This window comes from Schistocerca serialis, chromosome 1, assembly GCF_023864345.2.
Source record: "Schistocerca serialis cubense isolate TAMUIC-IGC-003099 chromosome 1, iqSchSeri2.2, whole genome shotgun sequence".
NCBI classification, from domain to species: Eukaryota; Metazoa; Arthropoda; class Insecta; order Orthoptera; family Acrididae; genus Schistocerca; species Schistocerca serialis.
The window spans coordinates 686,737,859-686,809,947 of NC_064638.1; the positions used below are offsets into that span (position 1 = coordinate 686,737,859).

General features: G+C 43.3%; 1 protein-coding gene across 1 annotated transcript; it reads left to right on the plus strand.

Moving 5' to 3' along the window:
• Window positions 1–24,383: 24,383 nt before the first annotated feature.
• LOC126424951 (facilitated trehalose transporter Tret1-like) lies at window positions 24,384–57,276 on the plus strand. Its single transcript, XM_050087852.1, has 3 exons — window positions 24,384–24,402; window positions 37,488–38,518; window positions 56,935–57,276. The coding sequence occupies exons 1-3, from the start codon at window positions 24,384–24,386 to the stop codon at window positions 57,274–57,276; spliced, it is 1,392 nt and encodes a 463-aa protein (XP_049943809.1).
• Window positions 57,277–72,089: the final 14,813 nt, after the last annotated feature.

Below are 72,089 nucleotides of genomic sequence, written 5' to 3' on the forward strand. Positions count from 1 at the left end.
CTGAATGACAACAAATGAATTGTTAGATGTGAAGTTGTAACTGTAATATATATATATTTTGTGTAAAGAAAACTTACGTTAAAGTGACACGTTCCACATCATTACGAAATGTATAAGTGTATTCATGGTCAATAGAACAAAGATTAATGTATGTCGCCCCCCATTCCTTCATGTAATATTGTGGGCACACATTGATTCGCCGTGACCAATTATGGGGGAGGATCCTGATGTTATTGGAATGTCTTACACCTGCACACACTCGTCATGCTCTTGGTGCCTCGATAGCACGAACTGTGCTTCACACAGGACCGACAGTGCACGCCACGTGTTCACTCTTACGTCTCACAACAAAGTCAGTCTCCTGCGCACTTTGCTCTGACGTCACACTCGCGTCCAGAGACAGCGCTCCTTCACAAGTCCTTACTCTCTGCCAACGATATTGCTTTTCCTAACAGTATTAGAATAAATACGTCATAATACAAAATAATTTACACAGGTTACTGTAAATATCATGTTTCTAACAAACACATAGTGTCTACGGATTTACAGACTCAAACAAGTACATAATATTTACAGTAAACGTAGTGGGCAAATAGTTCAGCTAGCACGTCTGTACTGCAGGGTTACACACCCCGTAATCAGTTAAAATCAGTAACATTGCCTTGTTGATAGCAGCATCGTATGAGGTGGGTCGTGAATTATTCGATTCCGCTCATGTATAAATAAGCTCTTATTCAGCTAAGAATAGTACGACATTTTTTTGGTAAAGATTTTCCTCCACGAGCAAAATTTTTTCGTAGTCGTATTTTATGCTGATATTATACTTACTACTATATCAGAAGTATTTTCAACATTCGTTGCGTGTTTTAGGTAAGAGGTAGCACTTCAAAGTAAAGACTAATCCCATGCTAACACCTATTTTCTAGAAATGCTATTCTGAATTGATTCCCCATCATCGGCGAATAAATACGATATTGCAGTGCCTGCGTCGTTAAGAATAACGATGCAAGCAGTGCGGCGACTACAACCAATACCGGGCAGCGACTTTCAATAAAAATATCCTCACCTGTACGGGAATTACATAAAGTGTTTTAAAGGCACATTTAAAGCCATAGCATGTAAATCTATTTCTTTTAATCAAAGAACCCTGTTTAATAAAGCATGAAAGCCAATGCAAGTTGTCTTGTGCGCGGTCGCATGTGATCGCTGGTGAGAGACAGAAAGGATGTCTAGTCTTTTGTTAATTACTTCTTCTGTTATCTGTTCTGGAATGGAATCGAAGGAGAGCCTCGCGCGTTAGACTGGCCGCTCTAATTTAAACTCTTTAATTTTATAAAAAGTCACTGCGTACTGCAGGGCGCATACTCGCGCATACTAGTAATTATATAAGGAAATTTCCACTGCGCACGGACGAGATACCGGCGTGCGGATAATCAACATATCACTTGTTATTAATATTGTATTCCCAATGTAAGTAGCATAGTGCACTTCAGTAATTATACTTATGATTAATTGTGATTTCATTATGTGTTTAATCCATGATCCTAAAATTTCAACATTATATGTAAACTGTATTTTCAGTATTTATCTCATTTTAGCTCAGAAATAACGTGGCCCCTATATAAGTTCTTGTGGACTTCAGTCCTGAGACTGGTTTGATGCAGCTTTCCATGCTACTCTATCCTGTGCAAGCTTCTTCATCTCCCAGTATCTACTGCAACCTACATCCTTCTGAATCTGCTTGGTGTATTCATCTCTTGGTCTCCCTCTACGGTTTTTACCCTCCACGCTGCCCTCCAATACTAAATTGGTGATCCCTCGATGTCTCAGAACATTTCCTACCAACCGGTCCCTTCTTCTCCTCAAGTTGTGCCACAAATTTCTCCCCAATTCTATTCAACACCTCCTCATTAGTTATGTGATCTACCCATCTAATCTTCAGCATTCTTCTGTAGCACCACATTTCGAAAGCTTCTATTCTCTTCTTGTCTAAACTATTTATCATCCATTATCACTTCCATACATGGCTACACTCCATACAAATACTTTCAGAAACGACTTCCTGACGCTTAAATCAATACTCGATGTTAACATATTTCTCTTCTTCAGAAACGCTTTCCTTCCCATTGCCAGTCTACATTTTATATCCTCCGACCATCGTCATATTTTTCTTCCCAAATAGCAAAGCTCCTTTACTACTTTAAGTGTCTCATTTCCTAATCTAATTCCCTCAGCATCACCCGACTTAATTCGACTACATTCCATTATCCTCGTTTTGCTTTTGTTGATGTTCATCTTATATCCTCCTTTCAAGACCCTATCCATTCCATTCAACTACTCTTCCAAGTCCTTTGCTGTCTCTGACAGAATTACAATGTCATCGGCGAATCTCCAAGTTTTTATTTCTTCTCCATGGATTTTAATGCCTACTCCGAATTTTTCTTTTGTTTTCTTCACTGCTTGCTCAATATACAGATTGAATAACATCGGGGAGAGGCTACAACCCTGTCTCACTCCCTTCCCAACCACTGCTTCCCTTTCATGCTCCTCAACTCTTATAACTGCCATTTGGTTTCTATAAAAATTGTAAATAGCCTTTCGCTCCCTATATTTTACCCCTGCCACCTTCAGAATTTGAAAGAGAGTATTCCAGTCAACACTGTCAAAAGCTTTCTTTAAGTCTACAAATGCTAGAAAAGTAGGCTTGCCTTTCCTTAATCTAACTTCTAAGATAAGTCGTAGGGTCAGTATTGCCTCACGTGTTCCAATATTTCTACGGAACCCAAACAGATCTTCCCCGAGGTGGACCTCTATTAGTTTTTCCATTCGTCTGTGAAGAATTCGCGTTAGCATTTTGTAGCCGTGACTTATTAAACTGATAGTTCGGTAATTTTCACATCTGTCAACACCTGTTCTTTTTGGGATTGGAATTATTATATTCTTCCTTAAGTCTGAGGGTATTTCGCCTGTCTCATACATCTTGCTCACCAGATGGTTGAGTTTTGTCAGAACTGCCTCTCCCAAGGCCGTCAGTAGTTCTAATGGAATGCTGTCTACTCCCGGGGCCTTGTTTCGACTCAGGTCTTTCAGTGCTCTGTCAAACTCTTCACGCAGTATCATATCTCCCATTTCATTTTCAACTACATCCTCTTCCATTCCCATAATATTGTCCTCAAGTAAGTCGCCCTTGTATAGACCCTCTATATACTCCTTCCACCTTTCTGCTTTCCCTTCTTTGCTTAGAACTGGGTTTCCATCTGAGCTCTTAATATTCATACAAGTGGTTCTCTTTTCTTCAAAAGTCTCTGTAATTTTCCTGTAGGCAGTATCTATCTTTCCCCTAGTGAGATAAGCCTCTACATCCTTACATTTATTCTCTAGCCATGCCTGCTTAGCCATTTTGCACTTCCGTCGATCTCATTTTTGAGACGTTTGTATTCCTTTTTGCTTGCTTCATTTACTGCATTTTTATATTTTCTTCCGTTACCCAAGGATTTCTACTAGCCCTCGTCTTTTTACCAACTTGATCCTCTGCTGCCTTCACTACTTCATCCATCAAAGCTACCGATTATTCTTCTACTGTATTTCTTTCCCCCATTCCTGCCATTTGTTCCCTTCCGCTCTCCCTGAAACTCTGTACAACCTCTAGTTCTGTCAGTTTATCCAGATCCCATCTCCTTAAATTCCCACCTTTTTGCAGTTTCTTCAGTTTTAATGTACATTTCATAACTAATAGATTGTGGTCGGAGTCCTCATTTGCCCCTGGAAATGTCTTACAATTTAAAATCTGGTTCCTAAATCTCTGTCTTACCATTATATAACCTATCTGAAATCTATCAGTATCTCCAGGCTTCTTCCATGCATACAACCTTCTTTTATGATTCTTGAACCAAGTGTTAGCTATGACTAAGTTGTTCTCTGTGCAAAATTCTACCAGGCGGCTTCCTCTTTCATTTCTTAGCCCCAATCCATATTCACCTACTACGTTTCCTTCTCTCCCTTTTCCTACTACCGAATTCCAGTCACCCATGACCATTAAATTTTCGTCTCCCTTCACTATCTGAATAATTTATTTTATTTCGTCATACATTTCTTCAATTTCTTCGTCATCTGCAGAGTTAGTTGGCATATAAACTTGAACTACTATAGTAGGCGTGGGCTTCGTGTCTATCTTGGCCACAATAATGCGTTTACTATGCTGTTTGTAGTAGCTTACACGCATTCCTATTTTTTTATTCATAATTGAACCTACTCCAGCATTACCCCTATTTGACTTTGTATTTATAACCCTGTATTCACCTGACCAAAAGTCTTGTTCCTCCTGCCACCGAACTTCACTAATTCCCACTATATCTAACTTTAACCTATCCATTTCCCTTTTTAAATTTTCTAACCTACCTGCTCGATTAAGGGATCTGACATTCCACGCTGTGATCCGTAGAACGTCCTCTTGAGTAGTCCCCGTCCGGAGATCCGAATGGGGGACTATTTTATCTCCGGAATATTTTACCCAAATGGACGCCATCATCATTAACTATACAGTAAAGCTGCATGCCCTCGGGAAAAATTACGACTGTAGTTTTCCCTTGCTTTCAACCGTTCGCAGTACCAGCACAGCAAGGCTGTTTTGGTTAGTGTTACAAGGCCAGATCAGTCAATCATCCAGACTGTTGCCCCTGCAACTACTGAAAAGGCTGCTGCCCCTCTTCAGGAGCGACACGTTTGTCTGGCCTCTCAACAGATGCCCCTCCGTTGTGGTTGCACCTACGGTACGGCTATATGTATCGCTGAGGCACGCAAGCCTCCCCACCAACGGCAAGGTCCATGGTTCATTGGGGGTGTATATATAATTTAATTATTTACAGTGTGTATGAGAAAAGGTTGTGACGCAGCAGTCGCCGTGAGTCGTGTACGGATGGCCAAAGTGGTTAAGGCGACCACTCGCTTGAAACGAGAAATCCGGGTTCCAGCACAAGTTTTCAATGTCGTCATACCCTTATAGAGCCGATGGTGTTCGTATTCGCAGCTGCGATTACATCTCATGTATTTCAGTAGTCGCCGCAGTGCCTGTTCCTACGGACATGCATCCGGAGGAACATTACGTCGTTCTTCCTAACAACACAGACATTACAATGTCGTCCAAATATCTATTAAATGAAATGATTGCATGGCATTGATCTGCCTTATTACTACTCGAAAAAGAGAAAGAGAGCTCTTCCTCTCATGTATCCCTTTCCATACAGTTAAAGTTTGTGGTTGAATTTGGTGTTAATACTAACCAGAAGTTATTTCATGAATAAAAGTTTCACACTGCAGACAAGAAGGTGGAATAACTTTCCCACACTTGAAAAAAATGGTTCAAATGGCTCTGAGCACTATGGGACTTAACTTCTTTGGTCATCAGTCCCCTAGAACTTATAACTACTTAAACCTAACTAACCTAAGGACATCACACACATCCATGCCCGAGGCAGGGTTCGAACCTGCGACCGTAGCGGTCTCGCGGTTCCAGACTGTAGCGCCTAGAACCGCTCGGCCAATTCGGCCGGCCCTACACTTGAACTTACAGCTGGATATGCGACTGTCTCTCTCTCTCTCTCTCTCTCTCTACAGAAGCGTACCTTCACTGACTGAATATTTCACTCATTACTGAATCAAGATATTCCTCTGGCTTTGAAATGAAACTGTGCGCATGTAAGACTACAAGAATCTAAAGCTGTCTAATATTATCCGAGAGTCTAATGAGATAATGACCTGGTGCTTCACTATCAACTGCACTGAAGATGGCTGACCTTCACTGTGGTACTAAGATCTTAACACAAGACCTCTAGCTATTTTGATCGCGCAGACAAAACAAGAAGCAATCTAAAATACACCTGGTACCATCGACCCAGCGAAATAACAATAACTATATAGGGTGTAAGGAATGCGCACAAAAGTCATTAAGAAATCACATCTGAAAGCACTGAATGTAAACAGACGTGTACTGATGCCTATTAACTTTCATTCAGAAGCATGCAACAAAAAAAAAAAAAAAGGACTCATTGCAGAACCTAACGCTGGTGGTTGTAATAGTACGAAAATTTTTCATCTTTATTCCATATTTAATTCATATTCGGCAAGGGGGCTAAAGTCAATATGTATTAGATAAATTTTCTAAAAGGATGAAAAAAAAAAAAGATCCATCTATTTAAGAGCGATCTGACAGATGAAAGCCAAATCGTTTGGCCAAACTTTTGTTTACTTATTCACCATATTACTAAGCTTTCACATTACAAATTAATCACCAGTTAAGCTCTAGTCCTGGCTTCCACTTGGAGCTCCTCTTCTGCTACACTATGTGATCAAAAGTGTCCGTACATCCTCAAAAGCATACGTTTTTCATATTAGGTGCATTGTGCTGCCATCTACTGCCACGTACTTCATACCAGCAACCTCAGTAGTCATTAGACATAGTGAGATAGCAGAATGGGGCGTTCCGAGGAACTCAAGGACTTCAAATGGTCAGGCGATTGTGTGTCACTTGTGTCATACGTCTGTACGCGAGATTTCCATACTCCTAAACATTTCTAGGTACATTGGTTCCGATATGATAGTGAAATGGAAAAGTGAAGGCACACTTACAGCACAAAAGCGTATAGGCCGACCTCGTCTGTTGACTAACAGAGATCGCCGACAGTTGACGAGGGTCGTAATGTGCAATAGGCAGACATCTATCTAGACCATCACACAGTAATTCCAAAGTGCATCAGGATCCACTGCAAGTACTATGACAGGCGGGAGGTGAGAAAATTTGGACTTCAATCGTCCAATTTTTACGCTCCTTACACCAAGTGACCATGAACAGTGGAAAAACGTTGTGTGGAGAGACGAATCACGTTACACAATGTTGCGATCCGATGGCAGGGTGTGGGTATTGCGAATGCCCGGTGAACGTCATCTGCCAGAGTGTGTAGTGCCAACGTAAAATTCGGAGGTGGAGGTGTTATGGTGTTGTCGTGTTTATCATGGAGGGGTCTTGCACCCCTTGCTGTTGTGCGTGGCGCTATCTCACCATAGACCTACATTGATGTTTTAAACACCTTCTTGCTTCCCACTGTTGAAGAGCAATGCAGGGATGGCGATTGCATCTTTAAACACGATCGAGCACCTGTTCACAATTCACAGCCTGTGTCGTAGTCGTTACGCGACAATAACATCCCAGTAATGGACTGGCCTGTACAGAGACCTGATCTGAATCCTATAGAACGACTTTGGGATGTTTTGGGAACGCCGACTTCGTGCCAGGCCTCACAGACCTCTCCTCAGTGCAGCACACCGTGAAGAATGGGCTGCCAAACCTTCCAGCACCTGATTGAAAGAATGCCTGCGAGAGTGGAAGCTGTTGTCAACGCTAAGGGTGGCCAACACCATAGTGAATTCCAGCATTATCGATGGAGGACGCCATGAACTTGTAAGTCATTTTCAGCCAGGTGTCCGGATACTTTTTATCACATGGTGTATGTCACTTCGTTCAGTTGTTACTGAATCACGTCATACTCTTGAACAGTATGTGCTCTACAGGAAATGTATTCGCAGTTGCGAATTCCGTGCATCAACGAATCGTTAAATTAAACATAGTTTCTAGGAGCCATCTCTGCAGCGTCCTGGATATCAAATCTGCCAATGCTCTCGCTCTTTTTCGTGCGCGGAAAGCTAAACTTCTATACACTCCATACCCTTTAGTATCATTAAAAGACAATAATATCCCTGCTGTGCCTCTCATTCGTTTTTACAGTCTCCCTTCCTTATAATCATGTTTTTACCTTCAGCCAACAGAAATATTATACAGTGTTGCTCAACTGGCGTCTTAACTCACGAAGGACTACATTTACAACCGGTACGAATCAAACAACAGCATTATCTGCGGACTATAGTTGGCATCGTGTGATCAAACCACTTGTAGCTCTGACCTGTCAAAAACATTCACACTTTGATAATGCGTACTGCTTCCTATGCAATACGCCTACCTGAAAGAAAATACAGCTTTACATTCATATACCTCACATGTCCTCTTCTTCAATCAGCTACAGCCGGCCGTAGTGGCCGTGCGGTTAAAGGCGCTGCAGTCTGGAACCGCAAGACCGCTACGGTCGCAGGTTCGAATCCTGCCTCGGGCATGGATGTTTGTGATGTCCTTAGGTTAGTTAGGTTTAACTAGTTCTGAGTTCTAGGGGACTAATGACCTCAGCAGTTGAGTCCCATAGTGCTCAGAGCCATTTGAACCAATTTTTCAATCAGCTACTAAACATTACTGTAATGGCAAACACATAAAGTCATATCCAGATGTCATCACAACTTACATCTTCTTATCTAATAATACTGCACAGATACTAACCTATGAGACAGAAGAATTGACATACCTTCAAATCATACATAGGACATTAAACGAAAATGGTACTGTAGATCGGGAAATGGAAGGAAATCCACAGCCGGCTCGAGAATCCCATGCCCAGTAAGTATGTATCCGCTATAGAGTGGCACATTCTATGCGAATATTAACTATCTGTAAATAATGCTTCAGATGTGTCATGTTTTTGATACCAAGCTCCTTGCTCGATTTAGGATACGCCAAGTCATTATATTCCTGGAACCAAGCTCTTTCCTCGATTTGGGATATGTCAACCAATAGTCATCATGCTTCTGGTACCAAGCTCTTAGCCTCGCGGAATTAGCCAAGCGGTCTTGGGCGCTCCAGTCATGGACTGTGCGGCTGGTCCCGGCGGAGGTTCGAGTCCTCCCTCGGGCATGGGTGTGTGTGTTTGTCCTTAGGATAGTTTAGGTTAAGTAGTGTGTAAGCTTAGGGACTGGTGACCTTAGCAGTTAAGTCCCATAAGATTTCACACACATCTGAACATTTTGAACCAAGCTCTTTCCTCTTTTTGGGGTATGGCAACCCATAGGCGTAGTCACTGTCGTGTGGTTTAACCATAATCTCGAAGAAACCGTTATAAATCACCTAAAATTTCCTTATTTCAGCATTTATTCACTTGGATTTCTCTTTGGCCTTTACCTAAACTGAGTCTCTTACTGCAAAGTTGATAGGCTTGACCTTCTCACCATTTCTCCTTTGTCTCTTTCCTATTTTCTTTATCATCCTTTCCTCATTAACCTCATTTTTGTTCCAAGACCATTTCCCTAATTACTGGAAACTCTACTTCCTCCACAACTACAATACTTGGCGTTTCATTTAATGTGAGTTAACAGGGGCAAATATAGCGTCTTTGTGCCATGGGTTGGTAATGATTTTCTCGTAGACAGAAATATAACTAGCCCAGACTGAATACCTTTTTTATAACAGTATGTCACACGTAACCGACTTAATTCCTTCCTTATTCTTTCACTCACATTTTCCCTGTGGGAAGTATGCAGAAATTCTGATATGTTTAATGCTATTTGTCTCCCTGCTATCCTTAAATATTTTCTAAACTAAATGTGGGCCGTTGTCGCATCACAAAGCCATCAGCTTCTCTAGTGATGCAACGCATCCCTTTTCTAACTTGTTCACCAGTACCTTTGTACTAGCAGTTGCTATTGGTGCAATCTCAATACATAAAATGTGCCGAGAATAACAACAAAAACATAAGCACTACCACTGTGTGACACCACCAGTAGACTGAACAAATCGACTGCCACTAACTCGTTAGGCTCAGATGATAATACACTGTGTCTTAGGTCTTGCATATGCATGAGTGATGATTTTACTCTCTAGCACCAGCCACATGTCCTGAGATGGTTCTTTATCCATCTTCATAAGTTATTAAAAATTACATATTCTTGTAGCTTACCTATACAACTTCTAGCCCCAAAATACCCGTAACTGTCTTGTACATAATGATTTGGCGCCCATAGCGATCTGGAAGACACAACCCCCAATCTTCTGCATCGTCTCAAGTCTGCCTAAAAAATAAGTTATGATTCAGTTGTACTATATTTTAACCTTTTGATGGTAGTTGGAGTTCAAATACTGCCTCGCCGTCATTAAATTATCGTAAGAAATTTGTTTCCTTCTGATATTCTCACATATTTTTCACAGAAACTCTTCTTCCCTTTTGCCCTTTATCTAAAAGATCTGTAATTTCTTTTCAGTCTACTCCATAAGCTCATCATTTTTTCTACCTTAGACTTCCTGGACTACCTTAGACTACCTTAGACTTTCTGGACTTGGCACTATATTCTCCTCTCTCTTTATATGTGTAGTGCTGATGTGAAATTGTTGTAAACATGTAATTTATCATGCCAGTTGGGTATGCCTCCACCTACATCCATTCAAGAAAAAGCATACCTTAAGATCAGTTTCTACCATTATTTTATGGCCCAGCTAGCAGCACTCAATTTTTTGGAATCCACATACAACAGCCAGTGCTACCAACTCAAAAGTACTGAAGTTCCTTTTGTGGGCTGATGGTGACCTACTGGACCGTACCCATAGACATCAGTGTGAAGCAAAGCAAGCGCTGTATCGTTTGTGAGATACAGAGGCGAGCGAGTGTGCCGGGACTTACCACTTATTCACTGCTAGTAGCGCCACGTCACCATAACGCGTCTGCGCGTAGTGCACAAGTATTGCACCACAATTAAGTTTGAAATTAAAAATCAAAACATATGTTTAAAACTTTGTTAAAATATAGTTTAGTGTTATAATGTTCCAAATACCAACTCTTTATGATCTAGAGTTAACAGTTTACGTAACAATGCCGTTTTAAGAGAAAAAGAAGTGGCGCTAAATAACGAAGCTAGAAAGGCAGAATTTGGTCAGAAGGTGCAGTTAGAGCTCATTAGTAAGTGGTGCAGGTTTCCAAAACCATAAAACAAAAATTAACGCCGGAAGCCTTGTTTTTAGACCGGGCGAGGTGGCGCAGTGGTTAGCAAAAATGGCTCTGAGCACTATGGGACTTAACGTCTGTGGTCATCAGTCCCCTAGAACTTAGAACTACTTAAACCTAACTAACCTAAGGGCATCACACACATCCATGCCCGAGGCAGGATTCGAACCTGCGACCGTAGCAGTCGCGCGGTTTCGGAGTGAGCGCCTGAACCGCTAGACCACCGCGGCCGGCAGTGGTTAGCACACTGGACTTGCATTCGGGAGGACGACGGTTCAATCCCGTCCCCAGCCATCCTGATTTAGGTTTTCCGTGATTTCCCTAAATCGTTTCAGGCAAATGCCGGTATGTTTCCTTTGAAAGGGCACGACCGATTTCCTTCCCCATCCTTCCCTAGCCCGAGCTTGCGCTCCGTCTCTAATGACCTGGATGTCGACGGGACGTTAAGCAACACTAACCTAACCTAACCTTGTTTTTAGGAAAAATCAAAAGCGAAACAGTGGATTTAGAAACATGTAAATTTGTTTTATGCTTCAGTTCACCCCGGAAATAATAGCTGAGAGACCACGTAAGCTACCTCTTATCAAACGTCCTGGCAAATTAAAACTGTGTGCCATACCGAGACTCTAACACGGGACCCTTGCCTTTCGCGGGCAAGTGCTCTACCAACTTTTATTTTATTTTATTTTATTTTTTTATCTAACCTGCGGTGCACGACGTTTACCATTTTTATTTTTTATTGGTTTTTATTTTTTTATTTTTCTCTATTTTCATTTATTTTTTCTTCTTTTATGTTTTTCTTATTTAAAAAAAGAATTTCTTTTAAAAAGAAAAAAGGTTTAGTTGGTCAGGGGGCAGAGTGGGCAGGGGTCGTACTTGGAACCCTGGCCACGGTGTTTGCGTCTCCTGACAGGATAAGGGAGAGGCAGCGGGAAGGAAACATTGTACATGTATGTAATGTTTTTTATTAGTAACAATAATATTTTATTTATTCATTTAATTTTAATGTCCCAAAAGAAAAATCATATATGAAAAAGAAGGGCAAGAAATATAGGGACGAAGTGACATCCTCGACACTTCACTGGGAGTATATCCTATCCCTCGAAACAACGTAAACCTGGGACTCACCACCGCTTCGGGGGGTTATGAAACAAGCTGCCTACAAAGTTCGCAAAATGCGTTTTATATTTAGAGTGGCGTCGGATGATTTCGTGTTGTTCTAGTAGATAATGCCAATAGTCCATGCCCGATATCAAGGTCCGCGAGAGCACGTAGTGCGATGCGTGTCCTCCAATCCATCGGATTGCCGATGATTTTTGTGAGGGGAAAAAGCGTCAGGGAAAAATAAAGCGTCCGTCGTGATCGTAGTTTCGTCGGTGCGTCGGAGGAGGGCCATGATGCGTTGCGTCAGCTGCCAAACTTCCTTTGCCTCACCGCACTGCAGAGAATGTTCGTCGGTGTCCTGCATGCCGCCTATAAGGCAGATTGGAGAATCTGCCATGTGAATGTCGTACAATCGTTGGCGGTTGACTGTCTTGCGGTTGATGAATGTATACCATGACGATCTCGCTGCCGTGGTGAGGAGAGGCGTATGGACAGCTCGCCAAATCTGTCGCCAGTCTCGCGTTGGGTATTTAAGTTCGACAACATTGCTGCCATGATGACGCCGCAAGTATCGATATATCTCACGGGTAGTGGGGAGTCTTGTAGAAGGTATCTGTAACTGAACATAACTGAAATCAACAAAGAATCGCGCGACGTAAGAAAAGGCTGGCGAAATTGTGTCTACCGCCATCGGCGGTTCAAAGGACGTGAGAAGATGCACATCCAGGATGGCCGATGTGATGGCGTGTTGCCGTTGGTTCCAAGTTCGTAGCGTCGCTCGCAGGTATAGAGCTAGAGCCTTTTTCCGCACATCCGTGAGGTTAAGTCCTCCAGAATGGTGTGGGAGACTTAAAGTCTCGTATTTGATCTTAAACAATATTCCTTGGCTGGCATAGTATCCAAAGGTCGCCATTAATCTGTCAGCAATACCATGTGGCATTGGCAGTACCTGTGCCAGGTGCGGCAGTCGCGAGGCCAGGTGAACATTAGTGTAGTCCACCCTTTGGAGCAGGTCGTGCGTCCGGAGTGAATTGTTGCGTATGTGCAGTCGGACGTGCTGGAGGAGACGTCGATAGCTCGCCGCCGCTGATTGCCGTAGCGATCGGGTAAATAATACACCTAAGCATCTCAAGATGTCCACCGTCGTAAACGAACTGTGCAGAGCGTCCAGCCCTCGACCGATGTGCATTATCTTGGTTTTATTCATGTTGACCCCGCTTACCGCAGCTACTCCGTGGTAACCACCTTACTTCGTTCTCCGACCGGACGAGTATCATCAAGTCGTCGGCATATGCACGACACGTGAAGGAGCTCGCACGGAGTCGGATGCCTGTTAGAGTCCGTCGAAGAGTCTACATCAATGGTTCGAGCGCTATTGTAAACAGTATCATCGACAAGGGACATCCTTGCCTAACTGAGCTGCAAATAGGAAACAGACCTACCTCCCTGCCATTGACTCTCAGCGTGGAAGAAGCGCCGCGAAGGAGGCGCATGAGGACTGTAATAAAATCCTGTGGTATCGCCATGCGTCGCATGGTCGAGTCAAGGAAATCATGGTTGATCCTGTCAAAGGCACGATCAAAATCCACCGATACGAACGCCGCTCGCATGCGACAAGCTTCCGTCAGGGAAATTACGTCACGGTATTCGCCTAGGATAGAATGTATGTTGCTCCGAACCCCTAGACAAGCCTGGTCTGGTGGTATTGTCTTGGATATAACAGTCTTGAGCCTTTCCGCCAACATTCGCGCAAAGGTCTTATAGTCAGTATTGAGCATCGTGAGCGGTCTAAATTGATCGGTGATAACACTCGCTGTCGATTTCGGTATTGGTATAAGCAGTCCCGCCGTGAACTGCGACGGAACGTCCGTGCCAGGGCGCAATAACTCATTATACATCAATACTATCTGGGACATCATTAAATCCGCAAATGCGCAATAAAATTCGAGTGTCAACCCATCTGGCCCAGGGGATTTATGCACCGAACCCTTCGTGAGTGCGCCCCGGATGTCATCTTCCGTTAGGGGTTCCAATAGCGCCTCTGCATCCGGACCATCCACCTCCGTTTGCATCTGTCGCAAAATTTCTTCTCCTGTCCGATTGTCCGTCGGCGTCCCAGTGAAAAGGAGGCGGTAATGCTCCAGAAACTCATGAGCAATGTCCTGTTGTGACGTCAAGGGCCGACTTTCGTCATGATGGAGCACTGTGATCAGGGATAGGCGATTACGCGCATGTCCCTTGGACACATGATGCATGCTAATACGTTCTTCATCGACGTTGTCCAAGCACCGAAAGTCCCTTCAGTCGACGTCTTCTGATCGATAAAATGCAGGCCTGAATGCGATGGACTTCCGCTTGACGCTCGGGCGATGGGGCCTTGGAGGACAGGTCGCGGAGCACCATGTAGTAATAATCAAGTGTATCTCGGAGCCATTTCGCTTTTTCCTTGCCATACGTTATGAGAGCTCTTCGTATCGCCGGTTTTGCACATTGTAGCCACCATGAAAGAACCGTGCAGCGGCAGACGGCGAGTGCATGTCTGCCATGTTTCTTCGATCCGTTGGCGACATTCGAGATCCACCAATAAGGATGAATTAAGTTTCCAGGAACTACGACTCCGCCAGACCCGCTGCCATGGGAGGGTTAACGTGCATAAATATGCAAGGTGAACCGTAAAAGCTGAGCGCCAACGTTCAGCAGCCAACACGTGATCCCGTAATCTGTCAGAAACATAAATCCGATCCAGCCTGCTCGCCGCGTGGCTAGTAAAATACGTGTAGCCGGCCGCGGTGGTCTCGCGGTTCTAGGCGCTCAGTCCGGAACCGCGCGACTGCTACGGTCGCAGGTTCGAATCCTGCCTCGGGCATGGATGTGTGTGATGTCCTTAGGTTAGTTAGGTCTAAGTAGTTCTAAGTTTTAGGGGACTGATGACCACAGATGTTAAGTCCCATAGTGCTCAGAGCCATTTTGAAATACGTGTAGCCCTCTCGCTGCCCATGGATCTTTTCCCATGTGTCCAGTAGGGCCATGTCCCGGCAGATCGTGTTCAAAGCGTGGCAGGAGCTGAAATCAGGAGTTTGATCCTTCGGTGCGAGTACACAGTTAAAATCTCCACCAAGATGTGGTCATACCTCCCATGGAATAGGGGGCGGGCGGGGGGGGGGGGGGGGAGGGGCAATCTCCTCCGAGTAGAATCGTGCACGCGCCTGTCGATTGTCAGATCCGGAGGATGCATAGATGTTGACGATACGAATGCCGTTCACGGTCATAGCCTAACCCCGAGCCGAAGGAAGGTAATCGAGGTCACACATCGGAATCTCTTCCCGGACTAGTATCGCTGTGCCACGTCCTCCATCTGGAGTCGGCGCTAGATAAGTGTTGTATCCATGCACGTCGGGAAAAGCAGCGTTGCACGTTTCCTGCATCAGCAGAATATCAGCGTCATGTCCCGGAGAAGTTGCATCTTTGCAAGCGAACGTGCGGTGTTAATGTTCACTGTGCCTACCTAATATGCTTGGTCCGTTGTCGTTGTCATGCTCGTGTCATGTCATTGAGAACTCGAGGGGCTTTAGTCCACTATTCGTGCTCAGAGGGGTGCCCGCCAACGGGTTGCCCTCCGTTGTTGCCGTTCCGTGGTGTGCATCCTGTAAGTGAGTTGTCATCATTTGGGGGTTCCAATTCCTGTATGTCTTCAACTGGTTCCGCCCAGTCGCAGTGGTCATCAATACGAGAAACGTCCTCTGATGTGTTTCGATGTGGCTGCCGGGACATTGGCGTCCCTGACTCCTTCGTCGGCAGCGCTGGGGCAGTCGGTGTCAACGAAGAGGGACCGTCTGAAAGGCAGGACATCCGGTCACCATCTGACGGAATCCTGTCAGCGTCCTCTAAAGGCACGTGTTCCGTGTCAGACAGTTCTTCAGCTAGGATAACTTCCGTGTCCCGTAGGCTAGGGGGGGGGGGGGACGTGTCACCCGAACTATGGCGACGCTTCGGCGATCGCTGTTTGCGTGCCCTGCCCTCTGTTGCCTCACTGTGTTCGTCGATCGTTCGTTGGTCCGTTGCCGGCACCACTGTCTCGACCTCTACTTCCACGCCGCGTGCTACATGTGAGTTTTTGGAGGGTTCCTCCCTCATCTGACGTGACGTGGGTCTAGGGACTTTCTCCGAGTCACCTCCACGCTCCCGTAACTCGGTGTGCTCTTGCAGAAACACGTCCTTGTCACGCTCCGAACTTGGCAACACCTCCCGGCAACACGTCATCGGCAGTTGCGTGACGCTCCTCCGAGTGGCAGTTGCACGACGCGGCGTTGTATGCACTCCGAGCGGATATATCCTTCTCCACCACAGCCAGAACAGGTGCGTGGCTGGTCATCGTAAATCACAATCGCTCGACATCCTCCAATGTATAAATAAGAAGGGATATGTTTAGTAAGGACGATCCGCACCTGTCGGACGCCGTTTAGCACAGGATAGGTGCTAAAACTTGCCCAGCGTTCAGGCGTATGACTAAGTACCGTTCCATATGGTCGCAGCGATTCAGTAACCATCGATTCTGGCACCTCAAACGGCAATTCAAAGAGCCGAATGACCCTCACACCCAGTCCTGAAGGAGCTACTGTTACATCGCTGATACGGCCATCGGAGTGTCGAAATTTAAATCCTCTTTGAGCAGCGGAGATAGTTCTTTCACACGCAGCTTCATCGGCCATCTTTACGTACATTGTACTGCTTACAATGGACAGGTGTATTCATGTCAGCAGCAGGTAAACGAACTTCTTCCCTCAAAAATCACTCTATTTCGAGAGCTGGCATATTCGTTGTCGAACGTAAACTGGATCATAGTCTTTCGAAAATTGAGTGCCATGGCGATAGAGTCAGACAACAACACGCGCGAGTACCGGCGGTGTAAACACTTCCTCGTCCACGCGCGCCCGTGGCCAGGTCAACAGGTCCGTGCCGCGCCACCGCCGAAAGCAGACTGTGTCCAACTGAGCTACCCAAGCACGACTCACGCCCGGTACTCACAGTTTTACTTCTGCCAGTATCTCGTCTCCTACCTTCCAAACTTTACAGATGCTCTCCTGCGAACCCTGCAGAACTAGCACTCCTGAAAGAAAGGATATTGCAGAGACATGGCTTAGCCACAGCCTGGGGGATGTTTCCAGAATGAGATTTTCACTCTGCAGCGGAGTGTGCGCTGATATGAAACTTCCTGGCAGATTTAATGATGACCACAGCAGTTAAGTCCCATAGTGCTCAGAGCCATTTGAACCAGCTTCCAATTCGTAGACAGTTTCTTAGCAACATTCCTAATAAGAACGGTTTCCTGATGGCGACCTCATCTCATCCAGCCGCAGTAAGCAGACTGTATCATCGGGGGCTAAAGCTGCCTGACCCAGCGTTTCTAATTATAACAGAGAACGGCTTCACGACTGGTGAAGCTCGGCACCATATAGATATCGTCACCGTCCTTATCATGGGCACTCACAATTATGTTTGTTGTTCGTAAATTGCAGTAATTAACTTTCAAACAGTAACTAACTATTAATCTGCAGCACGCCGCTAACACCGTGTAATAATTTCTTTTATACTAAGTATCACACATTAAATTTCGTAATAGGTACGGCAAACTATGCTATCGAATTACTTTTGATACATGTTTCTCTAGAGCATAGTATTTTCTTGTTGAATATGGTTATAACGTGAACATGCTGATACAAATGTGTGTGTTTGATTTAATGCGAGGAATTCTATGCCTTGTTACAAAGTGTCATTATTACTGTTAGCTATATTGTAGCAGAAGTTGTCACCACCTATTTTGAATTACCTGTTACCTGCTCTGTTCTATATTGTGATATAAGTCGCTTTCATTAGAAAACTGTGGAAAATATTAAGTGGTTTTTTTAGTTCATTCTGTAAGTGTTTGTCACATATATGACTTTGATTTAGATGATTGTTTGAAAAGGAACTGAAAATGATAATCAGTCCTGAATATTTCTACGTCATCTGGAAACCAAAATTCAGCTTCTAAAAACAGTGTTCTGGCTCGTATAGAACAAAGCCTATATTAAATATAGGTTTTGTTTAATTTGTAGTCAGTGATATTATAGTGTCCGTGGTGCTGCTTTGCTAACTGAAATTATAGCACGAAGTGGTATGATAATGATTCATGAAGGCTGAACGTACCAATATCCAAATAATAGCGACCCTCTTACACTTTATTTTATACGCGAAGAGTTATGCTAATGTTGTAAGTGATTTCTGCTATCGACTGTTAACATACAAGCATTACGTTTCCTGATACACATATGTGAGTCCAAACTGTAGTATACTTTTTAATGACATTTCGATATTATTTAAGTACGATATTATCAATTATGTGGTCTTCGCTAGACAGATACCTATCTCTCGTTGCGATAAGTTGTCAGTAATATCGATAACGGTCACTTGAGAGAAAAAACTATCAATTGTCGTCGAATAGCATTTGCTGCGGGATTTCCATAATAAGAACTGATATGATTAAACCATCCCACTACTGTCATTACCTACCTTTAGTATCAGATAAGAGCAGTATTGACGTGTGACAAAACAACGGTACGTGATTGTTTCGTCGTGAGTGATGAGTATTTGCATGTTATCTGAAGTTGCACCACTTTACTTATATAGCCAGTTCAAGGAGCCTCGAATTCTCTACCTGCATTGGAGAACCTTATACACCATGCTGAACCGAAGCCGCCGTAAGCAGTTGGTGATTGCGGCAACAGGTAAAAGAGCACAACGAAGTTCCCTTTATAGCTGTCGTTTTACCAGTGTTATAGATGCGAGATTTTCGTTCAGTGCACCGGCGTAAGCTAGTTTCAAACCTGCAGATACTTGTCATGCGAAGAGAATACTTAATAGAGAAGAACGAAATGTTTATGTCTTAAAGTTGGATAGCATTGGGGAACTTAATTTTAGCCAAGAGAATCCTACAGACGGCCAAAAGTTGGGAAATATCCTGAGCTTGAAGCCTGAACTTGCTTTTTTACAACACGAAAGGCAAAAATGGAATACCCATCTCTCCACATAATTACGAAGAAAGCTTTAAATATACCATGGGAATGTAGATAGGTGCCGGAGATTTGTGTATAGAAGTGAGAGCTCTAGCCGACAAAGAACTTCGCTTGTACGGGGACTGCCGGAATATTTCACAGAGAAGCTCATTAACTTCCAGAGGTACGTAATCGAAATACGTTGGTGTCACTCTTACTCTCTACACCTGATGGGACGTGCCGAGCAATACGTCAGTGGACTACAAAGGCACAAAAAGTATCTCATTAACAACCACTGAGGATGAAAATCAAGGAAATACCGTGACGCTAGTAGTTATTGCAAAGGGAGGAAAAGGGGGACCCCTCATTTTATTCTGAAGTGTAAACCATAGTTCGTGGAAAATTGCCAGGAAAGAGGCAGTATGACAACAGCATTAACGATGCACTGTTCTGAATTGCAGATCTATGCGATACTTAAGTCAGCCTTTAAAGGTCAACGCCCAACTGACGTAAGGAGTAAGTCGCTACACTGAAGCCAGGCCTGGTTGTTATACTGGGGAGACATGTTTTAAAACTATAGCTAGTTGGTGACTTCATAAACAAGCTATTTAAAAACTGTCTTGGAAAATAATATTCCTACTGGCTTTAACAAGGGGATCATGCACTCACTCCATCAGCCATACTTATGTGTTGATTCTCTTTTCATGATGCACATTATCACCAGACACTACTGTCAAAGGGTTGGAAGAAGTGGTGAGTGACCAGTGGCCAATGCCCATGATGGTAGTGAGGACGAAAATACTGACAGTGATGAGAGAAATACAGGCAGTGAAGTTAATAGCATCATCAGTAAGGATTGCGATTACAAGCCTGATATTTCTGTATAATTTGTCTACTCTAAAACATATAAAAAGTGTGATTAAGAGTGACCATACTCTGAATAGTTTTTGTAAACTGGTACTGTCAAAAAAGTTTTTGCCCACTAGATTTCTCTCTTTTTGCCCCTTCAAAATTAATGGTGCAGTTTCCATTCAGGCGCAGACTACATTCTGACTAATATAGAAATTTAGAAACAACACTTGAATTATTAATAAAACATAGTTTTTGGCCACTTGTGGTGGGTACAAAGTAGTAATAGCTGTGCCATGGCACCCTGTGGAATCACGAGGTGGTAACTCTTCCGTAACCATCACTGAAAACTCAACTGTTTGTGTTAGCTAGAAAAATACTTTGTGAAATACCTAGAATCAGTGCATACAAATTGGCCACGTGGAATCAAGCTTCGTAGCTCAGTGGTACTCTTTAAATAAGGCTAGCATGGTTGTTAGTACCACTGGAAGAAAAGAGAACACATTTCCTCGACAGTGCACAAAGTGATCATAGCAGGGATGGCTCCTGCATAAGTTTGCAGTTTTGCGCTACACCCGGGAAATAATTTTGTTCAGCTACGTTTGGAATGCCTGGGCCTTGGTGCCGAACGCAGCCGAATGGGACGAAAACGTGCCGACGGCGCCTTTGGTGTTGCATTGCGCTTGCATACAGGAACTAGGATGTCCCGGTGTGTGTGTGGCGTGGGAGGGGGGGGGAGGGGATGCGGCTTGTGGTGGCAATGCTTCGCAACAGTGTATTCGTATAAAGGCCTGAGGCACCGAGCCACCCTGCTACCCAAGAAACAGGGCACACACTCTTCCGAAGAAAACCCGAATTGTCGCATCTTCGAACAAAGTGGGATTCTCGCATTTCCTCGCCAGTTCACGTGCTACTGCGAGCGAAGTAAATGTTTCCTGTGCGCTGTGCCCGTTATTTTAATGTGTCCTATAGCGAATTTTGGGGCTCAAGTAACAAATGAATATGTGAAATAGTAGCTCGGGTAATCTCCTTGCTCTGTGAACTCTTCACTCTACACAAGTTCGAAGAAAAATTAGAAATCATTAGGCTAGATAGGCCGACTCCTGCTTTAAGAGTTTCTCGGACAGTTAAAAAGGAAAGTCTCAATTCAATACAAAATTTATCTCTCAACTGTACAAGCATGAATGGTTGTGTGGTTATGATTCGAAAAACGCCTTTCTTGTTTTCCTTCATTATTATTTGAAGGAGAGCTTTCGAGGACATGGAGACTGTGGCATCCAGCACTTCCAGAACAAAACTAGGAAACATGAACATTCTTCGGTGCATGTGAATAACGTTTTGAAACTGGCAACTCCAGGCAATGCAAATATGAATACCCTATTAAGGCAGTGGGTACAGAAGGTCCGTGGCATCACACAGCCTAAAAGTTACCGATAAAGGGTACATACTAATGGAACGAACATGTGAGAACTGAGGTAGGGAAAGCGAATGGTCGACTTCGGTTTATTGGGAGAATTTTAGGAAAGTGTGGTTTACATGTAAAGGAGACTGATCCCTACAATATCGGATTGAGGGAGGACATCTAGGCAGCTCAGAGACGGGCTGCTAGATTTGTTACCGGTATGTTCGAGCAACACGCAAGTGTTACGGAGATGCTTTGGGAACTCAAATGGGAATCACTGGAGGGAAGGCGACGTTCTTTACGAGAAACACTATCGAGAAAATTTAGAGAACCGCCACTTGAAGCTGAACGCCGAACGATTCTGTTGCTGCCAGCGTACACTGCGTGTAAGAACAGCGGGGATAAGACACGACAAATTAGGGCTCATACGGAGGCATATAGAAAGTCGCTTTTCCCTCGCTATATTTGTAAGAGGAACAGGGAAGGGCATGACTAGTAATGGTACAGGATACCTTCCGCCATGCATCGCACGGTGGCTTGCGGAATATATATATAGATGTAGATGTAGATGTAACAAATCTAATTATTGACTGTATAAGTTTTTTGTGGTGCGCTGAACCTTGTCCTCAGAGGACTGGTTGAAACTGAATCATCTTCCTATCCTGGTGTATTTTGTGCGTTGATCAATTTCAGAGCAGAATTAAACTGTATTAAAATCGCATTTAGAAAAAGCGACAGTTTTGAACGGCATCTCTGAAACCATCCAGAATGAACTCTTGCAGTGCGTACTTTAAGTCTGTCAAGAATTAGAATGGAAATTAAATATGCAGAGTTTCCGGCTTTAATAGCTGACGACACCAGTAGCCTGAGTTTTCCAGATGGTTGTAGTACATAGGTACATCATTAACGGGAAGGCCAGTTGGAAGTTTTTGGGAATTTATAGGACCAGAGAAGCATGATGCGCAATCTTTGCCAATGTACATCATGGAGCAGATAAAACATTACACAAAGTAATAGCACAATCATATGATGATGCAGGATGTTACTGTTAAGGAAAAGTTTTCCAGTGTTTCTTATATTCATTGTTTTGCCCACCTGCTGAATCACATTATGCTTAAAGCCAATTACATTAACATAAATGTGTGAATATTTTTCACTAAATTTCGGGACTTTGCAGCTTCCTTTCAGCATTTCCACAAACAACAGCTTTTCTTGACGAAATAATTCGAAAACGACTGTCACGTTCAATCCCTACTCGATGGAATTACCAGTCAGGCAGCGTCAATATTGCTTTCGAATACAGGGAACATATTATAGAGTTCATGAATAATATGGGAAATGGGGAAAAACTGTAACGGAAACACCATCCTACAAGCTTTTGGCTTAATAATGATTTTAAAAGATGAAAGGTTAATTTCCTGGCTCTTGTCCTTTCATAAAATTATGATCCACGTGGATATTTTGTATAATCACCTACAGAAAAGAGATATTGAGCCACTTTATGCATAAAATCAACTGACAGCGTTTGAGTGTGAAATTATTTTTAGGGAAGGAGTGAATGAAAGGTCAACGTATTTGCAAGAGCATCATAAAAGAAGGAGACCTGAAGATGGAGGAGTAATCTGCGGTCTATTGGGGGAGGCATAAGAAGCACGTGATGTCATAAGGTACGATGCGAACGAAAGATTCAAGTTCACTGGACACCTAGTTCCAGCCTTTCTTTTTATATCAGAGAAATTGACCTCTTCCGCTGCCAGTTTTCTAGAAACTTCCTTCAAGGCTAGTATTGACTGTCAGTTTTTTTCGGAAGCAAAGAAACTCGGAACGCAACTCTGTTATTTATGGAAGACAGGAGTTTAGAAGTATTTTTGGATGAGCTTTGAGCTTGCTGGCTTACATAAGAGATGACAAAATTTGTGATACATGGGGCGAAACAGTGAAACTCTTGAAAGCGATAAAAACAATTACAGTGACCAAATCAGAAGCGGAGCGTTGTTTCTCATCGCCAAAATGCGTCACAAACTTCTTATTGAATACTGTGGACCAAGAAAGATACCAGTACTCGCTATCCTCTCCATTGAACGAGACCTGGTTTTAGGAATTTATGACTTCGTTCAAAGAGTGATGAAAGATGTGCAGATACGAGGGCTATTCGGAAAGTAAGTTCCAATTCGGAAAGTAAGTTGCGAAATGGAAACCACTGTCAAGATCCGATGAAGTTTTGCACAGATGTGTTGTGTAGTGTCTTAGGTATTTCCATCGATAGCGACAAGTCACTCTTTTCAATTCTGAGCGCACAGTTAGCACTTAAAGCACAGTGAGTACGTAAAGACGCCTAGAAAATAATCTACCCCGCGAACTACGAGGGATTGGTGTCGTGCAGCCCACATAACATAACTGTCACGTGTTTCCTTCTTCATGACAAATCTCGGCCTCACTCTGCAGGGGCAATGAAGATGCTCCTGCAGCGTTTTCGATGGGAAGTGTTTGATCATCCACAACACAGCCATTAACTGGCTCGTCCTGAGGTTCATCTCTACACACATGAACCGCAGGCTACGAAGACTACAATTCGGCGCAGACAACGAGCTGTAGACGAGCGTAGAGAATTGGCGGAAAGCACAGGCGGTTGCGGTATATGACGAGGGTATTGGAAAGCTGGCACAACGCTACGACAAATGTCTAACTCGTAGCGGCGACTATGTACAGAATTTACTCTAAGGTATAGTTAACTATTGCACATAAAACATTTTAATTTTAACAGTAGTTTCCATTTCGCGACTAATCGGAACTGACTTTCTTCTACTTTCTGTGTACACACTGTCGCAATTCACCTTAATTTCTACTATTCTGCAAAATAATACTTTATTCTGTATATACACATGAGTAGATGCTGCAGTGACATGAGCGAGCGATTTGCTTATATCATGCATTACAAAAAAATGAGCAGTGCGCTTATTTTCTCTCCCTTGTTAATTTATCTCTTGGTGAACGAAGTTCACCACCACCTTTTCTGATCACGAGCTGCCACTGGCTCATATTAGTGAGCGGATACGTCACTGAGTGTATCCAGCCCCTTCTGGCGAGACAGCTTGTGTAGCCGTTGCAAAATCTCACGACGTACGAGTAGACATGGAGGCGACTGCCACTGGTAAGGTTCTTGCCACGACTGCTTTACCCGCCCTGTTTTCTCGGATGCTATCCCTGGCGGAAGTCAAGATAGTGCGGACTGTCCCATAGTAAAGAAACTGGAGCGAGATGTGCCGCCGGCTGTTGGTGGAACTGCTGGTGCTGCAGCGCCCGTTGGTCTGGTTGCTTCTGAAGTAGAGCTCTCTGCTGGTTGTGAGAAGATTGCTACTGTTCAACAGTTCTAAAGAGGCCTATTCAATGAGATAACCCAAGTAACTCCTCAACGACGAAACAACTAGAAAAGTGACAACTAGCGGAACATTAGATAAACTTTGTAGTTGTATACGCGACTAACTAATTCTGAATCACTAAAGAAACTATTTCAGTTCCGGACACCTGCAGTATTTACAAGATTACACACTGAAGCACCAAAGAAACTGGTATAGCCATGAGTATTCAAAATACAGAGATACGTAATCAGGCAGAATACGGCGCTGAAGTCGACAACGCCTATATAGGACAGCAAGTGTTTGGCGCAGTTGTTTGGTCGGTTACTGCTGCTACAACGGCAGGTTATCATGACTTAGGTGAGTTTGAACGTGGCGCACGAGCAATAGGACACAGCATCTCCGAGGTAGCGATGAAATGGGGATTTTCCCGTACAACCATTTCACTAGCGTACCGTGAATATCAGAATCCGGTAAAACATCAAATCTTCGACATCACTGTGGCCGGAAAAAGATCCTGCAAGAACGGGACCAACGTCGACTGAATAGAATCGTTCAAAGTGTCAGGAGTGCAACCCATCCGCAACTTGCTGCAGATTTCACTGCTGGGCCACCAGCAAGTGTCACCGTGCGAACCATTCAACGAAACATCGTCGATATGGGATATCGGAGCCAAAGGCTCACTTTTGTACCCTTGATGACTGCACGACACAAAGCTTTGCGCCTAGCCGGGGCCCGTCAACACCGTCACTGGACATTTGATGACTGGGGACATGTTGCCTGGTGGGACAAGCCTCGTTTCAAATTGTAGCGAGCGGATGGGCGTGAACGGGTATGGAATGGAGACAACCTCATGGTTCCATGACCCTACATATCAGCAGGAGACTATTCAAGCTGCTGGAGGCTCTGTTATGGCGTGGGGCGTGTGCAGTTTGAGTGATATGGGACGCCTGATACTTCTTGATACGACTCTGACAAATGGCACATACGTATGAATCCTGTCTGATCACGTGCATCCATACCTGTCCATTATGGATTCCGACGGACATGGACAATTCCAGCAGGACAATGCGGCACCCCACATGTACAGAATTGCTACAGAGTGGGTCCAGGAGCACTCTTCTAAGTTTCAACACTTCCGCTGGCCACCAGACTCAACAGACACGAATATTATTGAGCGTATTGGGATGTCTTGCAAGGCGCTTTTCAGAAGAGATCTGCGCCCCACCGTACTCTTACGGATTTACGTACGGTCCTGCAGGATTCATGGTGTCAGTTCCCTCCAGCATTACTTCAGATATTAGTCAAGGGCATGCAACTTCGTGCTGCGGCAGTTCTGCGTGGTAGCGGGGGTCCTACACGATATTAGTCAGGTGTATCAGGTTCTTTGGCTCTTCAGTGTATAAGTAGCGGGAAACAGAGTCCTAGAAGGAACCGCTGATGACACTTCTGGTGCGCTTGTAGTTCTCCGTAAGACTGCTAAATCCTAACTACTGAACCTGGATTTGGCTCTTACAAAGCAACCTAGTAGTACGGCCGTCGGCAATGGAGCTCATCCTGCGTTTAGCGCTACCCTTGGCGGAACGTGGAGCTAAAAACGTCAGTCATTTACTCCATCTTTGAATGTAATGCGAAATAAGTAATCCTACGATCCAAAGAAATGAAAAGAACGCTCTTCACGCACATCATAATATATCACAGTTAATCCTTGAAGATCTATTTGTATAAACGTAGGCTTCCATGGCCATTGTCACATTCAATAAATTTTTTCCGGGTTTGTGACCGCATTGTCAATATACACTCCTGGAAATGGAAAAAAGAACACATTGACACCGGCGTGTCAGACCCACCATACTTGCTCCGGACACTGCGAGAGGGCTGTACAAGCAATGATCACACGCACGGCACAGCGGACACACCAGGAACCGCGGTGTTGGCCGTCGAATGGCGCTAGCTGCGCAGCATTTGTGCACCGCCGCCGTCAGTGTCAGCCAGTTTGCCGTGGCATACGGAGCTCCATCGCAGTCTTTAACACTGGTAGCATGCCGCGACAGCGTGGACGTGAACCGTATGTGCAGTTGACGGACTTTGAGCGAGGGCGTATAGTGGGCTTGCGGGAGGTCGGGTGGACGTACCGCCGAATTGCTCAACACGTGGGGCGTGAGGTCTCCACAGTACATCGATGTTGTCGCCAGTGGTCGGCGGAAGGTGCACGTGCCCGTCGACCTGGGACCGGACCGCAGCGACGCACGGATGCACGCCAAGACCGTAGGATCCTACGCAGTGCCGTAGGGGACCGCACCGCCACTTCCCAGCAAATTAGGGACACTGTTGCTCCTGGGGTATCGGCGAGGACCATTCGCAACCGTCTCCATGAAGCTGGGCTACGGTCCCGCACACCGTTAGGCCGTCTTCCGCTCACGCCCCAACATCGTGCAGCCCGCCTCCAGTGGTGTCGCGACAGGCGTGAATGGAGGGACGAATGGAGACGTGTCGTCTTCAGCGATGAGAGTCGCTTCTGCCTTGGTGTCAATGATGGTCGTATGCGTGTTTGGCGCCGTGCAGGTGAGCGCCACAATCAGGACTGCATACGACCGAGGCACACAGGGCCAACACCCGGCATCATGGAGTGGGGAGCGATCTCCTACACTGGCCGTACACCACTGGTGATCGTCGAGGCGACACTGAATAGTGCACGGTACATCCAAACCGTCATCGAACCCATCGTTCTACCATTCCTAGACCGGCAAGGGAACTTGCTGTTCCAACAGGACAATGCACGTCCGCATGTATCCGGTGCCACCCAACGTGCTCTAGAAGGTGTAAGTCAACTACCCTGGCCAGCAAGATCTCCGGATCTGTCCCCCATTGAGCATGTTTGGGACTGGATGAAGCGTCGTCTCACGCGGTCTGCACGTCCAGCACGAACGCTGGTCCAACTGAGGCGCCAGGTGGAAATGGCATGGCAAGCCGTTCCACAGGACTACATCCAGCATCTCTACGATCGTCTCCATGGGAGAATAGCAGCCTGCATTGCTGCGAAAGGTGGATATACACTGTACTAGTGCCGACATTGTGCATGCTCTGTTGCCTGTGTCTATGTGCCTGTGGTTCTGTCAGTGTGATCATGTGATGTATCTGACCCCAGGAATGTGTCAATAAAGTTTCCCCTTCTTGGGACAATGAATTCACGGTGTTCTTATTTCAATTTCCAGGAGTGTATATAAAACTACCAACGTTTCGGTCCCTGTTTCGAGGTACCTTCCTCAGGGTGTCTTTGTTTACTGCTGAATGAGAAAACTTTGTTTCTTATACAACTGCAGACATAGCTGTTATCTAATTCTGAACGGCTATTTAGGATGAAGGGGAGGGATGTTAGAAGTATTTTTCGTGTTTTTATTATTTCATTTCATTGCTGTAAACCCGACGTTTTGATTGGTGTTTGCATATCTGCTTGTGATTGGTGTAAATCGGCGAATGCAAAGCCAGGCGGCAGCTGTGACGTGGCGTCGTTTTCGTGCTTTCTAGCGCCGGCCGAGGCGCGTCAGTACTCTATGTACGTGCGGCCGCTGCGGTCTCTCTCGCGCCTGTGTGTGTTGCTTCACGTGAGCTGTTGTCCCGTAGCGCGGTTATTGCTGGCAAACAAGACGTCGAAAGTCGGTAGCCGTCTTCTCTGTACATATTGGTCGGTCGTTTGGCTATTTCTATTGCCTCTCTAATGTTCCTCCTGAAAGTAAGAGGCTGTTTCACCAGTAGGCGTGCTTCACCAAAATCAGTCTGCTTGACGCACTCATCCTGAGGAGTTTACGAAATCAGGGCGAATGTGGATTAGTGTATGTAGACGAGACGGGACGACCCATCAACACACGGATATCTGAACACGAAAGATATATCCAACTAAGGCAGCACACCAAGTCAGCGGTGGCAGAACACCAGGGTGAGTGCGTCAAACACGCCTACTGGCGAAACAGCCTCTTACTTTCAGGAGGACCATTAGAGAGGCAATAGAAATAGCCAAGCGACTGGCCAACATGAACAGAGAAGACGAGTACCGATTTTCGACGTTTTGTTTGCCAGCAATAACAGCGCTACACGACGACAGCTCATGTGAAGCAACACATGCAGGCGCGCGGGAGACCGCAGCGGCCGCAGGTACACAGGGTACTGGCGCGCCTCGGCCGGCGCTACAAAGCAGGAAAACGACGCCACGTCACAGCTGCCGCCTGGCTTTGCATTCGCCGATTTACACCAATCACAAGCAGATATGCAAACTCCAATCAAAACGTCGGGTTTACAGCAATGAAATGAAATACTAAATACACCAAAAATACTTCTAACATCCCACCCCTTCATCCTAAACAGCCTTTCAGAATTAGATAACAGCTATGTCTGCAGTTATATAAGAAACAAAGTTTTCTCATTCAGCAGTAAACAAAAACACCCTGAAGAGGGTACCTTGAAACAGGGACCGAAACGTCGGTAGTTTTATATACCGGGTGATCAAAAAGTCAGTATAAATTTGAAAACTGAATAAATCACGGAATAATGTAGATAGAGAGGTACAAATTGACACATGCTTGGAATGACATGGGGTTTTATTAGAACCAAAAAAATACAAACGTTAAAAAAAGTCCGACAGATGGCGCTTCATCTGATCATTACAGCGATAATTAGCATAACAAAGTAAGACAAAGCAAAGATGATGTTCTTTACAGGAAATGCTCAATACGTCCACCATCATTCTTCAACAACAGCTGTAGTCGAGGAATAATGTTGTGAACAGCACTGTAAAGAATGTCCTGAGTTATGGTGAGGCATTGGCGTCGGATATTGTCTTTCAGCATCCCTAGAGATGTCGACCGATCACGATACACTTGCGACTTCAGGTAACCCCAAAGCCAATAATCGCACGGACTGAGGTCTGAGGACCTGGGCGGCCAAGTATGACAAAAGTGGCGGTTGAGCACACGATCATCACCAAACGACGCGCGCAAGAGATCTTTCACGCGTCTAGCAATATGGGGTGGAGCGCCATCCTGCATAAGCATCATACGTTCCAGCAGGTGTTTATCAGCCAGGCTGGGGATGATGTTATTCTGTAACATATCGGCGTACCTCTCACCCGTCACGGTAGCAGTTTTGCTGTCCAGCGCCATCTGTCTGACATTTTGTGAACTTTGTTGTTTTTTTTTTTTTTTTTTTTGTTCTAATAAAAACCCCAGTCATTCCAAGCATGTGTGTCAATTTTTACCTCTCTATCTACATTATTCCGTGGTTTATTAAGTTTTCAAATTTATACTGACTTCTTGATCACCCTGTATATTGGCAATGCGGTCACAAACACAGAAAAATTTTATTGGAAGACCAATTTTATTCCTATCATTCTTTATGTATTTCATTTCCTTTCTCAACTCTTGTACTGTGCTTCTTCACCTAAACTATTCATTCTTGCTGCATTATACAGCTTTATTTTTCAATAAGAGCACTGTTCAGATTCATACAGCAGAGTACAAATTGCATTACTATCTAACAGTTCATTAGAATTTCTTTTAATTAATGTGCATTGCCGATTCATTTAAATCAACCTTCCTATCTCATTCCCGGTGGTTATTTGTTATTTGAAAGATAATTTGATCCAAAGAAAGCTTAATAATTTACCCATTTTATTTGTTTGTTTGTAATAACTAGTTCTCACATAATACAGGATGTATAGAAAATGTCACACTTTGTGGTCGGCACACAATTCCTCATCCCAGTTCAAGACAAAAGTTTATCACCAACAGGTTTAATACAAATGTGATTTAAAAAGGGAGGATCTGGCAACGCCGTAACTGCGTGCAACGTGGCCAAGATCAGGTATCATGAACTCTGCGCCTTACCGGAGCTGTCCCATTAGCTTAGAGAGACGAGGCAATGCTGTGTGGAAGGGATACGCTGATTCGCCGATGGTGGACTCGTGTAAGCACCAAACTTTTTTTTTTTCAATTGAAGCATCAAATTACATCCAGTGTACACCTCCAAACAGCAGTATCTTGACTAATTCTTTCTGTTACTGTTGCCTTTATTTAAACATTAAGACATAACATGAAAGTCCTACAGGTGTAAACGACCACTTTGGTTCGTCTATGACAGAAATGAAGCCAACAGAAAACAACATTCGGTACATTAACATACTCTCTATTCAATGAGGTACGTAAAACACAATAGGTAGCCTACACCAGATTTGCACGATTATGCTACGCACAGTACTTCATTTTATAAGTTTAATGTCTGGGCTTATCTTCACAGTGCCAGTATGTACACGTACGAGCAACATTAACTTGAGAAAAGATATTTAAATCCATCACCTTACATTTGGAAACCTTTCGCCACTCGCTGTATCATACTTTGCTGTACCATACGGAACACATGTGCATCCACCATTACCGAAGTAGCATGCACGCAAGCTAATATGCCGTGTACATTCATGAATGGAGTTCTATAAACTTCTCCTTCTAAATGTCCCCACAAATCAAAATCTGGTGGTTTAAGGTCAGGAGAACGTGGAGGCCTGAACATTGCAACTCCACGACCAGTCCATTTCTCTGGAAACGCTGCATTAAAATAGTAACGTTAATTCATTCGAAAGTGTGGGAGTGCACCATCATGATGAAACCCAGGCTGTCGCCCAACACCAACTGGGACGTTTTCTAATGCATCGAGCAAAGAATTGCAAATAAATATACGATACAGGAGCGCATTCAACTTATCCAGCAACAGGTTAGGACCAAAAAGCACTCATCCCACTCCAGCCTGCAAGTTTATATAAAAGTGTGCCTGAAAGCTACGTTCACGGGTGACACGTGGGTTGTGTTCCGGCTAATATCGGCTGTTGTGAAGGCTGAGAATACTTTCATGAGTGAAGCTACATTCGTCAGTCCATATCAAGTTATTTATAAAACGTTCGTTATCTTGCACTTGGTGCAAAAGCCATTCACAAATCTGCTCTCTTCTGGCTGCTGCTGTTGAGTTAACGTGTAATGACATGGATGCAGTTCTTCATCGTACAACACATCAACAACCCGGTTTTGTGATAACTGGAACTGCCTTGGAATATCACGGGTACTTCGTCAAGCTGACTGGTAAACGGTTTCGAGAATCGTGTCTTCTGTGGAGTACGTCTAGTTCTTGGACGACCTCCGTCCGTTACTTGTGGACGAAGATTACCGGTTTCCCAGAGTCATTGCTCCATGCTATGTTGCTGTTGTTGTTGTTGTTGTGTCTTCAGTCCTGAGACTGGTTTGATGCAGCTCTCCATGCTACTCTATCCTGTGCAAGCTTCTTCATCTCCCAGTACCTACTGCAATCTACATCCTTCTGAATCTGCTTACTGTATTCATCTCTTGGTCTCCCTCTACGATTTTTACCCTCCACGCTGCCCTCCAATACTAAACTGGTGATCCCTTGATGCCTCAGAACATGTCCTACAAACCGATCCCTTCTTCTAGTCAAGTTGTGCCACGAACTTCTCTTCTCCCCAATCCTACTCAATACCTCCTCATTAGTTACGTGATCTACCCATCTAATCTTCAGCATTCTTCTGTAGCACCACATTTCGAAAGCTTCTATTCTCTTCTTGTATAAACTATTTATCGTCCATGTTTCACTTCCATACATGGCTACACTCCATACAAATACTTTCAGAAATGACTTCCTGACACATACCTATACTCGATGTTAACAAATTTCTCTTCTTCAGAAATGCTTTCCTTGCCGTTGCCAGTCTACATTTTATATTCTCTCTACTTCGACCATCATCAGTTATTCCCTCAGCATCACCCGACTTAATTCGACTACATTCCATTATCCTTGTTTTGCTTTTGTTGATGTTCATCTTATATCCTCCTTTCAAGACACTGTCCATTCCATTCAACAGCTCTTCCAAGTCCTTTGATGTCTCTGACAGAATTACAATGTCATCGGCGAACGTCAAAGTTTTTATTTCTTCTCCATGGATTTTAATACCTACTCCGAATTTTTCTTTTGTTTCCTTTACTGCTTGCTCAATACACAGATTGAATAACATCGGGGATAGGCTACAAACCTGTCTCACTCCCTTCCCCACCACTGCTTCCCTTTCATGCCCCTCGACTCTTAAAACTGCCATTTGGTTTCTGTACAAATTGTAAATAGCTTTTCGCCCCCTGTATTTTACCCCTGCCACCTTCAGAATTTGAAAGAGAGTATTCCAGTCAACATTGTCAAAAGCTTTCTCCAAGTCTACAAACGCTCGGAGCGTAGGTTTGCCTTTCCTTAGTCTAGCTTCTAAGATAAGTCGTAGGGTCAGTATTGCCTCACGTGTTCCAATATTTCTACGGAATCCAAACTGATCTTCCCCGAGGTCAGCTTCTACTAGTTTTTCCATTTGTCTGTAAATAATTCGTGTTAGTATTTTGCAGCCGTGACTTATTAAACGGCCGGCCGGTGTGGCGGTGCGGGTCTAGGCGCTACAGTCTGGAGCCGCGTGTCCGCTACGGTCGCAGGTTCGAATCCTGCCTCGGGCATGGATGTGTGTGATGTCCTTAGGTTAGTTAGGTTTAAGTAGTTCTAAGTTCTAGGGGACTGATGACCACGGCAGTTAAGTCCCATAGTGCTCAGAGCCATTTGAACCATTTGAACTTATTAAACTGATAGTTCGGTAATTTTCACATCTGTCAACACCTGCTTTCTTTGGGATTGGAATTATTATATTCTTCTTGAAGTCTGAGGGTATTTCGCCTGTCTCATACATCTTGCCCACCAGATGGTAGAGTTTTGTCAGGACTGGCTCTCCCAAGGCCGTCAGTAGTTCTAATGGAATGTTGTCTACTCCCGGGGCAATGTTTCGACTCAGTTCTTTCAGTGCTCTGTCAACTCTTCACGCAGAATCATACCTCTCATTTCATCTTCATCTACACCCTCTTCCATTTCCATAATATTGTCCTCACGAACATCGCCCTTGTATAGACCCTCTATATACTCCTTCCACCTTTCTGCTTTCCCTTCTTTGCTTAGAACTGGGTTTCCATCTGAGCGCTTGATATTCGTACAAGTGGCTCTCTTTTCTCCAAAGGTATCTTTTATTTTCCTGTAGGCAGTGTCTATCTTACCCCTAGTGAGATAAGCCTCTACATCCTTACATTTTTCATCTAGCCATCCCTGCTTAGCCATTTTGCACTTCCTGTCGATCTCATTTTTAGACGTTTGCATTCCTTTTTGCCTGCTTCATTTACTGCATTTTTATATTTTCTCCTTTCATCAATTAAATTCAATATTTCTTCTGTTACCCAAGAATTTCCACTAGCCCTCGTCTTTTTACCTACTTGATCCTCTGCTGCCTTCACTACTTCATCCCTCAAAGCTACCCATTCTTCTTCTACTGTTTTTCTTTCTCCCATTCCTGTCAGTTGTTCCCTTATGCTCTCCCTGAAACTCTGTACAACCTCTGATTTAGTCAGTTTATCCAGGTCCCATCTCCTTAAATTCCCACCTTCTTGCAGTTTCTTCAGTTTTAATGTACAGTTCATAACCAATAGATTGTGGTCAGATTCCACATCTGCCCCTGGAAATGTCTTACAATTTAAAACCTGGTTCCTAAATCTCTGTCTTACCATTATATAATCTATATGAAACCTGTCATTATCTCCAGGCTTCTTCCATGTATACAATCTTCTTTTATGATTCTTGAACCAAGTGTTAGCTATGTTTAGGTTGTGCTCTGTACAAAATTCTACCAGGCGGATTCCTCTTTCATTTCTTAGCCCCAATCCATATTCACCTACTACGTTTCCTTCTCTCCCTTTTCCTACTGACGAATTCCAGTCACCCATGACTATTAAATTTTCATCTCCCTTCACTATCTGAATAATTTCTTTTATTTCATCATGCTATGTAAAACATTCTTATCGCGATGACACCTTTGAAAGTACCGTGCAGTATACGCACAAGCAGCAGAAGTAGCATTGCTATCGGATATACCCAGAACCAAAAGCCTATCGACGTATTCATCGTTTGTATACTCCATCGGAAAACCGCCCCACAGGAACTTGACAGGATCAATTACAGTTGTGCACTGCGCGGTAAGTAGACACATGGCCGCAGTTTACTGCATCTCACTGTCAAGTGACAGGCTGTTGTCGTGTGACAAAATGATGTCCTGCTTATAAACGACGCGAACTAGGAAACGGACATCTAAAAAATAATAAGGAACCTGATGAGAATTCGAACCATAGCTCCATGGTGGATGGGCGTTTGATGCCTGAAGCAATATACCCAGCGAGATACGATAGCTGATACGGTAGTGCGGGGCGTACAGATTCCTTTGTTCATTTGGACGCGCTGCACGACGTGACAGTGTCTTGGAGCTCCACGTTTTCATACATGTGATTAAAAATGCACTCTATCTGATTTTGCTACATAAACGTTTGTCTTAAAAAAAAATATCGTGTGATTAGGGCCTCCCGTCGGGTAGACCGTTCGCCGGGTGCAAGTCTTTCGATTTGACGCCACTTCGGCGACTTGCGCGTCGATGGGGATGAAACGATGAGGACAACACAATACCCAGTCTCTGAGCGGAGAAGATCTCTGACCCAGCCGGGAATTGAACCCGGGCCCTTAGGATTGACATTCTGTTGCGCTGTCCACTCAGCTACCGGGGGAGGACAACTTTTGTCTTGAATCTGGATGAGGAATCCCATGTCGACTTCCGAGGGCGGCATTTTTTATTCATCGTATGGTTTGTAATCATTCAGGCGCTATAAATGACGGGGTCAGGGATTTTCTCTGCCTCGTGATGACTAGGTGTTGTGTGATGTCCTTAGGTTAGTTAGGTTTAAGTAGTTCTAAGTTCTATGGGACTGATGACCATAGCTGTTAAGTCCCATAGTGCTCAGAGCCATTTGAACCACTATAAATGAGACGTCTTTGTGCAAATATTAGAATGTGCTCCATAATTCTCTAGTGTCATTCATGAGTGCCACACTCAAAACAAATTATCAGTGGTAATATCGTCCAGAAAGTGCTGAAGGATAACCTCTAGGTTCTAGAAACGACTCCACTCAGTTTTTCGGTGAATTTAATTGCTTGGGAACAACTTATAGGAGAAGCTTCTCAGCAATAACGTTTCAAAAACATTGTAAGACGTCGTGGTCTCCTGACCTTCATTGCTTACATATTCTGCCATCACAATCATATTCCGCACATCAAGACGCTTCATTCGAACCCAAACTCGATAAGATAAAGTCAATGTTGTATGAATTCATGTAAACAATATGCAATTAACAAGTAAGCACACCGTGGTTGAAATACTCGAGGCTGGCGTGCACATATACATTCCAGACACGACGGTCACAGAAGCTTTTAGTTCAGGAGAGAAACTGCACAATGGCACGCTGGTCCCCTCAGAGGACGACCCAGCCTATGTCAGCCGGTGACCGCCCGTGTGGCGGACAGTGTGGGCCCGAGTGAAAGGGGGGAACAACACTGTGTTCGGCTTAAAAGCAAATTCCGCAACATTGTGTGGGAGCGGGCAGTCTACGCATTCTTTACACATAGCACGGAATTTCAGAGATTTTCACAGGGAGACAGCAAACGCCAAACGCCAATGCTACAGGTTTCCGGATTGGTCGCCTTAAACGAAACGTCATTCTCCCGTTTTAGAACTGCAATGCTGATTGGCCGACGATATTTCTGATGCCCTGAGCTGAAGGAATAATGGAAGAGACCTAAATATATACCCCTTCATGTCTGGCGTGGGGAGGCGCCGTTCCGTTGTCGCTCTTGGAGCAAGGAACAAGTCTCTCCTCAGTACTTCACTGGGAGAGCACCTCTGTCGAGAGCGAATCGAAGTGCTACTCTATATTGAGTCCTTGCGATTAAGCATTGTTCACTGTGTTGGCTGACACACTTATTGTGCGGTGTGAACGGACAGCGTTCTAGTTAAACGCCTGCAAGCGAATTTTGAGTGGCATCGCTGTGGACTGGTTATCTGACCGGTGTACCACACCAATAGTTAGACTAGGGGCGAATAGGAATCCTCGACTTCATCAAGGCATAGGGATAATTTGATTGGCGAAGGTCAATCCAGATAGAACGAGAGTTATCTTATTTGTCAGCAGCGAGTGGCGCAGACAGCAGTCATAGCAGCTTACGGTATTGTGCGGTACAGCTATTGCGAGCCCCATATATCCTCAACAACAGCACACTTCACTGCATTTCACACGCGACAGCCTCGACCATACCTAGCAACATTCTAAAGGATAATTATTCAAGTTGATTAGGCATGCCTCTCAGCCATTCTGCCAAGTCAACAACCATCTTAAACTTTGTATAGAAATTTCATTAGCGAATCCTATCCTAGAGAGGTAACTTCACATTCCGAAAAGAACCAGGATATAACTTGTTCAATTCATAACTAAAAGTGTCATTGTGATTTCTCAGAATTTTTGCAAAATAAGTAATAACTTTCATTAGTTTCATGTTTTTATTACACTAACTAGCACTACTCCAGTACCCAAGTATCCCACTAGTTACGTAATTTTGTGAATTTTTGTGTCATTTCCTTACAGCGGACGACTCCAGAAGATATTTATTGCTGAAAGTTTTTCAGGTATTTCTCTTTAGAACGTTAGGAGCGTCTGTCTGACTTCTGTAGTAGTGTGGGGGGTGGAAATTGCATCTTGCAGGAGCCACAGGGTAAAGGGTACATCTCAGATTAATCCATTGTGCAGAGTAACGGAATAACAAATCAACCCCACACCTCACAACATACAATAGACTTTTTGCCCACACTGTGTATCCGTATCGCCAAAAACGTTTCCGATGCGAAACGGTATCTACATATGGTATAACCTGTCTGTTGTAGCGTCGCTGCTCTATGCGTCGTACGGGTCGTTCATGGGATGGCCCGCGCCGACTCTGCTCATCCTGGAGCCGGAGGACTCGCCGGTTCCCCTGACCGCTGACGAGGGCTCGTGGCTGGCGTCAATCAACTCGCTCACCATGCTGGTCGCCATATTCGCCGCCGGGTTCGCCGTGGACCGCGTGGGCCGGAAGAAGCTGCTGCTGGCCGCCGCCGTGCCCCTCCTCGTCTGGTGGCTGATGGTCGCCTTCGCAGAGTCCTATGGCATGCTGCTAGCCGCTCGATCCATCGGCAGCCTCAGTGGCGGACTTACCAGCACCACGGCGACCATCTACCTGTCCGAAATCGCCGACGCCGACATACGGGGCGCAGTCATAACTATTCACATGGTGCTGATGAACGGCGGCACTTTGCTCATCTACTGTCTCGCTCCTTACTTGTCTATTACAAATACCGCTGCTATTTGTGCAGTCTTGCCCGTTATTTTCTTCATCTCCTTCGTATGGATGCCCGAATCACCGTACTTCCTTTTAATGCGAGGCAGGGAACAAGACGCTATCAACACACTTTTGAAGATAAAGGGAGATCTCAGCCCCGAAGAGCTAAAGGCAGAACTGGACATGATGCACGACAGCATACGGCGGAAGCAAGAGACGAAAGGAAAACTCAAAGACCTGTTCACTATACCAGTGCATCGTCGGACACTGCTCATAACAGTAGGGTTCATTATACTGCAAATGTCCACCGGGGCTATAGCACTGATGACCTACACGAACTCCATACTCGAAATGAGCGGCAGTGAACTCGATCCGAACTTGTCTTCTATAATGCAGGTCGCTGTCCAGCTCTTGTCGAGTGTCGGGGCGTCGTTAGTGATTGACCGGTTCGGTCGGAAGACGCTCGCCATGGTGTCTCTGGTAACCTGCGGCGTCTGCCTCGCTGTTGAGGGCGCCTACTTCTACATCAACGACGTCCGAGGAGACGTCCCTTCCGCTTTCGCCTGGGTGCCACTCGCTGCCTTGATTGGCTTCCATGTAAGAAACAGCTATTTTTATATACCGTTAAGCTAGAGCGTGAGCATGTTACCGTAACTGTTTACAAATGTTTGCTGGAGGACAACTTCTCAGGATAAAGGTCTGACTGATTACACAAAATTCCTCAATTACCTTTTTATTCCATTTCCTCAAGTCATAAAGATTGGAAATAGATTTTCTGGCTACTTTATTTAATAGTTGTATTTGACTTAACTTTGACTTCAGTGATGTCAGAACAGTTGGCACCTGAAACTGTCTTGGAAAGTAGTATAGACAGTTTTTTATTGATCGCTACTTCTTTTCCACTACCATATCCGTTACTACGAAAACTGTTTTCGCGGTTGTAAGTCACTATTTTTATATGACAACGCATTTGTCCCCATTCTGAATTTTACTAAGGGATTCTGAGCATCATAGCAATCTTTTTCATTTGGCAAGTCACCAGTGACACTCCCTCCTCCCCTCCCACCCTCCGCGCCCCCATTATCACCACCACCATCCCAGACTCTTTAAAAACATGAATTCTGTTTTAACAATACCTAATTTTATGCGGAGGAGAGAGCGGATAGGTGGAAAGAATACATTGAAAGCCTCTATGAGGGTGAAGATTTGCCTGATGTGATAGAAGAAGAAACAGGAGTCGATTTAGAAGAGATAGGGGATCCAGTATTAGAATCGGAATTTAAGAGCTTTGGAGGACTTACGGTCAAATAAGGCAGAAGGGATAGATAACATTCCATCAGAATTTCTAAAATCATTGGGGGAAGTGGCAACAAAACGACTATTCACATTGGTGTGTAGAATATATGAGTCTGGCGACATACCATCTGACTTTCGGAAAAGCATCATCCACACAATTCCGAAGACGGCAAGAGCTGACAAGTGCGAGAATTATCGCACAATCAGCTTAACAGCTCATTCATCGAAGCTGCTTACAAGAATAATATACAGAAGAATGGAAAAGAAAATTGAGAATGCGCTAGGTGACGATCAGTTTGGCTTTAGGAAAAGTAAAGGGACGAGAGAGGCAATTCTGACGTTACGGCTAATAATGGAAGCAAGGCTAAAGAAAAATCAAGACACTTTCATAGGATTTGTCCACCTGGAAAAAGCGTTCGACAATATAAAATGGTACAAGCTGTTCGAGATTCTGAAAAATGTAGGGGTAAGCTATAGGGAGAGACGGGTCATATACAATATGTACAACAACCAAGAAGGAATAATAAGAGTGGACGATCAAGAACGATGTGCTCGTATTAAGAAGGGTGTAAGACAAGGCTGTAGCCTTTCGCCCCTACTCTTCAATCTGTACATCGAGGAAGCAATGACAGAAATAAAAGAAAGGTTCAGGAGTGTAATTAAAATACAAGGTGAAAGGATATCAATGATACGATTCGCTGATGACATTGCTATCCTGAGTGAAAGTGAAGAAGAATTAAATGAGCTGCTGAACGGAATGAACAGTCTAATGAGTACACAGTATGGTTTGAGAGTAAATCGAAGAAAGACGAAGGTAATGAGAAGTAGTAGAAATGAGAACAGCGAGAAACTTAACGATCAGGATTGATGGTCACGAAGTCAATGAAGTTAAGGAATTCTGCTACCTAGGCAGTAAAATGACCAATGACGGACGGAGCAAGGAGGACATCAAAAGCAGACTCGCTATGGCAAAAAAGGAATTTCTGGCCAAGAGAAGTCTACTAATATCAATTACCGGCCTTAATTTGAGGAAGAAATTTCTGAGGATGTACGTCTGGAGTACAGCATTGTATGGTAGTGAAACATGGACTGTGGGAAAACCGGAACAGAAGAGAATCGAAGCATTTGAGATGTGGTGCTATAGACGAATGTTGAAAATTAGGTGGGCTGATAAGGTAAGGAATGAGGAGATTCTGCGCAGAATCGGAGAGGAAAGGAATATGTGGAAAACACTGATAAGGAGAAGGGACAGGATGATAGGACATTTGCTAAGACATGAGGGAATGACTTCCATGGTACTAGAGGGAGCTGTAGAGGGCAAAAACTGTAGAGGAAGACAGGGATTGGAATACGTCAAGCAAATAATTGAGGACGTAGGTTGCAAGTGCTACTCTGAGATGAAGAGGTTAGCACAGGAAAAGAATTCGTGGCGGGCCGCATCAAACCAGTCAGTAGACTGATGACCAAAAAAAAAAAAAATTTTTTCACATGTTCTCCTGAACTATGTTTCTCTCAATGATGAATTTGCTGGTAGATTCAACGCTATATGTGGATACTGTCTGAAAAATGTGTTGTGAACAGAGTTAGCAGTAAAGAGTTAATAAATTGAAATGACATGCCTGATGGATAAGTTTTACTGCACGGATAGTGAAAATGTAGCAAGCGACAAACTTTCTTGCCTTCAACATTCTTTTTGAGTAGTGAGCTAGAAAAAGTTTCGGAAAGGTTTGAAATTATGTGCAAAGTTTCTTGAAACTTCGGCACTGTAACCTAGGGTGGAGTATGATGGGCTTTCGAGTTATTTTTCTTTGAACATCATACCCAGCGAACAGTACGCGAGCTGGCGCAGTAGTAAAGACATCCAGCTGACCTCTTATGCGTCGATCCCTTAAACACAGGTGTACTGGGATGGTACTCTCGCTCACGTCACAGTGGATTTCTTATCCTCTACTTGGCCGTCCGAGCAACAGCTTCGTCTGTAACAAGCTAGGCGTTCACGGGAAATTAGCCTCTTACCTTTCTCTCTATCCTCTTTGAAAAGGACTGTGTGACAAATTATGTCTAGACACTTCAGGTTTATCGCTAAGGCTGTAACCGAACGTTACAATACATAGGAGAACGATTCCGAAACTCTCTGGGAACATAAACGAAAAACTCTGGGATAAAAATAGTATCCCTCTAAAAAAAATTCCACTAAACAAATCGTGTTTAAGATTCCCTGTACTACGTTTCTGCTACCTCCGTTATGCGCTGATGTTCACGTCACGGGATAAAACCGAGCAAGGTGATGTGGTGATTAGTCATTGGACTCATATTCGCCTAAGGACAATGACAGGATGGTTTCTTTGAAAGGCCATGGCCCATTTCCTTCCACATCCTTCCTGTGTCAATATATTGACCCTAATCTTCCTTCCCTCGTAGGACAAAGGAAGTGACTGTTGATCCCGTATAAATTACAACAGGCTATCATCTCCTTCTGTCAATATGAAGTTGAAATATGATTCAGCATCGGACCTTTTAGTCCACGGCCGATTAGGCATAAGTTTTGTTGACACAGATGCTGAATGTGGTTTTACAAGTTCTAATTTTTGAACTGATGACAGTAATCGAAATGACAGCATTAATAAAGAAATATATTAAGAGGTGTTGACGGCTTTATTCACAAGATATCCATATGATCCCAGATTGATTCAATTAAATTTGCTTCCTTCGTGAATATAGTAAAAACAATCGTTTTTCTCGCACACCTTCAGAGTATAGATCAGAAAGAAATCTTAATACACCACACAATAAACATACCATCTAGATAATATTTACAGAGTGCAAATATAGATGCCGACGTGGTAGTCTATATGCAAAAGGAACTCTGTGGGTGCCAGATCTCGGCTGCTGTGACTACAAATCCGACAGGCCTAGTAGTGGCCGCCTCTTCGGGTAACAGAGAAAGCACTTTGACTGTAGGTGTGTTACAATCGATACAGATTTTCAATGTGCTCTTTTGGGCAGTGAAATGTCTTTACTTTCGTGCAACATCGATACCTTGGTGTTTAGATGAAACACATCTGAACAAGCATCGTAACTAAAAAACAATAATCTTTAGTGGAAAAAAATTAGTTTCTCATTTCGTGGAATAGACGTTAAGACCTACGTCACCAGATTCTCTGCACTACTGTATTCAGCTATTCACATACTTCTCCCATTTACCAGATTATAAGCTAATGCAAATTTGAGAGGTCGTGTACTTTCCCCCCCTCTCTACTAATTAATAGCACGTTTTTATTTCTTCTACATTCAATCGCTACTGCTGTCAGCTCGTGTGGGAGAGTTTCGTTTATTTTGTAGTCTAATAATATGTTTGTTCGCATGGTCATATTTCGCAGAAGCTGCTGAATCGAAATTATTGTTTGTTTGCCATCCTTGAGTTCACTGCAATTTAAAGAGTGGTCATCCTGGAAAATGTGGTATACATAAAAACATTTAAGCATTTTGTTATTAATAGATTAAAAAGAGTTTTTCTGTACAAATTTGGTGTGCAATTTACTTTCGAACCTTTTGCCTCTTGTTTGCATGTTCTGAAGTCCAATGTTACGTATTTCTTTTGTTGTTAACCGGGGTGAACTGCAACGAGGATTTTTCGACTTCAGTCTCCGGTAATAATAAGGGAAAAACTGTGGACTTGAGAATGTGCATCCAAGAGGAAAAATCACTAACAGTAAGTACATTATGTATACCGTATTTCCAGAGTGATCAATGAAAATAATTCGTACTGTAAATAAAGGTGAACGCGTCTGGCGAAAAACGCTGAAACTGCAGTAAGCTTAAGACGAGGAAAGACAGTTATAAGTGAGTCTGTAGTGTATCTTTGAACAATGCATTGCATTCAGTAATTTGATTTCTGTACGAAATTTCCTAGCAAATTACAAGTGAGTCGTCCAAGCACGGCTCACAACCCACCCTCACAGCTTTATTTCCGCCAGTACCTCAAGTCAGACTTTCCAAAGTTCACAGAAGTTCTCATGCAAACCTTGCGGGACTAGCGCTCCTGAAACGAAACATATTGTTATTGTTTTCATGCATATGCATTCTTTCAGGAATGCTAGTCCCACAAGGAGAACTTCTGTGCAGTTTGGAAAATAGGAGATGAGGTACGCGAGAAAATAACGTTGTGAGGGGTCGCGAGTCGTGCGTGCATTGCTCAGTCGATAGAGCACTTGCTTGCGAAAGCTTAAGTTTGCGGGTTCGAGTCCAAGTCCGGCACACAGATTTAATATTCCAGGAATTTTCGTACCAGGGCACTCGCCGCTGCAGAGTGATAGTTCATTTTTCATTTCTATATTTCGTGTTTTACTTACTGCTATTCTTACACGTAGCCAGTATTCACTCCCATAAAGCTCTAAATTAGCCTCATTTTTTTTAAATTTTTCACTTATTTTTGTCTAATTTCATTTTTCAACATATTTTGAATGGTGCAACTTATTATTATGAAATGGGTCTCTCTTGCTTCTAGACAGGCCTATTTATTAGTGTCTACGACAGGCCAAGCAGCTAAAGGAAGATATTTGTACCAGTATTATCCTACCAACGATTGATTTTGGTTCCGACCAGATCTTTGCCCAAAAATCACTATTTGAACTTTAGTTTTAGATATCTCAGCACTGCACTGATTCAGCAGATGATGCAAATAGTGACGTGTGTATTATTAGTTACATTCCTTTCATCAGCGTTCCAAGGTGTTATCTGCATAAACAAAATCATGTAAAATAACCTCTTTTAATACTTTGCTACCCTTACGTTCACTTTCCTTCAAATTTTGGGTAACGTATTTCATACGTAAATAAAAAAAAAGAGTAGATAATATTGGACGGACACCCTTCGTTTATTATAATTTCATTATTCTTTATTTTCCTGTGTTAGTTAAGGGTTTCAATTTTGTTCGTAGACTCTTTAAGACTCTCGTTAATTTGCTGGGATATCCCTTATTGGGAAAAAATTTGCTTTAGTCTATAATGGCGCTCTTATTTTGTTTAATGTCTACCAATTTCCGCAACAAGTACCATCACCAGGCCATCCGATGAACAAAATCATCATTGTACATATTAAAATCACACTTCATAAAAAAAAAAATCCCTTAGAAAATACAGACTGCCCCGTACCGCTGGCATGCAGTCGTCACCTTTGCTTACCCAATAGTTGCATCACATACCATTACTATTACTGCCCAAGCTTAATTACTTTAATTACTTGTCTTTAGGAAGGTACCTCAGTCGCACAAAATTTCTGAAAGGACAATGTTTTGCCCCTTCGACTGTCTATTTTATAGTAATTATATTTTTGAAATTTGTAATATGTTCCTATGGTATTGAACCGCTGAGGTCATCGTTCCCTTAATCTAACTTAAATTAACTTATTCTAAGGACAACATACACACCCGTGCCCGAGAGAGGGCTCGAACCTAGGACGGGGGGAGTCGCGCGGACCGTGGCGAGGCGACCGAGACCGCGCGCCTAGTAATTATGATCACACTCGAAAGTGGAGTGAGCTATCATTTCAAAAATGTTCGAAGACTGTTTCTATTTATATTATCAAATAGTTTTACTGAGTCTACAAGGGATGCGGATAAATTTTTGATAACAAGGTGTATGAACTGAACATAATTTGTTCCAGCCAAAGCTTGTTACTCTAAACAGCGTACTCTCTGATTCAGTGAGCACAAGACATTTGTTTAAGCTGAACAGTTCAAACTACATGCGCATTTACATCTGCATGTAAACACACTTACGTGTCTAGTAGAGGATTCATCGAACCACCTTCATACTGTTGTCGTTGTGGTCTTCAGTCCTGAGACTGGTTTGATGCAGCTCTCCATGCTACTCTATCCTGTGCAAGCTGCTTCATCTCCCCGTACTTACTGCAACCAACATCCTTCTGAATCTGCTTAGTGTATTCATCTCTTGGTCTCCTTCTACGATTTTTACCCTCCACGCTGCCCTACAGTGCTAAACTTGTGATCCCTTGATGCCTCAGAACATGTCCTACCAACCGGTCCCTTCTTCTTGTCAAGTTGTGCCACAAACTCCTCCCCAATTCAATTCAATAGCTCCTCATTAGTTATGTGATCCACCCATCTAATCTTCAGCATTCTTCTGTAGCACCATATTTCGAAAGCTTCTATTCTCTTCTTGTCCAAACTATTTACCGTCCGCCGGCCGGTGTAGCCGAGCGGTTCGAGGCGCTTCAGTCTGAAACCGCACGACCGCTACGGTCGCAGGTTCGAATCCTGCCTCGGACATGGAAGTGTGTGATGCCCTTAGGTTAGTTAGGTTTAAGTAGTTCGAAGTTCTAGGGGACTGATGACCTCAGATGTTAAGTCCCATAGTGCTCAGAGCCATTTGAACCATTTTTTTATTTATCGCCCACGTTTCACTTCCGTACATGGCTACACTCCATACAAATACTTTCAGAAAAGACTTCCTGACACTCAAATCTATAGTCGATGTTAACAAATTTCTCTTCTTCAGAAACGCTTTCCTTGCCATTGCTAGTCTACATTTTATATCCTCTCAACTTCGACCATCATCAGTTATTTTGCTCCCCAAATAACAAAACTCCTTTACTATTTTAAGTGTCTCATTTCCTAATCTAATTCCCTCAGCTTCACCCGACTTAATTCGACTGCATTCCATTATCCTCATTTTGCTTTTGTTGATGTTTATCTTATATCCTCCTTTCAAGACACTGTCCATTCCGTTCAACTGCTCTTCCAAGTCCTTTGCTGTCTCTGACAGAATTACAATGTCATCGGCGAACCTCAAAGTTTTTATTTCTTCTCCATGGATTTTAATACCTGTTCCGAATTTTTTATTTGTTTCCTTTACTGCTAGCTCAATATACAGATTGAATAACATCAGGGAGAGGCTAAAACCCTGTCTCACTTCCTTCCCAACCACTACTTCCTTTTCATACCCCTCGACTCTTATAACTGCCGTCTGGTTTCTGTACAAATTGTAAATAGCCTTTCGCTCCCTGTATTTTACCCCTGCCACCTTTAGAATTTGTTAGAGAGTATTCCAGTCTACATTGTCAAAAGCTTTTTCTAAGTCTACAAATGCTAGAAACGCAGGTTTGCCTATCCTTAATCTTTCTTCTAAGATAAGTCGTAAGGTCACTATTGCCTCATGTGTTCCAATATTTCTAAGGAATCCAAACTGATCTTCCCCGAGGTCGGCTTCTACAAGTTTTTCCATTCGTTTGTAAAGAATTCGTGTTAGTGTTTTGCAGCTGTGACTTATTAAACTGATAGTTCGGTAATTTTCACATCTGTACCTTCATACTAGTTCTCTATTATTCCACTCTCGAACAGCACGCCGGAAAAAAAGAGCCGTGCGATCTTTGGTTTCCCTTATTTCATTATGATAATCGTTTCTCCCTAAGTAGGTCGGCGTCTTCCACCTCAGATCCCATAACATGCCCATGACGCTCTCTCCCCTATTTCTCGATAATATGAAGCGTGCTGTTCTTCTCTGAACTTTCTCTATGCAGTCTGTTAATCCTATCTGGTAAGGATTCCACACCGCCCAGCAGTACTCCAAAAGAAGGCGGACAAGTTTAGTAAATGTTGTCACCTTAAGAGATCTGTTGCATCTTCTAAGTGTTTTGCCAATAAAGCGAAGTCTTTAGTTCGCATTCCCACCGTATTTTCTATGTGTTATTTCCAATTTAAGTTGTTTGTAATTGCTAGATATTAAGCTGAATTTACGTCATTTGGATTTGACTGGTTTATCGCGCAACCGAAGTTTAACAGAGTCCTTTTAGCACTCATGCGAACGACCTTACACTTTACATTATTTTCGGTCAACTGCCAATTTTATCACCATTCAGAAATCTTATCTAAGTCGTTTTGCAATTTATTACGCGATAAACGACATCATCCACAAACAATCTAAGACGGTTATTCTGATTGTCTCGCAAGTCGTTAATAAAGATAAGAAAGAGCATAGGGATTATAACACCACCTTAGGGAACGCCAGAAATCAATTCTGTTTTACTCGATGACTTTCCATTAGCTAGTACGAACTGTGAACTTTGACAGGAAATCACGAATCTAGTCGCATAACTGAGGCGATATTCCATAAGCACTCAATTTGATTTCAAGCCGCTTTTGAGACACAGTGTCAAAAACTTTCTGGAAATCTAAAAGTACCGAATCAATCTGAAATCACTTGTCGATAGGACTCAACACTTCGTATGAGTTAAGAGCTAGTTGTGTTTCACAAGAATAGTGTTTTCTAAATCCGTATTGACTACGTATCAATAGACTGTTCTCTTCGAGGTATTTCATATCGTTCGAACACAATATATGTTCCAAAGTCCTGCTGCATATCGACGTTAGTGATATGGTCCTTTCTTAAATATTTGTGTGACCTGCGCAGCTTTCCAGTCCTTTGGTACGGGTCTTTCGTCGACCGAGCCATTGTATATGATTGGTAAGTATGGAGCTATTGCATCAGCATACTCCGAAAAGAACCTAACTGGTACACAATCCGGACCGAGGATGTGTACTTCTAAGTTACTCATGTTGGCAGCTGCTCTTGATTCGAATTCTGAAATATTTACTTCATCTTCTTTGGTGAAAGAACTTCGGAAGGCTGTGAGGTGTGTTTAGTAATTCTGTTTTAGTAGCACTGTCACCGTTAGTATTTCCATTGCTATCGCTCAGAGACCATATCCGTGCCTGGTTCCCTTAACCGCAGTTTTCTATCATGTTTCCAGGATAAAGCTTTACTGTTAAATCAACAACGCTTGAAATACTGGAATGTTATTAATTAGTCTAAACAATAAGATGCACCACATACACAGCTCTATAATACGGCAGTCGTCATGTGATACCATGAGACACGTTTTTAATTATTAAATCTGAAGTTTAAATTTTTTAACTCTTGTTGACGAACGGAGGATATGAGTAAATACACATCCTAACAAGTAGATCAGTAACTATAAAGAATACACTGATGAAAAAGAAATATAAATTAATTTCATAACGCTTATGGGTCCCCAGATATTGCATTTTACAGTAAATGTATAAATACGTACTTGCAACATCGGCACAGCTTCGCAGAAAACATTGGATCAACAATTGAAAAATTTCTGGCCTTTCCTAAATGACTACCGTGGGCGCAAATACTTTGCTCCCAGCTCTTCATCGGTGTTGACTTGCGCGTCCTCGTCGCTGACGGACCCGTTCTGTGTACCATAGCTCCACAACGGTGCATTTTGTACCTACGGTTATGTGCAAATTTTGCTTCCTTGGACGTCTCTCAAATCCAGTTGCTCTCAAATTCGAGGAAATGTGCAAGTTACTTTCGGATTATTGTTCGTAAAGATTTCATGTTGTCGCATCGCGACTCGAATTTCGTCATTACCACAAACGGCTTGATCAAGCGTATCGCTTCTGGATGACTGACTTACAAAATTTTAAGTCACCGTTGAGATATCAGTTGTGCGAACCCAGAATGCAAAATGTCATATGCCAAATCTTCAGTTAGAGACGTAGTTGTCCAGTTGGCTCCCCGTCTGAAAGTAGGCACATCAGCCATCAAATTTAACATCTCATCTTTTGAAGATTTTGGTAATCGTGCAGTCTTCCGAAATCGCGTAAGTGGAAAACGGGAGCCTCATAGCCCCACCGTAAGTAGCAATGGCTGTCCCAGGAACAGGAAATACCCGACAGCAGGCAGTAGCATCTCTTTGGTGTGTGAAGCGCGGACTTCCGTCCTGACCAGACAGTTTCACAGTACATGTAGAGTTTCCAGGTAGCTGCGCACACTGCGCACACTGCACTCATTGTGGAACATACGGGCATCTCCAATCAGTCTGCCGTAAACCTTCAGAATGATCAGATTCAATTTCTCACAAGCATCGCAGGGCGGAAAGGATTCTCCCAGACAGTCCTTTAGCTAACAAGCCACAACTGCAACTAAATACATCAGTTTCAAGGTGGACACAGGAGCTACAGTTTCCTTGGTAAACCTCCAAACATATGCACATCTAGGTTTCCCAGGCTAAGCCCAACCCTCCCGAACACTACGATATTGCAGTGCCGGTGTTATTCTGATGACAATGCACTATGGCTACCACAGCCGTTACTAAACACGTCAGATGAATTCGTAATTGCGAATTCATCTGGCATGCTCCCGAACACTGCTTGTGTACAGTGACAATTCATCAGTAAACTCTTCCGGGCTAAGTTGCCGTGGTCGATCTGTAGAACTTCTTCTCCCTTAGGCCATAAGGTCTACAGGAAAGGTACACATACTGATCGCTACCTCCATAAGAACTCAAACCACCACCCTAGGCAAAAGAGGGGGGTCATAAAAACACTAGTGGATAGGGCCAATAATATTTGTGAACCAGGCTACTTACAAGAAGAACTAAATCATTTACGAATCGCCTTTGCGAAAAATGGTTATACGAAAAACGAGATTAATCGAGCACTTCACCCAAATAGAAAAATGCCTAAAAATAGGAGACAGCAACAACCATCAGCTGGAAAAGTATTTCTTCCGTTCATCCATAATATCACGGATCGCATTGGAAAAGTACTAGCCAAGTTTCAGGTAGAGACCATTTTTAGACCTACTAAGAAAATTAGTGAATGCCTAAGATCAACAAAAGATGCTCGTCACCCCCTAGCCACCCCAGGGGTATATAAAATTCCGTGTAGTTGCGGCAGGGTTTACATAGGAACTACAAAAAGAAGCATCAATACACGGTTGACGGAGCACAAAAGAAACTGTCGCTTGGGACATATCGACAAATCGGCAGTAGCGGAACATGTTTTTAAGGATGGAGATCACGACATAAAATTTGGTGAAACAAGCGTGCTAGCGAGGACGTCGCACTATTATACACGTACGTATAGAGAGGCAATTGAAATCCACAAACATCAATACAATTTTAATCGTAAAGAAGAAGGATTAAAATTGGATAAGATATGGCGGTCGACGTTGCATCAATCACGTGACAATCGATTGCCTGCAATCGAGAGAACAGACGATAGCCAGAGATAGCTGCACATCGACGCCACGTGACGTGTGGTGGCGCCCCCTACGATCTCTATATAAGCGGCGGCCCCAGCTCCTAGCAGCCAGTCGTCGACTCACCTCGGAAGATGTTCTCCGTAGTTGAGAACGAAACGTCAGGGAGAAGAAGTTCTACAGATCGACCACGGCAACTTAGCCCGGAAGAGTTTACTGATAAAGACGCCGGCCGTGAAAGCCTACATGGAATGAGTGACAATTCAGCTCCTTCGCAACCCCCCCCCCCCCCCCACTCCCTCCTCTGGTGTCAATTCTCAGTCTCTGATAAGCTCTATTTGTTGTAAATTGTCACTCAGACTGAAACATTTTCGGTCTGGATGCCTTCTAGCTGTTTGTATCGTCCATCAAAGACGAAGTTCAGGCTGACTCCTCCAGCTACTTGACGATCGCCTGTGCCACATCCACACTTGCACCGAATCTGGTCTGGAAAGTGCCACAGATTTCCATGCTATTATTTCCTCGCGATCAGACGCGGTGCCTCATTTCTGCTGAGCAGAGCCGATTTTAGTCTCCTTATACACAGTCGTTCAACAGGAACTCGATCGACTCCATGAGGCTGGTGTTAAAACAAACGCTTGGTCTACACCCATGGCGGTACGCAGAATCTCAATGGCTCTCTTCGACTATGTGGAGACCTTAAATCAACGATCAGTTCCCACGCACAAGCAGAAACCTACCCTTTACCATGTCCAGAAGACCTTCTCACAAGAAGGTCGACACGGCTGACACATATTTGCAAATACCGGTAATGAAGAGTTGTAAAACATCGCAGATATTACCACTCACTTTGGCCTGTACTAATACAAGCGATTACCTTTTAGGACCTCTTTTGCTTCAGAAATCTTCCAAAGATACCTGGAACTGTTAACCATGTCTGTCTACAATTGCACTAACTACCTAGACGAATCGATTGTCACGGGAGCTACGCATCAGGAAAACATAATAAATGTTTGTACACTACTTACCACATTATTTGACGCAGGGCTGAAGAGCCTTTTAGGCAAATGCCAGCGTTCCAGGAGCTAGGGGAGTAAATCGGGCACTTACTAACCAGTGAAAGGATCCAGCTCCCTGATCACAACATACTAACTAGCGCCTCCCTAAAAAATGGTTCAAATGGCTCTGAGCAAGATGGGACTTAACATCTTAGGTCATCAGTCCCCTAGAACTTAGAACTACTTAAACCTAACTAACCTAAGGACAGCACACACATCCATGCCCGAGGCAGGATTCGAACCTGCGACCGTAGCAGTCCCGCGGTTCCGGACTGCAGCGCCTAGAACTGCACGGCCACCACGGCCGGCGCGCCTCCCTAACCCACCCTCAAAACTTACTGGAGCTGCAAGCCTATTTGGGAAAGGTGAATTTTTATTCGAAGTGCTTCCCACAAGCGGTCCATATCACTCAGTCACTAAAGCGCTTGGCTGATAAACATGTTCAGTACATGAGTACAGGTGCTGGGCACTTTTCCTGAGCTCCTACAATTCCGCAATTAAGCACAAGGTAACAGCACAACAGACAGATGCGGATGCTCTGTCTGGCCTTCTCGCAGGACCAGACCTGGCCCTTGACTAGTAGTAAATCTTATGGTTACTTAGTTACTTTCATGTTCCATGGATCATTTTACACGATAAATTTTCACGATGTAGAACGAGTCATTTTACATTCATATTGCAAATTAATTTGTACATCTATTTGTACTCTAAACATCGCCATATTATTAACATTATTTTTTCTCCACAACCTTTTACACATTACAAACGTAGATATTCTTCTAAGGAACAGAAAGAGTTATCAAGGAGAAAGTTTTTCAATTTATTTTCAAATTTTACCTTGCCGTCTGTTAAACATTTTATATCACTGGGTAAATGGTCAAAAATTTTTGTTGCAGTGTTGTGCACCCCTTTCTGTGCTAAAGACAACCTTAATGTTGAGTAATGGATGTCATTTTTCCTTCTAGTATTGTAATTATGTACGTCATTGTTCAATGTGAACTGTAGTGGATTATTTACAACAAACTTCATAAGGGAATAAATATACTGTGAAGCAGTAGTCAGAATGCCCAACTCCTTAAACAGATGTCTACAAGATGATCGCTGGTGAGCACCACATATTATTCTTACAGCATGTTTTTGGGCAATGAAGACCTTCTTTCCTAAAGATGAGTTACCCCAGAACATTATTCCACATGATACTATTGAATGAAAACATGCAAAATATGTCAATTTACTTATTTGTCTCTCCCCAAAATTTTAAATGATTTCAAGTGCAAATGTGGCTTAACTAAGTTGTTTTAGGAGTTCCAAAATGAGTTTCTTCCAATTTAAATTCTCATCAATATGGACACCTAAGAATTTTGAAGTTTCAATCCTATGTATTATTTCATCACCATGTATTACACTTATTACTGGTGCAGTACCCCTAGAGGTGCAGAACTGAATATGATGTGTCTTTATGAAATTCAGAGTAAGACCATTTGCAGAAAACCAGTTAATGATACTTTTGAGAACTTCAATTTCTGTATGTATATTTGGAGTGATTACAATGCTGTGTCATCTGCAAAAAGAACTAATCTGCTTGTTGTACATTAGACGGTCGATAATTTACATATACGAGAAACAGCAGTGGACCAAAGATTAAGCCTTGGGGGACCCCATACGTGATTTCTCGCCAGTCAGAATTATGTCCCTGGATTCTGTTGGTTGAATTACTACAAAGTACAACTTTCTGCAGTCTTTTGGTTAGATATTGGCTGTACCATCAACCCCTTAAAACTTCCATTTATCTAGGAGTATACTATGATTCACACACTCAAATGCCTTGGATAGGTCACGGAAAATTCCTACCGGTGCTGTTTTGTTATTTAATGCTTGTAATATCTGGTGTGTGAACGTGTAAATGGCATTCTCAGTAGAGCAGCACTACTGGCACCCAAACTGTGATTTCCTGAGGATGTTATTGTTGCCAAGGTGAGATACTATTCTAGAATACATCACCTTGTCAAAAATTTTGGAATATGATGTCAGCAGTGAAATACGTCAGTAGTTACTGACATCTCTCTTATCACCTTTCTTAAAGAGGGATTTAACAATGGTTCAAATGGCTCTGAGCACTATGGGACTTAACATCTATGGTCATCAGTCCCCTAGAACTTAGAACTACTTAAACCTAACTAACCTAAGGACATCACACAACACCCAGCCATCACGAGGCAGAGAAAATCCCTGACCCCGCCGGGAATCGAACCCGGGAACCCGGGCGTGGGAAGCGAGAACGCTACCGCACGACCACGAGATGCGGGCAGGGATTTAACAACGGCTTATTTTAGTCTCTGTGGAAAAATGCTTAGAGTTAGTGATGCATTACATATTTCGAACAATACTGGACTTATATGGGAACAAATCTTTAGTCCTCTATTGGAAACACCAACAAAACCAGAAGAGCTTTTATTTTTGAGAGAATGTATGACCCTCTTAATTTCAGAAGTAGGAGTTGGTGGTACATTCATGTGATGGAATGCTATGAGAGTTACTTCTTCGACATATTTCTGTGATATTTCTCTTGAAGCGTTGGTCCCTAAGCTTATGAAATGATTATTAAATACATTTGCTACCTGTGACTTGTCATTTATAACCCTTCCATTCAGTACAATAGTAATGTTATCCTCATCTGTGGTTGGTTGTCCTGTCTCTTGCTTCACTATATTCCATATTGCCTTAACTCTGTTTTCAGACTTACTGATTTCTGACATTATGTGCATGTTTCTTGATTTTTTAATAACCTTTCTTAGTCATTTTGAGTATTTTGTAGTGCGCAACGACTGTAGGGTTTCTACTTGTTCTTACCAAAAGATACATTTCCCTTTCACAAGATACTTTAACCCCCTTAGTGATTCATGGTTTTTATGTGGCTGTTTAATGTCCCTTCTGATTAGCTTATGCCGAAAGCTATTTACAAATACTGATATGTTTCACCATATACACAGAAAGGAAACACACATTGGAAGGATTTTCCATGACGGCTGCACAAATTACTGAAAGCACACGCTGCGACATGATCTTATGACAAGTCACGCGCTGTGTGCTCCACAGGTGGCCCTCGCACATTTTGAAAAATAAAAAAATCAAAGCTCCAGATGTCGTCCCGCATCTACTGTCTAGGAGTCACCAACAGTGTCCTCATAACAGTTGCTGAGACAGATATACACCATTTTGCCATCCTGGCCACTCTGTGGCCTCAGGTATTACAACTATTTAAACGCAATCACTGGGGAATGTCCTGATGAAAGCCCCTAACCAGACGACAGGCGTACTGGCCACACGCAACAGGAAGCAGTGGTTCAGCTGGCCGGCAGTGGGCAGCACCACCACAGACTATCGCCCCCTGACATGCTCCGAATTCGTTTGTACTTTGCAGGCCCATTTCTAGACTCTGTGAGGCTAACAGTCGTACCTACGCTAAATTCCCGTATGCGGCAAACGTAGTGTCCACCACAAGAGCCATAATAAATGCACTACTCGGATTCTAGCTATTGAGGAGCTTCCTCAAATTTATAATAGCGGACAACGGACCCCAATTCTTGGCAGCGAATTTCACGTAGTCCTGGACATCAAACTGCATAAAACACCTTAGATCCTGAAATGGCAAACGGTTTGGCCAAACGGTTCTAGGCGCTTCAGTCTGGAACCGCGCGACCGCTACGGTCACAGGTTCGAATCCTGCCTCGGGCATGGATGTGTGTGATGTCCTTAGGTTAGCTGGGTTTGAGTAGTTCTAAGTTCTAGGGGACTGATGACCTCAGATGTTAAGTCCCGTAGTGCTCAGAGCCATTTGAACCATTTGAAATGGCAAAGTCAAGTGTGTGGTGTAAACATTTAAGTAGTAAACGTTGAAATCAGTAGGACCTACCACCAACAACAGTAGCGCTCACACTATTCCTGAGCTCGTTCAGGACTGCCCCCATCCAGAATCGTAGCCCAGCAGAGCTTCTTCTTGGGAGACACCTGCAAACACTCCATCTCCTGGCCACAACGCCCCAGGAAACTGACACCGCACTCAGGCAATACACATAAGAAACAGCAGTGTACGCACAGACGTACAGAGCAAAAAACACGTTGTAAGTTGGCTGTTTAGGTTTTCTTATTGGTAACGCCACGTAGCGCTCTGTATGAAAAATGACTGGCTGTGCTATGTGCAGTCCGTGGCTAGTTTGCATTGTTGTCTGCCATTGTAGTGTTGGGCAGCGGCAGCTGGATGTGAACAGCGCGTAGCGTTGCGCAGTTGGAGGTGAGCCGCCAGCAGTGGTGGATGTGGGGAGAGAGATGGCGGAGTTTTGTAATTTGTCATGAACTGCTATATATATTATGACTATTAAGGTAAATACATTGTTTGTTCTCTATTAATATCTTTCATTTGCTAACTATCCCTATCAGTAGTTAGTGCCTTCCGTAGTTTGAATCTTTTATTTAGCTGGCAGTAGTGGTGCTCGTTGTATTGCAGTAGTTCGAGTAACCAAGATTTTTGTGAGGTAAGCGATTTGTGAAATGCATAGGTTAATGTTAGTCAGGGCCATTCTTTTGTAGGGATTTCTGAAAGTCAGATTGCATTGCGCTAAAAATATTGTGTGTCAGGCTAAGCTCAGTCTTGTATAATTTTTCAAAGGGGACGTTTCAACGTAGAAACCAGCAACACCCAAGAGTGACGCAACACATCAGTCAACACACACAAGGGTAGAGTGTCATCATACAAATCAGCTCCACCCACATCTACCGATTGCACCAGCAGCAGAGGTACAGCCTGAACTAGAAATGTAACCATTCCTTGTCCCACTACTTAAAAGATGTAACTTGTGCCCAAAAAACCCTGTAGCAGTTTCGGTGGACATAGACATGTAGGGCTCCAGGCGGCCCTCAACAACAGTAAACGACACGCATATTGCCATGACTCAGCATGATGCAGGATGCTCCCAGTTCCTCACACTAACAGTTCCCCTTCACAAACACAATGCTTCCAGCCATATGCACTCGTTTCAGGTGAATAGATCTGCTATCCCAGTCCAGCGACTTTGAAAGCTCACCAGAGAGCAAGGAACTGGGCCTCCCTCCGCTCCTAGGTAGACCTGTTACATACGTGAGCACTGGCGGAGCGGACCGCGTCGTCACACACCATTCTGTTAGCCAATTAGAACTGGTGGCCGTGCAGCGAGACAGGCCTCAGAGGTGTATTCACTTCGCTATTGTCTCATTGTAACACAACGTTGGTTCTTGATATCAGGTGCGGTCTCTCCGAATTACTCGTTGGACTTTGTGTATCTGTTTGATATCCCAACTTGTCCGTTTCCTCATTGTCTTTTTCTGCCGTTGACGGCAAGTGACCAGTCAGTCTACCATCATGGGGTTTCTCTTGTCGTTCCCGATGTTCGTCGACACACTGTTACAATAATTATGAAGTGTTTATTTCTGTAAAAGAGCTTATTACCACCTCCACCACGTGGTGCTGTTATTACCCCATCTAAGTACGTCATGTTAACAGTATCGACGTTGCCTATGCTACATTTCTACTGTTGCTGATTCAACGATATACGACTGGACTCACTTGTAAATGTCTGTACTTCTGCTGCAGGTCTCCTTCACGTTCGGCGCAGGTTCAGTCCTCTACCCGATAATAGGCGAGATATACCACGTCTCTGTGAAGGGCGCCGCCACATCCATCAACACGACGGTGATAGCGCTGTACGGCTTCTTCCTGAAGAAGATGTTCCAGGTGGTGTCGGACAGCGTGGGCGCCTACTGGTCCTTCTGGGCCTTCTCCGTGCTGTGTGTGTGCGGCGCTGTGTACACCTACTTCCTGCTGTCCGAGACCAAGGGCAAGACGTTCGCGCAGATAAATCAGGAGATGGACGCTCGATTCGGCGGAAGTAGTCGACAACTTACTGCCGATCTCCGGAATGAGGAACCAAAGTGAGATGCAGGGATTCTAATCTTAACGAAAAGTACACCATCACTGTGTCACAGAAGATCTTAGATGTCTCCAAGACATGCAGCCGTGATCTTCATTCTGTGAATGAAACAATCTAATACCTCATGAACTAGCGAGAGATCTGAACCTTGTAGTGGAAACTCATTAATATTTGCTAACCATTTTAAAAATGTTTGTAGCCTCTGTGTATGACCACATTTTAAGTTTTTATTTTCAATTTTTGGAATGCTTTGACCTCCAAAAGTAACTATAGAGTAGAGTTTGTCGCTCAGATCTGAATAATAATAATAAATCGTACGTGACTCTGCTATGAAAACATTTATATTGCCTCACCATTGATACTTATATGCACCGTAATGTACAAACAATGTGTAACAAACACAAAGTAGTGCCTCTTTAGACCAACACATGATACATTACTAAATCATATTAAAGGTTTCTGCTCCTTTAGAGCCTTATATAAATCTCTGAGTAATCTGCATCAATGTTGGCTGCAACAAAATTTTTCTGAGAATGGTAGTTTTGCCATTTCCACTTCTAATGACGAACTTGTATGGCTAAAAATTTTGATTCGAAGGCGGTTCACTGGAAACGGTCACAATTTAAGTAAATAAATATGTTCTGTTAATAGTTAGTAGAAGACTTTTGATTGCTAGGACAGAAGGAAACTATCAAAAATAGTGAGGTTATTGAAATCTGGGTTTCGCAGGACAGAGCGGATCAGGTTGTGGAAAGGGGACAAGATCAGTTACTGTTACTTACACAAGAACACGAAAACACACTGCACGGTTTTCTCTTCAAAACAACGAAGATCAGTTCACGGCTGAGGGCCCAAATAACTTCTCAATAATATAAATAATTCCTTTTAAAACACAAGGATTTAGAGAAACGGCTGAAGGCCTTACTTAAATAAAATCAGAGCACCAAAGGAAATTCTTAAAAGGCAAGCATTTACAAATTTCGACTAAAACCCATATTTTAATTAATTCCTCGGCTGAAAGCCCAGTAACATTTCAACACAATAAAAGGGAACCTTTAAGGATAAGCATTTACACAGTACAACAGAAAACCATCTTAAGAAAACTTGAAATATCTTGTCGGCTGAAGGCCCAAACAATTACTCAAAATAATTAAAGTTCCTTGGCTCTGAGCACTATGGGACTTAACATCTAAGGTCATCAGTCCCCTAGAACTTAGAACTACTTAAACCTAAGGACAGCACACACATCCATGCCCGAGGCAGGATTCGAACCTGCGACCGTAGCGGTCGCGCGGTTCCAGACTGAAGCGCCTAGAACCGCTCGGCCACACTGGCCGGCTAATTAAAGTTCCTTAAGATAAGCAATTACACATTACGGCTGAAGGCCATTTTAAGATTTCAAGGCAATTAAAGAGAAACCTTATAGACAGGAATTTACACATTACGGGCTGAAAGGCACATATTTTAAAACAAACGAGGCTGAAGGCCTAAATAGAGAGCAAACAAGGATTTTAAATAAAACACGGCTGAAGGCTTGATCTTAAAATACTTCACATAAGGTTCGGCTGAAGGCCATGTACTGAACATAGAACAGACAACAGAATGAGATTTTCACTCTGCAGAGGAGTGTGCGCTGATATGAAAGTTCCTGGCAGATTAAAACTGTGTGCCAGACCGAGACTCTAACTCGGGACCTTTGCCTTTCGCGGGCAAGTGTTCTACCACCTGAGCTACCCAAGCACGACTCCAACCCCGTCCTCACAGCTTTACTTCCGCCAGTACCTCGTCTCCTACTTTCCAAACTTCACAGAAGCTCTCGTGCGAACACTTACCCGCGAAAGGCAATGGTCCCGAGTTCGAGTCTCGGCTCGGCAAACAGTTTTAATCTGCCAAGCAGTTTCATAGAACAGACAAATTAATACACGGCTGAAGGCCTGGCGCAGTACTTGTGACGAAAGAAAATCACAGTCACAAACAGCAGAACAGTGGCGCTCAGATGTGTTCCAAGGGTCGGCCTAGGGAGGAAACTCTAATAACAGTTTAGGTGAGACAGGCAGCCAAGCGTAACACTAATAATCGGGTGGCAGCACGACCCCGGGACGGCTGACGAACCAACCAACAATCTAATCAGTTCCTGCAACCGACCGACTGGCTACTCCAGTACGCAGACAGCATTCATCTGCTCAGTGGAAACCACAGAAGCTACACACAGTTCCACGTAAACACTTGCTCCAAGAACTCCGACAATGCTAAAACCAGTCACCGTGGAAGAACAAGGAGAAATGACTAGTCATACACACACAGAGTTTCCATAAGCCGTCAGCGATCAAATACACGTCACCCGGTGAGACGACCGACCGAACGACCAACCAAGGTCGTCCCCATTCAAGTTATGAGTGTTAGCAACGGACGGGCGAGTCTTGGCCGACCGGAACTCACAGCAATTCTAACCCGACTCAACTCGATGTCCGTTCGGAACTCTGAGACACGGCGACCCAGGCACACTGGCTCGGACCCTCCCATGCAGAGGTAACTCTTGCCCATCGGCGACGACATCTCTGCACGAGGAAGGAACCGACCCATGTCTGGCAAGATAACCAACGGACGAGGCCCAGAAACAGCCAAAAGACCAAATACACGTCGCCCAATGAGACTACCAACCGAACGACCAATCGACGGTCGTTCCCGCTCCAATCTCCTTCCGTCGGATAGTTCATGTGTGTGGCCAGCGGTCAGCAAGTACTGGCTGTCCGCGCCTCACTGGCGCTCCGTCCACGACTCCCTTGATGTCCGTTCGCAACTCTGACACACGACGACCCGGAAACACTGGCAGGGACCCAACCATGCAGAGCGAACACCGGCCCATTGGCCACCCAACACCTCTGCACAAGGAAGGAACCGACCCAGTCGTCCGGCTCTCGCTGGAGCTCCATCCCGACTGAACCCCAGACACACGACGCCCCGGAAATAATAGCGGTCGCTCCAGAGATGGTACTACAGTGCATTTATCGACAAGTGCTGCTGCTGCTACTCACGGGCAAGAAAATCAGCCACCTAGTGACGCCAGTAAATCGGATTAACAGACAAACGAGGCGACAGAACCACAAAAACAAGATGACGAGCAATAAAGGGCATCTCCGCGAGCCGCGCACGGCTCAGTTATTTGTATAATCTAAAACTGCCAGAGGCAGAGGTATATCTGGCTCTAAGAATGGCACATGTGTGGATAAAAACTTTATTCGAAAGCATTTCACAGAAAATCGATGGCATTTTAATAAACAAACCCATTCTGTGTCAATGACAGCGCAGTTTCCATGACAAATTGTATTAATGTTTTAAGGTAGAGGAACGAAAGGCTTTCCTACGGTCCCTGTTATTGAAAAGACATTTGCCTATTATACGGGCTACTTTGGGTAACTTAAGCGTCATGCAATTTTTTAAGCTTGAAACACTAACTGGTTTATGCTCTATGAATATTTGTTTATTTCGATACAACTTATGGCGTATTGGGCGGTCATCGGAAAACAACTGGCTAGTTCACAGAAGAAAAAGCAGTGCTTAAAAAAACAAAACTTAGAAACAAAGATACCACAACACACACAGAACCTATGGACATGACGTTAGACTGGAATCATCAAATCGAGCGCTCATCGCCAATGTCATACACCAAAAATCTTAAATTACGGTGTTAAATTACAAGTTCAAAGATGGATTTGTGAAACACTGTAGGTAACGAAAACTCAGATATTAAAATATGCACTACTGTTTGTAAAGAGTCATACACACAGAAGTAATGGTCTGCAAGACACCACGATAAGAGGACGTGTAGAACGGTGGGACCATAATACGTGATTTAAATGGTAGAGAGGCGACGTGCACGTACGCCGAACAGCGTCCTCTTTTCTGTGATCCGACAGCTCAGTATAACCCCAACTCTTTCTCGGTGAGAAGTCGACATACGAAGTGGAAACGTGTAATGAAGTCCCACTCTGCCTCGCCGACATCGCATGGTGGAATATCCGCATGAATGTGCGTCCGAACAGGGCAGAATGATTGGTCTCCAGGAGATGGATCTGTCGTTCCGTGACACTGCGGCTCGTACAGTGCATGCTTCTTCAACAGTGAGGAATATGTCCAACCAGTTGAGAATAGGGCCGCACACAGCGCCGACAGCGTACTGAGCGACACAATACGATCACAGCGCGAGATGACCGCCATGTTGTCCGCTTGGCCGTAATAGACAAAACCGCTTCGTCCACATTGCTGGCGCGATGTTGGATCACTGCCACGGGTGTGGCCACGTCTGCATCGGCAGTTCGACGCTGTCTTCTGTGGTCTGGACTGGTGACACGCATGCCGCTGCGCCAGCTTCCACTGACCAGAACCCGTCAACGCTGCAGACTAGAATGTCAGGTGCCCGCCGCCACTGGGGTGCTGTGTGGCAAATTTTAGTATTTTATTACGAGTTCCGCTTCAGCTTTTCATACATTGATGGCAGCATATGCGTTCGACGTATCCGTGGTGGACGCAGTAGGGCAGAATGCATTGTTATGCGGTATAGCGGACAAATGCCAAGTGTTATGATTTGGACCGCCATGAACTATAACACGCGATCTCTCCTTCTACTAGGACAATGTGAACATCTACCTCTATACCAGGGAGGATTTATAGCCCGAGACACTGCTTCTCCTGCATATCTTCCATACGCATTTCAGTAGGAAAACGCCCTGCCGAATGTGGCGAGGTATTTGCAAGCATTCTTCGAATAAAGACGGGTACCACTTCTCCCCTGACCTGCCCGTTCGCCTCTTAAGTCGCACAGTGAACATGTCTGGGATATGGTCGGTCGGAAACTTGTTCATTCAGGTCCTTGCAGCCGCAGTTGACGCTTTGTGGATGGACCTACAAACCGTGTGGCAGAGTATTCCCGAGCAGCATATTCGGGCGCTCGTAGATTCCATCCTTCGACGTGTAGCGGTTCTGGTTGCAGCACATGGTGGTGCTATTCCGTACTGAATTTCCACAATCGCAACGCATGTATAGGTCTGTAATGCTAATCATTTGTGTAGTATAATGTTCGTAATCGGTTGAATAAATTTCTTTGCGATTACATGTCTTGGTCTTAGCGTTTCACTTTCTCCAAACAACATTGTTCATGTTGTATGTATAATATACTGAAGGTTGCAAAGAAACACAAAGCATAATATACAATTGGTTACGTATACAGTCATGTACAAAAGGACATAGAATACAACTAGTTTTATTTTGGCTGCTTCTTCTTACGGTTGCAACTTTTGGAGTGTTCAAAGGTATACAATCACGAGTTAGTCCATAAACTTGATGTCCCAGGGGTGTCAACTGTTCGCTCCCCATTTGGCGCGGCCGTAGGGAAACCTGGGGAAAACCTCGGCGGAGCGACAGACTAACTACTTGGGTCACTTTCACTTAAATGTTTCTGGGATGTCATTGGAGTACAGGATGTGCATACAAATATTTTTGTTGCACTATGTAAAAAATGAGGTCATTATAACAATTGATTGCGGTGTCGTTGATGATCTACGCCGCGACGTTTGGCTCGCGACGGCGTCGGTTGGTGTGTTCGGTGCTCGGCGTTCGCGGCGGCTGCGGAGAGGTCAACGCCCGCTCGACGCCAGCGTGTCTCTCGCCGTCGCGGAACATCAGAATCAGCTGATCGGCTGCACGGTTGGCGATGCGCTTCTGTCTCGGCCAGGCGTGGCGGAGTGGGATGATATCCGCCTCCCGCGCTTGTTGGCAGGAGTCAGCTCTGCTACGTATCTCCGACGTAGTACATGAAACATACACACAACCAACGTAATATTTGTTTCCCGCTGCAGATGGTTACGCTAGTGGGAAAGAAGCATTTATTAGTGCGGCAGTTGTTGTTAAGTTTTCGCCAGTTTCCGAGTGTCAAGCTAGCATTGTCTTGCAGAATACATGACATGGACCTTCTCCCGTGAATGAAGTTTTGATGCGCCACTGTTTCCATTACACGTCAGTTTTTGTCTTGATAAAATTATTTATGTTTTCGCCGCACTCGCAGGCACTGGTGAGTGTCCCAATACGAGCTTAGCACAAACATTCGCCGTTTCTGCGGTCGCTGTTTTGCAACTGTCCACGCATCGCATTCCAATCTCGCATTGTTGTACTCACTGAAATTACAGCCTGTCCCAAAAATATTTACTGTGGGTTCACTTCACGTTAACAGTTCACATTTATAAGCAAATTCACAGTTTTTCGTGCGTAATATTGGCGTTTGGCGTCTTTACCGCTGTTGAACGTTCAATACTAGCACTTCACTGTCCGTATCACAGTTCCACCTTCACAGTTTTTCACACTGTTTAAAGTAACTGTTTCGATTAGTTCACAAACACTAATGTATTTCATTCAGTCTGAACTGGATTTTGGCTCGTGCTGGATTTTACCAGTCTCTCGCACTAATTAACTCTTTTCATTTTCCACTTAGAGTCGTACTTGCCTTCAGATTTTTTGACTATACAATTGTATTTCCGTCTCATCTGAGGTAAGTCCCCATGTCATGTCTGCCCACTCATTGCGTACTTGCCCTCCAGAGCCAGGCTCGACTTTACAAAGCTTTGCCTCTCGCAATACTCTACACATTTTATAATCTAGGCCTAGCGTGCAAGTTCCTAGATTAATGTTAGATTTGTGACTTTTGTTTACACTACAAATTCGTGCAAATCTCTGCCTTAGCAGATGGCAATATATTTTAACAGTGCTTAGCGGTAGTCGCGTTTATTGATTTGCTTTGTACCTTGTCCACAACACATGAGGTACCTTGGGTGATGTACACCCTGCACTCATGTTCTTTAGTAAATTATGATTGAGCATATTTCAAGATCGGTATAGACATAAATACATGGAACAACATATACACTATAATATTGAATTTCATAAGTTGCATTACTACTACAGTTCAAAAATATTCATGACACACTAATGAAAAATTCTTTCATCATTACATGCTGGTGATTTTTTTAAATATTTTTTAAAGCATTTTTCAACATGAAATTTTTAACATATTCTTAAACCTACGTTAATTTTTTTTCTTCAAAATGCAATTGTTTAAAAATAGTATTATTCCTTAACATCTACAAAATTGAATCGCACTAATCTTGTGTGCCTCATTGTCTTTAAATGTTACACTAAAATCTTAACATTTACACACAAAAAGCAAATACACTATAAACTTAACCAACTACACACAAATGTAAAAGTTACTCTACTGAGCGAACTTCTTTAAGTCTTTGTAAGTATTTTTCTTGTTTCCTTCGTAATTGCCTCCTTCTTTGACCACGGGATGGTGTAGTTTGCGTGACAGAAAGTAACGTGAGGTACCACTTCGATGTTATAGGTGTAGCCCTCGATAACACCAGGTTTTTCCGAAAACACATTCTCGTAATCTGTAAGTAGCTGAGTCAATTCGTTTTGTTGTGCTTCAGTCAAATGTTCTGACTCCCTAACTTTCATGGCTATCAGTTTCCTTTTTTCCTCTCTGTCTTCAGTAATAAATTCTTTATAACATGCTTGTCTTGTACTTAAGTCAGAATATAAATTCATTACCTGTATTCCTTCGAATCTCGTTTGAAATCTCCGGCAATATTTACCGTGCACTTCCCGTGTCCTCAACAATGGCAAAATTACACGTCTATCCTCATTCATAAGACTTACTTCCCCGCACAAGAGGTCGATTTTTGCGTCCCTCTGGCGTAAAAATTCCATCCCCAGGATGCCTGCAACACCTAATCCCTTAACTACTAGGAACGAGCTTTTCATTGCTTCATTTCCTACCGTAAACTCGACTTGCACCTGGTGCTTTATGATATGAGATTGTGCACCTATAACACGACAATTCTTCACTGCCAATACTGGTATTCTATTATTTTGACTCAAGTACTTGCAAAAATTTGCACTCATGACATTGGTTGACGCACCGGTATCGACTATTATGTGTATTGGTGCTCCATACATATCTGCTTGCAATATAGCCTGCACAACACTTTTGTCGGTTCGGTTACATTTCTGCGGTATGTCTACAAGTTCCTTTTCTATTTTTGTTCCTTCATTGTATCTCAGCATACAAAGTTTATGGCTGTCATCCGTGAATGTGGCCTCACTACACCATCCTGCAGTCAACAACGGAGAGCGTATTGTGGCTGTCTTTAGTTTAATGGATGAGCATTACTGGGTTCACAGTTGTCTGTCACTTCCACTAACCTCACATTGTGGTTCTGGTTGTTGTTGTTACTGTTGGGTTGGCCACCCTGCCTCCCCGATGGTGTAATTTGATATTGTGTATGGCTCTTGTTTTGCGGTGGTCGGTTGTAATTCTGTGATGGACCTGGGTTGGCGTTCCATTGTGGCGCTGCGTTTTGTTGCCACTGTGGTGTCGGTTCGTTACGACCACGCCACTGGTTTCGGTTGTTCCGCCATTGCGGATTGCCGTTACCATTATATCCATTACTCATGCGTCCATCATGATGTCTCTTTCGATTTTGACGATTACAACCGTTGCCGTTATAACCATTGCCATTGTTTGTGCCTCGATTCTGTTGCCGGTGCTCTTCCCTATTCCCGTTACCATTTGGTACTAAGTTACCACCATTACTGTGGCTGCTATTGTAATCGGCTTTTTGTTGATTACAGCTTGCATGGTTCCACTTGTTTTCGGTTTTCATATCTCCGATCAATAAGTCAACAGAATCCACTATTTCCATGAATTGTTCTACATCGTATTCCGGCACATTGATGAAATGTCTTTTAATTTCACTGGGCAACTTCATTTTTATTAATCTGATTATGTCACGATCGGACATTGGCTCGTCCCAGTACCTGGTTTTATTTATATACTTTTCGAAATATTTGCGTAACGTTCCCATCTTAGGATTGTACATTTCTGGACTGTACAACTCCTTTCGTAGTCTATCTTGGACGCTATCGGACCAGAATTTTTGCAAGAATGCACCTTCAAACTGTTGCATCGTTAGACATTTTTCTGACACGTCGGTGGCCCACAGTGCCGCGTCACCTTGAATAAAGGAGACCACGAACTGTATTTTTTGTCTTTCCGTCCATGTCCTGGGAAACACATTCCTAAAGCTCTTAATAAATACAACAGGGTGGACATTTCGTTTTTCGCTATTGAAGGGTTGGAATGTCCTGTGTTTTATTACATTGTCCTCTTTTTTGCACATCTGACTGCCACATTCTTTGACATTCATTACTTCGTGATGTGCGCTGCACGATATCGCATGTTGTTCGTGCTCATAATTCGCATTAGGTTGAGGTTGCGCACTCGCACCCTGCATACCGTCAGCGTTATTACAGTAATCAGTACGCGGAGTCGGATTCATGATCTGTCCGCCACTGTTTACATTGCTTTCCAACGCAGACAGTCTTCGCGCGACCTCCTGTTGCCAATTTAGCAACTCCGCTGTCACACGGGACTTGATCTGTGCTAATTCGGCATGTAGTGCAGCAGCGCTAGCGTCAATATTTACACTCGCGGCCGCAGTCGCTTGTTCTACAGCTGTTTTTCGTCGCTTTCAATCTTTGCAGATATCTCGCGATCCTTTACTTCTAGCCATTCATTTAATTCTTTTTCTACTTTTTGAGCTTGCACTTCCTAATATGCGTCAATACTTTTCCGTGCATCTATCTCCACATTATCTACGCGGTTGGTTAAAGTCTGGACATTATCTTCAAGCCTAGCCTGCGATATCTGTAATTTTTGCATTTCGCCGGCTAAGCTTTGCACAAGATCGGGTATTTCTTTGCACGCGTCCCGCATCTCGGCTAGTTCGCTTTGGATCCTATCTAGTTTTGCTTCATTGCGCTGTTCTTGCTCACGTAGCATCTGAGCCAGTTTTTCGTCTCTGTTTTTCCCTCTGTTCTGACATTCTTTCTTTTTCCCTTTCTTTCTGTTCTCTTTGTTGCTCTTGCTCATAGAGCATCTGAGCCAGTTTCTGATCTCTTTCCCTATCGCTTTCTTCTGACCTGCGCAGAAATTCTGCAAATGGGTCTGCAATCTGTGAGCATACTGGTGCCCCGCTTAATCTAGCACTCGATTGGCCCCCCTGCCCAGGCAGTGGAGTTGTTACTCCATTCCCATTCTGCTGTGGAGCGTCATTCACCGTCCACAGATCCTCGCCCCCCACCCCGGAAATTATGTTATCCGAGGCGGTGGCTTGGGATTCGTTTACGTTTTGCAAATTATCCTCACTTTCCATATTAACCGAATTTTGTTCTTCTGGTACGGATGCTTTAGGTTGTCCTATCTTACCCATACTAAATTCACTTTAAGCCACTGACAAATCTTTAACACTGATACACACACGAATAATTATCCCCTCCAAAAATAAACATATAAATAAACAAAACGAATAATTATCCCCTCCAAAAATAAACACATAAATACACAAAACACCGAAGGTATCTCATGTGCACATGGGTTCGATATTCCGCACAGAGCTACACAGGATGCTTGCACAATAGGCCTTACCTTACTTATTTTTCTTTCTCGCAATCCTTTTTCTTTTCTACACTTTTTCCTCTCCAGATCTCCTCAGGGTGTGGTTTTGTTGTTGCAAATGTAAAAGAATTCATACAAGCATTAATATTTTACAACAATTAGACACATACATAATTACATTCAGTACAATAGAATCATATTAATCGGGCCCCACGTTGGGCGCCAATCTCGCGTCCGTCGGCCGTCGTAATTTAATATATATATTATTATTGTTATTATTTTTTGATTGTTGCCGACTTACGTGGTGGGCCTTAATGAAAATGATATTTAAGTTGAACAATGTAATAAACTTTTCATATTAGTTTCCTCGGCTAGTCACTTCACTTTAAAGCAAAAGATCTTTAGTTATTACTTACAATTGCGGCCCACACACGCGCGAGAGTATTTTTCTTACCTCCGTTAACCATTGTATTGTAGTCAGAGTCCTGGCTCTGGGTCTCGGCTATGGTACTGAAAATAAGAATCTTAAAGCTAAGTATTTCTGCAACTTCGTGCGGCTGTGGAGAAAAATTATTATTATGCTAATAGCGGGCGAGTTTTCCGCTTCCGCTAATTTTTCATAAGTTAATATCGCCACGTAATGGCGTCGTTGGCTGCATCGGCCGCTGCGATTGTTGAACTGTAAATTACTTGAATGCAGGTTAATTCAAGGAAGGCGGACATGGAATCGGGATCACCTCTTACAAATTAAAAGTGCACAATAATATCAAATCGGTATATTATATGCTTAACTCATACAAATATGCTTACATTTGTCAGCACACGCAAGATGTCCCTCTAGACACATTCAAGACAAAAGAAGAAGTGAAGTCGACTAAAAAATTAACAAAAGAGCGTATCTTGTCGTCTCTTTAGATCATTCTGTCATAAATTATTTCTTTGCAATCTAAACCTACACAGAGAAAGTATTATTTTACGGCTACATGATAAAAATTTGGCACTGGGGACGCTATAGTAGGTATGTCCTATTTGTTCTACACAAGGACCACGTGTTCTATGACTCCTCCAGTTTCGTTTTGAAGTTTTGACTCATGAATTCCTTCGTTGTAATGAAATTCATACCAGTTTGTTTGTTTTCATTTGTGTGAGAGGCCTATGCAGCATCTCACCTGCTCTCACTATTCATCACATTTACTTGCGACGGTAATATATTCTTATCACATTATTCATATTCTGTAACCGATGTATAATATGATAGTTGCCGAGATTACAAAAGGAGAATAGACACGTCAAGGAACAGACAGAGAGTTCATAATTTTATGACAAAAAAGGGCACGGGGGAGATTTGAATATGGATCCCCTACTTCGCAGTCCAACACCGTGGTCACATAACCACGACGCCGCAATTGTTGCAGTCCGCTCCATCTTGCACATCTTGAGCTTGGACCGTTCACTGTTTCTATTTTGCTTCCTTTTTCACACTTCAGTACACCTCCTTCCTGTTTTCATGTTTTTCTATGTTCAGTTTTTGACGGGCTCTCCGCTGGACCAACCTACCACTAAACCTGAGGGGGGAGCGGTGGGGAGCTTCCCTTGTAAGCAACAAATATTAACTGAGGCATGCAAGAAACTTTATGGAGGCTAAACGTATCATTTACGATAGTAATTCATCAGATAAAACTGTTTTACTAATGTTTAAGATCGGACAATTTTTTAAAGGTATTCCCCATATGTCAACAGACAATTCACTTATTTTAAAATCATATCTTAAAAATTCTGTAATTTTTCTTGTGGAAAACTGGGACTGCACAGGACGTCACTGTCCAAAAATCAATCTTACGTCTTTTTAACGTGTACCACATTAGGCTAAACTGCTGTTTGTATTATCGTACAACCTCATCTTCTAAACTATAGTACAATACCTCGATTATTACACTTGATGTGCTATTATTGTTGCTTTAAGGTTAACCCTATGCTCTAGCACTACTGAGAAACTATCAGCCAATAATATAATACCGGCATTAATACTGATACTGACATGAAAATAGATAAAACTGAAATGGATTTACGTGAATTATAATCACCTGTATATAAGTGTTTTTGAGGAAATTCTCGCCAGTTCTAACTGTTTCATAATGCTGACCTGCTGACCATAGGACAACGCTCCACCTTTCGCAAGAGGGACAGAGTGAACGGCTTCATTAATGTCAGCCACCAGAACGAAGGCCAAGTCAAAATAAATCATCTGCTGTTTTTTATGAAGTATTAAATGTTGACATTGACGATACTGTTGCCTATAAAACACGTAAAACTACAGAAGGGGCCATCCACACTTTAACCTTGAGTTATGATGGGGGAACATTATGATTTGTATAGTCAGTGGCGTAACGATGCTCGTGTTTCGATCGCGGAAGGAATAGTAATTATTTAACTAAGAAAAACCTGACCATACAAAGTGCTTGAGAGCGATAAAACTTAATTTACGGAGGAAAACACTTCATTTGCAGGGACAAATAAATATAAATACATAATGAATAATTTAACACTGAGTTTAAATTTTCTACTTTTGTTACATTTCGGCGTTTCTGTTGGAGATATGTATGTAGGGAAGAGAATTGCATCATGGAACACTTTTCAGACTTTTTACAACCCTGTAACAGAACTTAAATACATTTCTCTATTCTATTTTTAAAGGATGATACTTACATTTTGTGTGCTGCAGTCTTTTTCTGAAATTACAAAAGTTACTCGAAAAAAGTAAGGTTTTCCCAAATGCAAAAAATTGTTCCAAAGCCCAAGTGGTTATGTACGTCCGAACAAATATTCTGCTGAAGTTTATTTACTTATTTTTTTATTTACATGTCAAGTTCCGTAGGACCAAATTGAGGAGCAAATCTCCAAGGTCATGGAACGTGTCAGTACATGAACTTACAACATAAAAGTAATAACAGATAAAAATAAATGTTCATGAACCTGAAAGAAAATCAGTCCATAAGTTTAAGCAAACGCTATCAGCAATACAATGAGAGTCAGCTTAACTTTTCAAGGAACTCCTCGACAGAATAGGAGTGACCCATGAGGAAACTCTTCAGTTTCGATTTGAAAGCGCGTGGATTACTGCTAAGATTTTTGAATTCGAGTGGCAGCTTATTGAAAATGGATGCAGCAGTATACTGCACACCTTTTTGCACAAGGGTTAAGGAAGTCCGATCCAAATGGAGGTTTGATTTCTGCCGAGTATTAACCGAGTGAAAGCTGCTTATTGTTGGAAATAAACTAATATTGGTAACAAGAAACGACAATAAGGAATATATATATTGAGAGGCCAATGTCAAAATACCCAGACTCGTGAACAGGGGTCGACAAGAGGTTCGTGAACTCACACCACTTAATGCCCGAACCGCCCGTTTCTGAGCCAAAAATATCCTTCTATAATGGGAAGAGTTACCCCAAAACATAATACCATACGACATAAGTGAATGAAAATAAGAAAAGTAGACTAATTTACGTGTCCAAGTATCACTCACTTTCGATACCGTTCGAATAGTGAAAATGGCAGTATTAAGTCTCTGAACAGGATCCTGAATGTGGGCTTACTATCTATCTGAACACCTAGGAATTTGAACTGTTCAGTTTCACTAATCATATGCCCGTTCTGTGAGATTAAAACGTCAGGTTTTGTTAAATTGTGTGTTAGAAACTGTAAAAACTGAGTCTTACTGTGATTTAACGTTAGTTTATTTTCTACAAGCCATGAACTGAGGTCGTGTACTGCACTACTTGAAACCGAGTCAATGTTACACACAACATCCTTTACTACCAAGCTAGTGTCATCAGCAAACAGAAATATTTTAGAGTTACCCATAATACTAGAGGGCATATCATTTATATAAATAAGGAACAGGAGCAGCCCCAACACTGATCCCTGGGGCATCCCCCACTTGACAGTACCCCACTCAGATCCCACATCACAGCCGTTACCAACATCGTGAATAATTACCTTTTGCTGCATGTTGTTAATGTAAGAGGTGAACCAATTGTAAGCAACTCCCCTTATTCCGTAATGGTCCAACTTCTGGAGCAATATTGTGAGATCAACACAGTCAAATGCCTTTGTTAAATCAGAAAATACGCCAAGCGTTCGAAACTTTTTGTTTAGTCCATCCAGTACCTCATAGAGAAAAGAGAATATAGCATTTTCAGTTGTCAAACGACTTCTAAAGCCGAACTGTACATTTGATAGCAAATCGTGTGATATAAAATGATCAATTAACCTTACATACACAGCCTTTTCGATAACTTTTGCAA

What these genes read in the sequence shown, in the direction of transcription:
- LOC126424951 (XM_050087852.1), top strand. An exon ending in CTGCCTTGATTGGCTTCCAT is followed by an intron (nt 38,519 to 56,934) that starts GTAAGAAACAGC and finishes CTTCTGCTGCAG; the next exon opens with GTCTCCTTCACGTTCGGCGC.